Here is a 72,089-nt window from a genome sequence, read left to right as displayed (position 1 = left end):
CTCTTCAACCGATCCATACTCACGGATCTAAAACTAAAATTTTCCCCTGATCCATACTCATGGATCTAAAACTACCCGATCCATACTCACAGATCTAAAACTAACCTCCTGATCTGATCCATACTCCTAGATCAATAATTGTAGCCAATCCATACTCCCAGAATAGGGACAATTAACTATACCTTAATCTTGATCTGATCCATACTCCCGGATCAATAATTGTGCCCAATCCATACTCCCAGACTAGGGACAATTAACTTAGTCTTAATCCATACTCTCGGACTAATAACATGTTTTATCTCTTTACCTGATCCATACTCCCGGATCTAAAACTAACCTCTTGGTCTAATCCATACTGACAGATCTAAAACTAGCCTCTTGACCTAATCCAACTCATCCTTTTATCACACACCAACTATCTCATCTACCCATGTTCTACCCAACATATATGTAGATATAAAATACATATACAGTTTAACTCATTTAAAAACTATATAAAACATCAATTCCATACTCATCTCAAATAATTAACAATATATATACACATAAAATGTATTTCAAAGAAAATACTTCATATTCACAAAAATTGGCTTCTCGCGGGCAGAACTTCGGCTCGGGAATCGCACTTCTCGGGATCTTCAGGGCTTCGAGACTTGCTTCGGGGCTCGGGAATGATACCGGGGCTTCTGGATATTTCTTGCACGAAAAATGAGGCAAACCGCAAGAGAAGGAAAGAAAATGAGAAAAGAAACTCGAAAGCCTCAACTTCCTTCTATAGGGAATGGAACCTTCGATTACGCTGGGGGTAACCTGGATAAGCCCGGTGACTCCCCCCCTTTGGATAATATCCGAATTTTTATTTAAATTAAATACTTTAATTATTTAATAAACTTCAAAAATTCATACCTTCATCATACGAGCTCCGTTTTCGACGTTCTTTATATCTCCGTGTAGGTGAGACTACGATCTACAACTTTCGTTTAGACTCCGTCGGCTAATTTTGACTTTATTTTTATTACATTATTTTAGTAGGCCGGGACAGGAAAACTCCGTTATAAATTCATAACTTCTTCATCCGACGTCCGTTTTCGCCTCTCTTTTTATCATTTCACTACAATTGACAAGATCTTCGATTCTCATTTAGATTGTTTCGGCTAAAAACCGCTCGATCTCATATCGAGTATTCGGGCTGCATATTGCTAAGCTGAAAGTTAGAAAAATCATAACTCCCTCATACGAAGTCAGATTTGGACGTTCTTTTTATGCATGCTCACGGTTTAATGAACTTTATGACTTTCGTTTAGATGTTTAAGGCTAAATATCGCTCTAACGTAAATTCACTATTTACGTCGCGTTGTGTCGTACCGGTTCTGTCGCAAAACTTCGACAGGTCATAACTTCTTCGTTATAACTCGGATTTTGGTGTTCTTTTTATGTACGGAATCCTTGTAACATATAATAAAAATTAGTTAAGATTATTCCTTTAAAATAATATTCCATCAAAAAGTCATTTTTGACGCTTAATGTCTCTAACTTGACTAACCATGATCTACGGGCGTTACAGACTGATAATGGGTTGGAGTTCTGCAATGCTTGATTTGATAATTTCTGCAAGGCAGAAGGTATAATCAGGCACTGCATTGTACAACACACACCACAACAAAATAGAGTGGCTAAATGGATGAACCAAACACTCATGCAGCGTGCACGGTTCATGCGGATATTTGCTAACTTATCCAAGCAATTTTGGGCAGAAGTAGTTAACACTACTTGCTATCTGGTGAACATATCACCATCAACTGCTATTGGCTTGTAGACTCCTCGAGAGGTATGGTCTAGGAAATCCTCTGATTGATCTGGTTTACGTATATTTGGATGCCCTGCATATGCTCATGTGAATGATGGTAAACTTGAGCCAAGGGAAATGAAGTTCATATTTCTACATATGCGATATGAGTAAATGGTTATCAACTCTGGGGTATAGAAAAAGGAAGAACTCCTAAATTTATCATGAGCAGAGATGTGACCTTTGATGAATCTGACATCGGTAACTAGGGAGGAGGTGATACAAGTTAAGCAGGAAACAAAGATTAGGGTGCTAGCCAGAAGGTGAAGTTTGCATCTCAAACTCTAGACAGAGTTGTGATAAGTGACAAAGAGCAAGGTGGAAATGAACATCCTGGACAAGATGAAACCTAAGAGCAACCCATGGGATCTTCGTCTAGTGGTGATGATGTCGGGAAGGATGATGGGTCTGAATCTATATCAAAGATAATATCAAATAAGGTTATTCGACAACCTGATAGATATGTGAGACGTATGAATTCAGGTGAACTTGACTCCATTGATTTTGCTTTAGCAACTGGAGACGACATTGACACCAAGGAGCCTCAATCATATAAAGAGGTTGTGGCGAGTAAATAAGCAAATGACTGGTTGATGGCCATGAATGAAGAAATGCAATATTTAGAGAAGAATGGAACATTAGATCTTGTTCAATTACTAAAGGGAGCAAAGCCAGTGGGATTCAAGTGGATCTTTAAGAAGAAAGAAGGGATACCAGGAATTGAACCGGCTAGGTTCAAGGCAAGGTTAGTAGCAAAAGGGTTCTCTCAGAAAGAAGTAATTGATTATCACGAGGTGTTCTGACCAGTTGTAAAGCACAAGACAATTTGGGTTCTTTTGGTCACAGTGAGTGCGTTTGATCTGGAGGTTGAACGGCTTGATGTGAAAACTACATTTCTTCATGGGAACTTAGAAGAGAAGACTTATATGTCCCAGCCAGAAAGGTTCCTTGATTCTAAGAAGGATCATGTATGTTTGCTGAAGAAATCCTTGTATAGTTTGAAGTTGTCTCCAAGACAATGGTACAATATATTTGATTCATTCATGATCTCGAATAGCTACACTCGGACCCATTTGACAATTGTGTTTACTCAAAGGAATTGTCACCAGATTCCTACATATATCTGTTGCTATATGTTGATGATATGCTCATCGCAACCAAAGACATGGCTAGAATAAATGACTTGAAGGAGACCCTGAAGAATGAGTTTGAGATTAAGGATTTAGGAGCAACAAAGAAGATACTGGGATGGAGATTCAAAGCTCATGGCGGTTATATATTTCTCAACAAAAGTACATTAAGAAAGTTCCACAGTCCTTTAATTGTGATCATTCCAAGCCAGTTGGAACTCCTTTGGTGGCTCACTTTAAACTTGGTCCAAGTACTATACCCACTACTAATGAAGAGAAGAAGTACATGAGTAGAGTTCCATACTCAAGTGCTGTTGGAATTCTCATGTATGTTATGGTCTGTACCAGACCTGATTTGGCTCATGCAGTTAGTGTGGTTAGCAGGTTTATGAGTAATCCAGGGAAGACTCATTGGGAAGTTGTAAAGTGGATCTTGATGTACTTGAAGGGAACGACGAGTGTATGCTTGGTGTATGGAGCAAATAAGAAGAGTGACTTGGTGGGATATGTTGACTCTGATTATGGTGGTGACTTGTTGAAGCACAGGTTACGGACGTGCTACATATTCACTTTATTCGGGTGTGCCATCAGTTGGAAGTCAACGTTTCAAGATACTGTTGCTTTGTCCACAACTGAATCCGAGTACATGTCCATGATGGAAAGAATAGAGGAGATATGGTTGCAAGGGCTTATTGAAAGTCTTGGTCTGAAGCTGGAGAAGCCTATATTGTATTGTGACATTCAAAGTGCTTTGATTCTTGCAAAGAACCCTATGTATCATGAGAAGATGAAGCACATTGATGTCATGCTAAATTTTATTCAAGATATTCTGGAAGGATACAAGTTTTCAATGATGAAGATTGATACCAAGGTTAACCCAACAAATATGTTGACAAAGTCGTTGCCTACGGAGAAGTTCAAGCTTTTCTTGGACTTGGTTGATGTTTACAGTAGATAGCTCCCTTTAGGGATGAATGGCAGGAAGGGAGAGCAAGTTCTTGTTCGAGGTGGAGTTCAGAGGATGCTCAAGTCAAGATAGAGATTGTTAAATATGACTCAAGCATTTATATCATGTTCATGGAGCATTTTGAGCACTTGGACCTCAATAGAGCACTTGGGGTTCATGGATCATGTTCCAAAGGAACGAATCTTCTGAGAGAGGAATGGATCATCAGACAAATGAACTGATCAAGTGCCAAAGGAATGGATCATGTACAAGGGGGTTTGGAGCACCTAGAAGAAGTTTGGAGCACTTGGAAGAGGTTTGGAGAACTTGGAAGGGATATGGAACAATACAGGGTTCTTTTTGTTCCATTTAATGAAGGGATGAGCCAGGAGGGATGCTCTTGCACCATGGAACTCCCTCTTGCACCATCTTGTTCTCCCCTTGCGCCATGGTACTTCTTGTTGCTCTATGCATGTGCGTATTGCTCCATGGTGATGTTGTTGCTCTAAGATTGATGTTTGTGCACCATACATGATGCTCTTGCGCCATTTATATCCTTGTTGCACCATCTAGGGTTGCTCTTGAGTTATGAAGAAGCTGTTGCGCCATCATGGACCATCTTGGTACAGGATGCGCCATATTGATTCCTTTGTTGTGCCATGTTAATATAAGTATGCCTAGAAGATCATAATGCTCAAGAATGTTCTAGAAGATATTGCATGGCGGATTATGATTAGTTGACACCTTTCATGGGCCTATGGGGAATGGGCTTGTCCCATTAGGGTTTTAGATCTAATCCCTCTGAAAGACCCCTTTCGTATTTAACATTATTATTACTCCAAACATGCTACATGCATATTCATAATCATATTTTACATATTTGGTCTTATTACAAAAGACTGGATACAACTATTAAGATTTTTACAAAGTTTTATATATTACATAATTTCCTAGGAAATTATACACTAAATACAAAAGCTATAATATTATCTATTCTACATCTTCTACCACTACATGACAATACTGGATGCTTATCACTTGCAATAGTTTAAACATTGATAGGGATAAGCGGGTGATGCTTAGTGAGTTCAATAACAATTACAATATAACGTTATGCCATATACATATCAATATGACAGAAGCAAAGAGGGACAAAGAACAACAAAGGCATATGTGTATCATATGACAAGATTTCCATCTTAACAAATGATCTGATTCAAAGATTTACAATCAATGAGATACAACAATTTCAACTTGATATACATCAATAAGACTTCAGCCAAAGTGGCACATAAAGTAAACGATTTCTTAATTAACATTTTGCTATAATATACAAGCCCTATTTAGCATTCCACTAATGCCAAAGTAATGCTTACTCATTCACTTCATGGTCAAAGGCTACATACTAATACCCAAGTGATGCTTAGTTATTCACTTCGTGGTTAAAGGTAAAGCTCATTATCATAATAAAACGGGAAAGCACATTGCACATATAGCACATAACATACAATTGTCCTATATTGAATTCACCGTGGAATAAATGAATGATAAAATGCTAATTTGGGCAGCACTTCGTCTCTAAAAATGACTTTCTTTAACAAAACCAGAGATTTTTTTTAAAACCAGGCCTTGCACAGGCAGAGTCTTAACTTGAAAAGATTATTTTCTCGGGTCTTCGGTGCGTCGAAACTTGCTTCGGGTTTCGGGGATGTTTCCTAAGCTTAGGGGAGGTTTAGATTGGCTAAAAATAGAATATAGAGTGAAAGAGATTCCAAAATTATAGATCAAATCCGGAGACCTCACACCTTTTTTTATAGGTGGCCGAAGCCTCGAAGTACATTGGGCATACGACGCGTGGAACCTGCTCGATTGTCGGGTCTCGGACATGTCATCCATGCAAGATATGTGGATTTACGCGAAGGAAGGGTCAATGTGGTTGGCTCCGGATCGCTTACGTGTGAAGTATGTTGGGTGTAGCCTCGTGTACGTTGGGTGTACGACTTTAGAACAATCTCGAAATTTGTGCCCAAAACTTCAAAAAAATCCATATCTTTCACATACGAGCTCCGTTTTTGACGTTCTTTATATCCACGCGGATGTGAGATTATACTATACAACTTTCGTTTAGACTCCGTCAGCTAAGTTTTACTTTATTTTTAATATTATATTTTTAACGGGCCAGGACAGGAAAAGTCTGTTAAAAATTGATAACTTCGTCATCCGACGTGCGTTTTCGTTTAGTCTTTTTACCGTTGTACTACTATTGACGAGATCTTCGATTCTCGTTTAGGCTGTATCGGCTAAAAATCACTCGATCTTTATTTCGAGTTTTTAGCTACATACTGCTATACCGAAATTTAGAAAAATCATAACTTCCTTATACAAAGTCAGATTTGGATGTCTTTTTATGAAAATTCTCGATTTAATGAATACTACGACTTTCATTTAGATCACTAAAAATAAAAAGTTTTTTTTATTGAACACTCACTTTGTACACTAAATTGTGTTTTGTCGGTTTTGTCGCGGATCTTTAATTAGTCATAATTTCTTTGTTATAACTCGGGTTTCGATGAGGTTTTTGCCTAATTGTTTCTAATGCGATAATCTACAACTTTCAATAACATTATTTTTATTTTGTTTCCAACTTTATATTTTCATTAATTTAAATAGTTGACTTTTGAATGGAATCTCATAAGACTTCCAATACTTCCCGAATGATTCTTAAACATAGTTTTACTTTAATTCTCGTAAAAACTATCTTGTTTGAACTCAATGCTCAAAACCATATATTATTTATTAATATTCATTTATAAACTAAAAAAACACGATAATTGAACGTGTATGTTACAAATACCTCCTCGTTTTGAGAATTTCGTCCCCGAAATTACAACGATTTAAACAAATGGGGATATTTCGCTCTTATCTCATTCTTATTTTCCCAAGTATAATTTGGGCCTCTATGGTGTTTCAACTTGACAAGTACCAACTCCACTTCTTTGTTACCCAATTAAGTTGTCCTTTCGTTTACGAGCTCTTCAGGCTCTTTTACATATCTTAACTTATTATCCAGTTTCACCTCGGATTACAGAACTGTTTCATCATATATCCTTGAACATTTATGCAGATAACTCACATGAAACACATCATGAATACTTGCCAAATCTTCAAGCAATTCCAAGTGGTATGCTTTTTTACCAATTCTCTGGATGATTTTGAAAAGACCAACAAATCTATGACTCAATTTTCCTTTCTGCCCAAATCGCTTAATGCATTTCCATGGTGATACCTTCAGCATTACGAATTCATCCACCTAGAATTCTATGGGTCGTCTCCTCTTTTTTGCATAGGACTTCCATCGATCCTGTGTCGTTTTCATTCTTTCTTGTACAATTTGAATCTTGTCAGTGGTGTCTTGAATCATTTTAGTGCCTCCAAGGATTTTCTGTCCTACATCACACCAACATAATGGAGTACGACATTTACGACCATGTAATGCTTCATATGGTGGCATTTTGATTGAAGTATGGTAGTTGTTGTTATCTGAAAATTCTACAACAGGTAAGTACTTGTCCTAGTTACCACCAAATTCCAGGACACATGCACGAAGCATATATTCCACTTTTTGGATTATTCTCTCCGTCTGACCATCTATGTGGGGATGATAAGTTGTGCTGAGAGCAATCCGAGATCCCAATTCATGTTGCATACTAGCCAAAAATGAGAAGGAAAGCGAGTATCATGATCGGAAATAATCTGTAGTGCCACACCATGTCTTGCAATAATTTCATCCAAGTATACTTGTGCATATTTCTCCATTGGAGTTGTTTCACGCATGGCAAGAAAATGTGCACTCTTAGTTAGTCGGTCGACAATTACCCAAAGGCTATCATTCTTTCTCGCAGTCTTTGGCAAATTGGTAATAAAATCCATGGACAGCTCCTCCCATTTCCACATGGGAGCATTAATACTTTCTGGACTCCCATATGGCTTTTGGTGCTCTGCTTTGACTTGTAAGCATACTTAACATTATTGCACGTATCTTCCAATATCTCTCTTTAATCCATGCCACCAATAATCAGCTCGTACATCATAGTACATTTTACTTGTACCAGGATGTATTGACAGTTTAGACTTATGGGCTTCATCCAAAATCTTTCGTCTTAATCCACCAATCTCTGGAATCCATAGTGTGACAACCCTATATTTCCAAAAGCATTGTAACGCTCACAAGTCAAATACAACTAAATTAACCTTGAAAATAAAGTGTTCAGATATCTAAGTTGGGATGCATCAAATATTAGATAACCTGTCAAGGTTTCCGAAAACATAAAGAACGCTCAAAACCGGGTTATATTGAAGGAATTATAACCACTCGTATATTTACGACACGACATTAAAACATTATTTGACGTAAAAAGTAAAATCTCAATAATGTGCATTTTAGCCTTAAGTACCTAAACAAAAAAAAAATCGTAGATCTCGTTGAAAGGTGAGCGTGCATAAAGAGATCGCCCAAATTGGACCTCGTATGAAGAAGTTACGAATTTTCAAAGTTTCGTAACAGTAGTAGAGGGCTAAAAACTCGAATTGAAGATCGAGTGTTAATTAGCTAACGCAATCTAAATGAGAGTTGAAGATCTCCACAATAGGAGCAAATTCATAAAAAGACAAACGGAAACCGACGCCGAATAAAGAACTTATAAATCTTTAACGAACTTTAGGAGGCCCGGCCTATTTAAAAGTATGTCATTAAAAATAAAGTCAAAACTAGCCAACGGAGTCTAAAGGAAAGTTGTAGAGCATAATCTCACCTACGCATGGATATAAAGAACACGAAAAACGGAGCTCGTACGTGAAAGTTACGAAATTTAGAAGGGGACAGGCCATATTACGCCCCGCGTACTCTAGGAGTACGCCCCGCGTACTAGACCCAGAGTCGAGTCCCATCAGCCCGCCCACTCTACGCTTAGCTAGCCAGGAGTCGTAAGCCATGACGCATTGTTACGCCCCGCATACTTCAGAGGTACGCGCCGCGTACGAGGGTTTCCAGCCCTATAAATAGATGGAATAAGCTCGAGTTTTTGCACACCATTCACAATTCCTCAGTCATTCTCTCATACTTCTAAGCTCCAGAGACCCTCCCCTCACCTCGGTTTCCGCACTCGAGCCCCCGACGAAAGATTTACGTTGCAGAGATCCCCGAAGAGCCCGACGACGCAACTATCCGCGATCGAAGTTCTACTTAACTCTAGTCTCTCTCTCTTCAAACTTAACGGGTGAGTTCATACCCCTACTTTTCAATTCTTTTTCAAGTTTTAGGGGGGGAAATACAAGAACATTACACGTTAAAGTATCGTTTTATAAACATAAATGAAATTTCTATGTTCGAATATCGATACAAACAACTTATGTATACAAGAGCTATTATGTCACAAAGTTATTTCTAGTAAATGGAACATACTATCGGAAAAACTATAATGGGTATCGTTAACAAGTCAGCCCTACATTTTACATATACATCTTGAAAAACGAGACACTTTCAAAAGAAGTAAGGTCATTTCATTGTAAATCTACTTATACTAGGCAATGTGAGATATTCAAACTTCAACGTACATATTTGTATGCATTTCAAGTCCTGTATTATATACCCGTGTATAGATCTATACGGGATTGACAATCCCGCACCTAAACTACTAGTTATAGTTAGACCGGCAGGTCTGGGGTGACAAATGTCATAACACTGCAACACCTGAAGAATGTTGTTACAGGCCGTCAGTGTCAATAGCATGGTTATAAAACTCACATAAAAGTATAAAACAAGATTGATTTACGAGATTCATATGTGCATTGCAACTTTCTACATTAGTTTTCATACAAAGTTGTTTTTAATCATTCAAGTATAAAAGATACCAACACCTTCCAACTTTGGAAACTTTTTGAATCACTTACAAGAAAATATTGGATTTTCGGAAAACCTCATTTACCAATTTACTACCAAAAAGGATATACTTTTCAACTCGAAACACTCATGAACTCACCAACTTAATTGTTGACACTTTTCAAAACCACTTGTATTTCTCAAGGAATCAGTGATACAGGTAACTACCAGCTTTTGGGAGAAGGAACACTAAGGATGTTTTTATTATTGAACATTTAACATCATATTGTAATATTCTTTTGATAACATGTATAACGCAACAATATACCTTTTCATTTTATATATATGATGGTTGTGTTACTTCCTTTACAATATTTAGTTGTTGTGATACTACGTGAAGTCATCCACCCCCGAATGTTTCCGCCATTCTGGTTTGGGGTGTGACAGATTGGTATCAGAGCATTGTTTATAGTGAACTAAGTATATCAAACCACATAAGATATACAAACTATAAATACAACGGGAACCAAAAACCCTCTGACAAAACATTTTCATAGAAATATATTTTCTTTAAATATATATGTTTTTACCCGCATGTATCAGTGTCGTATCATGACAAGTTTTTCTAAAAAGTGGTAAGACAAGTTGCGATACCACGATTGGGCCTTGGGGTACGTAATCAAATCGAGAATAAATATAGCCTGATCAACTATATTTATCCTGGATTCGACCAATGTACGTCGAGGAATGATCGTAGTAGTCAACAAGCCAAAAACTTATAAAATCTGGATTCGCTAAATTGAAATACTATAAGTCTATTGTTAAAAATAATTGAACGATAAAATATTTGCGCTCCGTAAAAATATAGATAGGCATAGGAAGTCGTTAAATAGAAATTTCTTTTCTTATAAAAATCTCATACCTCTATCCCAGTACAGACAAATGGCCGGATTTTCTTTACTGGGAGACCCCTACTACCTAAACCAAGGTAACGGCGGCTGGATAGAAGAAGACCCGGAGGAAGACCCAGAGGAAATCGAAGAAGAGGTCGAAGAAGAATTCGAAATCGAAGTCGGAGAAGAATACGAAGTCGACGAGGAGATCGTGAAAATTTCTAGCGGAACAGACTCCGAACCGGAAGTCATCGACCCTCCCATCCCCCATCCTCCCGTAATCAGACCATATCAACCAGGACCCATCCCCATCTAGGGAAGCCACCTCTACTACTGGAGCCGTCAGCAAGGTGTACGCCCTCCATTCGGCATGTGTCGGGATTTTTACAACGTCAGTGGGAGAGGCTCAGCTGATCGTGCACTACCTGTTGTCGTGAACGCTATAGCTAACCAAAACTACCAGGCAGACCAACAAGCAGCCAGAGTTCGCAAGATCAATGCTGCTACCCAAGGTAACGCCGCTGACATCCGCCGTTTGGAAGGACTATAGTAGAATACCCAAATCTACATGGGGACACTTCATAACCAAATGATAACGGCTCTAGATGAAATAAGAGAGATGAAAGAACAACAAGCAGATCTCGAGAGGCGACTGATGGGAGTCAAACGGTCAGATGCCGAATCCAGCTCCAAACGCCACAAGTAGAGCTTGTTCAAGCTCCAACAATTTTGATATAGACTAGGACCTCGGATAAAGTTTTTCCCTTATTTTCTTTTGTATCGGTAAACGGAGACCTCTAGATAGGTCAAATTTTCCTAACACTAAAAACATAATGTAACACACCTTAGGTGTGACATATATATAAATATGAAGTACTTCTTTATATACCTCTCGAAACCTATGAAGTTAACTAAATTGTTGTATCTAAATTGAAACCAAAAACTAAAGTAAAAACAAATTACAAGATACGACTAACCCTCAAATACACGATTGTAAAAACATTAGAAACTTATAGTATTCATTCTTATTTTCTCTACCAGAACATGCCTCCTCGTAGATCAACACGCAGAAACTCAACTCTAGCACCACCTCCACCACCCCCTCTAACTATGGATGCAGCTATGTTCCAAACTACTATAACAGCCGTTGTAACCGCAGCGATGGCTCAAATGAGCAACAATGGGTCAGGAGGAGGAATAAACAGCTTTACAAATGGCCCAAGCCAAGGCCGTTCTGGAGTCTGCACTTACAAAGACTTCACCAATGGAAAACCTATTCCCTTTTATGGGACTGGGGGAGTATTGGCTCTGTCCCAATCGATAGAGAAAACGGAAGCCGTATTTGAAATTTGCGCATGCCCTGAAGAAAGCAAAGTAAAATTTACAGCCTGTACATTCTCTGAACGCGCGTTGACATGGTGGAACGGCCACGTCAAGACACTAACTCTAGTGGTGGCGAACTCCATGGGTTGGGAAAACTTGAAGCGAATACTCCATCGGGAATACTGCCCAAGAGGCGAGATTCAGAAGCTTGAACAAGAATTGTGGAACCCTTCGATGGTAGGCTCAGACATCACAGGCTAGATCAACAGGTTCAGCGATTTGATAACACTTTGTCCAGGGATGTTGATTCTAGAAAGCCAAAAAGTGGAGAGGTACATCTGGGGATTATCACCCCAACTGCGAGGAAGTGTGTTAGCTTCCAAGCCCATGACCTTCAACAGCGCCAAGGAACTGGCGCAATCTCTCGTTGATCATGGCGTCTGCCAAGGAGTCACGACTATCGTAGCTGAACCAACCAAAGGGCACAACGACAACAATAACAATGCCCACAACAACAACAAGAAGAAATTCTGGAACAAGAGAAAGGGGCAAACCTCGCAAGAACCTTCAAAGAAACAAATGGTGGCGGTTCATGCTGCTACTGCTCCCGCCACAACTCCTACAACCCCGGCGCCAACAAAACAATATGCAGGGAACTTGCCCAAGTGCAGCAAATGCAACTACCATCACCACGGTAATTGCCGCAAGATGTACTGTAAGAACTGCGATAGGAAAGGGCACACTGCCCGTTTCTGTAAAGCGCCAGCGCGGCCAGTCACTCAAATTCCTAGTACGGGGTAAGCCAAGCATGTTATGGATGTGGAGAAACTGGGCATTTCAAGAGGGACTGCCCCAAAACAAGGAATGTTGGTGGTATTGGGAGAGTGCTGGCGATAGGTCAAATTGAAGCAATAACTGATCCAACAGTAGTTACGGGTACGTTTCTCCTCGACAACATTTATGCATGCATACTCTTTAACTGCGGTGCGGAGAGAAGTTTTGTGAGTCATAAATTCAAACACCTACTTAACCAAAGACCCCAACCACTTAATAAAATATTCACTGTAGAAATCGCTAATGGAAAAACAGAAAGCACAAGTGATGTGTACGTAGGGTGCACATTAAATTTAAACAAACACTTATTTCAAATCGACCTTATGCCCATTTCGATAAGAAATTTTGATGTAATCATCGGTATGGACTGGTTGAGTCTTCACCATGCCGACATTCTTTGCCATGAAAAGGCCGTTCGTCTCAATCTGCCCAACGGTGAAAATCTTATCATATATGGAGACAAACCTAGTTCAAATTTGCAAATCATCTCCTGTATTAAAGCAAGAAAATATCTTCGCAAGGAATACCATGCCTTTCTAGCCCACGTAGTAGACCAGAAACAAGAACCAAAGAACATTAAAGACATTCCGGAAGTCTGCAACTTCCCAGACATTTTCCCAGAAGATCTTCTAGGAATTCCACCAGAACGTCAAGTCGAATTTAGAATCGACTTAATCCCCGGAGCTACCCCAGTAGCAAAGTCACCTTACCGTTTAGCTCCAGCCGAGATGCAGGAACTGTCCAGTCAATTGAACGAGCTGTTGAGCAAGGGATTCATCAGACCAAGCTTCTCACCATGGGGAGCACCAGTCCTATTCGTGAAAAAGAAGGATGGGTCTTTTCGCATGTGCATCGATTATCGAGAGCTGAACAAAATGACAATCAAGAACCGATATCCCTTACCACGCATAGACGATCTGTTCGACCAACTACAGGGAGCGAGCTACTTCTCAAAGATCGACTTAAGATCTGGTTATCACCAACTGCGAGTACTGGAAGGAGACATCCCCAAAACGGCTTTCCGAACACGATATGGTCACTACGAGTTTGTAGTAATGCCCTTCGGATTGACAAACGCTCCAGCGGTGTTCATGGATTTGATGAACCGAGTATGTCGTCCCTTCCTGGACAAATTCGTGATCGTGTTCATAGATGATATACTCATCTATTCTAGAAGCCAGGAAGAACACAGCCAACATCTCCGCCAGGTTTTGGAAACACTGAGGATAGAGAAACTGTATGCAAAATTTTCAAAGTGCGAATTTTGGATTCGGGAGGTGGATTTCCTAGGACACGTAGTAAGCAAGGAAGGAATACACGTGGATCCCTCGAAGATCAGGGCAATAGAGAGTTGGACGATTCCAAGAACCCCTACAGAGATCCGACAATTTTTGGGACTCGTCGGGTATTACCGAGGGTTCATACAAAATTTCTCCAAGATTGCCAAGCCACTCACCACACTAACTCAGAAGAATGTGACCTTTGACTGGGGATAAAAACAAGACGTTGCGTTTCAAACGCTAAAGCGAGCATTATGTAGTGCGCCCATCCTAACCCTGCCAGAAGGGACGGAGGACTTCGTGGTCTATTGTGATGCATCAAACCAAGGACTCAGGTGTGTCCTGATGTAACGAGGGAAGGTCATCGCCTATGACTCAAGACAACTAAAGACGCATGAAGTGAACTACACCACGCACGATCTTGAGCTAGGAGCAGTCGTCTTCGCTCTAAAGATATGGAGACACTACCTCTACGACACGAAATGTACGATCTTCACTGACCATAAAAGCCTCCAACATATCCTCAACCATAAAGAACTCAACATGAGACAAAGACGATGGGTAGAACTACTAAGTGATTACGAATGCGAAATTCGATATCACCCCGGAAAGGCTAATGTAGTGGCAGATGCACTCAGTCGGAAGGAGTACTCAGGTCGCCGAGTGAAGTCCCTAACTATGACGATCCATTCACACCTGTCCACGCAAATCAAGGAAGCCCAAATAGAAGCCTTGAAATCCGAAAATGTGGCAGGAGAAGCCCTAAGAGGATTGGATAAGAAACTTGAAACCAAGAGCGACGGAGTTCGTTATTTCATGGATCGAATATGGACACTGAAGTTTGGTGGATTCAGAGAAATCGTCATGGACGAAGCCCATAAAACACGATACTCCATACATCCTGGCTCCAACAAGATGTATCTCGACCTCAAGAAGTTGTACTGGTGGCCGAACATGAAAGCCGAAATTGCTACCTACGTGAGTAAATGTCTGACGTGCGCTAAGGTCAAAATAGAATACCAAAAGCCTTCGGGTTTATTACAACAACCAGAAATACCTGAATGGAAGTGGGAGCGGATAACCATGGATTTCATAACCAAGTTACCCAAAACGACAAGCGGACTCGACACCATTTGGGTAATTGTCGACAGGTTAACTAAATCAGCACATTTCCTACCGATCAAAGAGACAGATAAATTGGAGAAGTTAACAAGGACATACCTCAGAGAAATTGTATGACTGCATGGTGTGCCCGTATCCATTATCTTGGACCGAGATAGTAGATTCACCTCAAGGTTCTGGCAGTCGCTACAAAAAGCTTTGGGGACAAGACTAGACATGAGTACCGCTTATCACCCACAAACAGACGGCCAGAGCGAGAGAACTATACAAACCCTAGAAGACATGCTGAGAGCTTGCGTAATCGATTTTGGCAAAGCATGGGACACATATCTACCCTTGGTCGAGTTCTCGTACAACAATAGCTACCACACTAGTATCAAACCTGCCCCGTTCGAAGCCCTCTATGGCCACAAGTGTAGGTCACCTTTATGCTGGGCCGAAGTGGGGGACACACAACTAGCAAGAGGACAAGCAACTGATAACACGCTCACTGGACCAGAGATCATAAGGGAAACTACGGAGAAGATTGTTCAAATCCGAGAACGTCTAAAGGAATCAAGGGATAGACAAAAGAGTTATGCAGATAAGAGACGAAAACCCTTGGAATTCCAAGTTGGAGACCGTGTCCTACTAAAATTCTCGCCTTGGAAAGGATTAATATGCTTCGGAAAACGTGGGAAACTGAACCCCAGATACATCGGACCATTCGAGATCCTTGCCAGGATCGGTCCAGTGGCTTACAAACTTAGACTACCTCAGGAACTCCACAACGTACACCCTACCTTTCACGTATCAAACCTAAAGAAGTGCTTATCCGATGAGACCCTTGTCGTCCCTCTAGACGAAATTTCAATAAATGAAAACCTCCAATTTGTAGAGGAACCAGTAGAGATCATGGATCGGGAAGTCAAAAGGACTAAACAAAGCCGCATACCTATCGTAAAGGTCCACTGGAACGCCAAGCGAGGACCTGAATACACCTGAGAACGAGAGGATCAGATGAAACAAAAGTACCCACATCTTTTTCCTAAACTGTAAACTCTATCATAGATTAAATTTCGGGAAGAAATTCCCTTAACAGGGGGATGATGTGACAACCCTATATTTCCAAAAGCATTGTAACGCTCGCAAGTCAAGTACAACTAAATTAACCTTGAAAATAAAGTGTTCAGATATCTAAGTTGGGATGCATCAAATATTAGATAACCTGTCAAGGTTTCCGAAAACATAAAGAACGCTCAAAACCGGGTTATATTGAAGGAATTATAACTACTCGTATATTTACGACACGGCATTAAAACATTATTTCACGTAAAAAGTAAAATCTCAATAATGTGCATTTTAGCCTTAAGTACCTAAACAAAAAAAATTGTAGATCTCGTTGAAAGGTGAGCGTGCATAAAGAGATCGCCCAAATTGGACCTCGTATGAAGAAGTTACGAATTTTCAAAGTTTCGTAACAGTAGTAGAGGGCTAAAAACTCGAATTGAAGATCGAGTGTTAATTAGCTAACACAATCTAAATGAGAGTTGAAGATCTCCACAATAGGAGCAAATTGATAAAAAGACAAACGGAAACCGACGCCGAATAAAGAACTTATAAATCCTTAACGAACTTTAGGAGGCCCGGCCTATTTAAAAGTATGTCATTAAAAATAAAGTCAAAACTAGCCAACGGAGTCTAAAGGAAAGTTGTAGAGCATAATCTCACCTACGCATGGATATAAAGAACACGAAAAACGGAGCTCGTACGCGAAATTTACGAAATTTAGAAGGGGACAGGCCATATTACGCCCCGCGTACTCTAGGAGTACGCCCCGCGTACTAGACCCAGAGTCGAGTCCCATCGGCCCGCCCACTCTACGCTTAGCTAGCCTGGAGTCGTAAGCCATGACCCATTGTTACGCCCCGCGTAACCGAGGTACGACCCGCATACTGCCTACGCCCCGCGTACTTCGGAGCAACGCGCCGCATACGGGGGTTTCCAGCCCTATAAATAGATGGAATAAGCTCGAGTTTTTGCACACCATTCACAATTCCTCAGTCATTCTCTCATACTTCTAAGCTCCAGAGACCCTCCCCTCACCTCGGTTTCCGCACTCGAGCCCCCGATGAAAGATTTACGTTGCAAAGATCCCCGAAGAGCCGGACGACGCAACTATCCGCGATCGAAGTTCTACTTAACTCTAGTCTCTCTCTTCAAACTTAACGGGTGAGTTCATACCCCTACTTTTCAATTCTTTTTCATGTTTTAGGGGGGGGGGAATACAAGTACATTACACGTTAACGTATCGTTTTATAAACATAAAGGAAATTTCTATCTTCGAATATCGATACAAACAACTTACGTATACAAGAGCTATTATGTCACAAAGTTATTTCTAGTAAATGGAACATACTATCGGAAAAACTATAATGGGTATATTTAACAAGTCATCCCTACATTTTACATATACATCTTGAAAAACGAGACACTTTCAAAAGAAGTAAGGTCATTTCATTTTAAATCTACTTATACTAGGCAATGTGAGATATTCAAACTTCAACGTACATATTTGTATGCATTTCAAGTCCTTTATTATATACCATAATCTCTTGGAGGGAGAGCGTGATACTTGTGTATAGATCTATACGGGATTGACAATCATGCACCTAAACTACTAGCTATAGTTAGACCGGCAGGTCTGGGATGACAAATGTCATAACACTACAACACCTGAAGAATGTTGTTACAGGCCGTCAGTGTCAATAGCATGGTTATAAAACTCACATAAAAGTATAAAACAAGATTGATTTACGAGATTCATATGTGCATTGCAGCTTTCTACATTAGTTTTCATACAAAGTTGTTTTTAATCATTCAAGTATAAAAGATACCAACACCTTCCAACTTTGGAAACTTTTTGAATCACTTACAAGAAAATATTGGATTTTCGGAAAACCTCGTTTACCAATTTACTACCAAAAAGGATATACTTTTCAACTCGAAACACTCATGAACTCACCAACTTAATTGTTGACACTTTTCAAAACCACTTGTATTTCTCAAGGAATCAGTGATACAGGTAACTACCAGCTTTTGGGAGAAGGAACACTAAGGATGTTTTTATTATTGAACATTTAACATCATATTGTAATATTCTTTTGATAACATGTATAACGCAACAATATACGTTTTCATTTTATATATATGATGGTTGTGTTACTTTCTTTACAATATTCAATTGTTGTGATACTACGTGAAGTCATCCACCCCCGAATGTTTCCGCCATTCTGGTTTGGGGGTGTGACACATAGCCGATTCTTAAATACTTTTAGTCCATGTGGATCATCAAGTAAAACGTTAGTATAATGTATCATCCCTTCTTTCTTCACATTTTCTAGCTTTAATGCCTCTACTTGCCATTTCTGTAGTTCATCAAGAATATTGAACTTCACGGTAGTGTGAGTAATAACATAACACACACTATTATGATAAACCTTCCTGCTAAGTGCATCAGCAACTAAATTGGCCTTTCCAGGATGATACAGGATTTCACAGTCATAGTCTTTGATCAGTTCCATGGCTCACTGTTGTCTCATATTCAAAGTTTGTTGACTGAATATATACTTGAGACTTTTGTGGTCGTTAAACAATTAGCATTTTGTACCAAAAGATAATGTCTCTAAAGTTTTAAAGCAAATACTACTGCAGCGAGTTCGAGGCCATGGGTAGGATAATTCTTTTCATACCCTTTCAGTTGTCTTGAAGCATAGGCTATTACTCTACCACACTACATCAATAAACAACCGAGTCCCAACCCAGAAGCGTCGCTATATACGAAGAAATCATTATCACCTTCTGGAAGTGATAAGATTAGAGTGTAAGTTAAAAGATATTTTAGAGTTGTGAAAGCTTTTTCTTGGGGTTCACCCCATTCGAACTTTGTTTCCTTTCGTGTAAGACGTGTGAGAGGTACAACTATACATGAGAAATCTTTAATGAATCTCCAGTAATACCCTGCGAGACCCAAGAACCTGTGAATTTCAGAAGCATTATGATGCATTTCGCAATTCTGAATGGCTTCAATTTTGGTAGGATCTACTGATATACCATCACGAGAAATCACATAGCCGAGAAATTAAATTTAGCAAAGCCAAAATTCACATTTGGAGAATTTAGCATATAATTTCTCCTTTCGAAGAAGTTCTAACATTTCACGAATATGAATGGCATGATCAGCTTCAGACTTGGAATAGATTAGAATATCATCAATGAATACGATGAAAAATTTATCAAACATTGGACGGTATACACAATTTATCATATCCATGAATACGGGAGGAGCATTTTTCAAACCGAATGGCATGACGAGGAATTCATAATGCCCTTATTGAGTACGAAAAGCAGTATTCGGTACATCCTACTCGTGTGCTTTCAACTGATGATAGCCAGATCTCAAATCAATCTTCGATAAATAGCTAACACCCGGAAGTTGATCAAATAAATCGTCAATGTGAGGTAATGGATACTTGTTCTTGATAGTTACCTTATTTAGCTAACGGTATTCAATACACAATCGCATCGAACCGTCATTCTTCTTGACAAAAACCATTGGAGCACCCCAATGAGAGGTACTCGGTCGAATAAAGCCTTTGTCAAGTAATTCCTACAGTTGGATCATCATTTTTTTCATTTCAGCTGGCGCAAGACGATAAGGAATCTTTGAAATCGGAACATGTCACACCCCGCTAAAGCGGAAACGCAAGATATGACAGCGATAACGGTTTCATTGCAAAAGATAAAGATACACCACCATAGTAGTATTTAAAAGTTTACAACCCATAGCTTAAAAGAAACAAAGTACAAGTTTTTACAAAACAACATTGTTCAAACTATAACTTCATAATAGCTTCAACACGATGCAGCATGCTCTATGATGATGAATCTTTACACCCACTTACTAATTATTTTCTGAAAAAGCATGTAAAACGAGCGTCAACTATGAAAATAGTTAGTGAGTTCACAAGTTTATAAAATCGAGCTTGAAATAAGGCTTTTCGTAATTACAAGTACATTGCTTTAATGATAAACCAAGTGGATTGCTATTAATGAGTACAAGTTTATTCCTATAATGAGAAACGAGTTTTTGTATGTGTATGAGCAAACAATGAGTCTAAACCAAACCTATGACTGAAGCCCTATCGAGATCTATGCTTATCGTTCCATAGATGAATATGGTATCATGTACTCCAGCGATTCGGGTGACTGAGGAGTTGTCAATTTCTAATAGCGCTACCCATAATGACCATTGACTCAAAGAGTTAATGGTTAGAGATAAAGGAAGGGCCTTAGTACGATAAGTTCTCATGTTCCGTGTTGCATAGACATACATAAAGAAACATAGCAATACAATAGCAATCATGTTTGATAATAATCAATTTAAATACAACATGCAAACAGTAGTTTTTCTGGACATGCTTTTGCACCCCAAAACATAAAAACCAAAAATAGGGGAGTGCGTGAATACTCACGGTATTTCATGTAGGCACAAGCGGTACTTCGGGATGCACCAACATCTTACTACCGGGATCCTACGACATCAAACACACATACTAGTGAGTTTCCATGTCGAAATCTAATGCTAATATACTAAACTCTACATATAGGGAAATGCCAATTTATGTTTTAGTATTGGATTTTATATCAATTGGTTACACTTTTGCTGAAATATTGAAAATTTTCAAGTCGTGCGATTAATTACAACCTTGGAAGGTTAATTTTCCAAATTTTAAGTCTCTATAACAACATAAATTCACGAAAAATAGCATTCGAGGGAAAAAAATTCTCAAACTTTTTATTTAACTATTATTACACAATACTAAGCTAAGAAAAATATAAAAATGGATTTCCAAGCTGTTTAATTATATTTTATGATTTATGGGCATTTATTCCAATAAAAATTGAAATAAATAGAAAACAGTTTCCAAAATTACCCAAACTTTTTTATTTAATTGTTATTATACATAACTAGGCTGGGAAAAATATAAAAGATATTTTTCAGTGGGTATTTCTATTTTTCTTTGTTTTATTCCTTTCAATAGTCATAAATTAAAGAAATAATATTAAACAGTTAAAATAAATCACCATAAATTTTTGTAACACCATTTACAGTGTATGTTAGTGCAATTAACTTTAGAAAATAAGAGAAAACTAGTTTACAGTAGAGAAAAATCCTCAAAATTTTTATGTAACCTCCTACTGTACAATATGACATCTTGGTAATTTTTCATGAATTTTGGATGATCAGAACTATTTTTCTCATTTTTAGACCATTATAATTACCAAAAATTGGGAAAAATAGTAAGACATGATGAAAAATCTTGAAATTATTTTTTGGAGTCACCACTCACAGGTAAGGTATGCGAAAATTGTTAGATATAATTTTCACATTCACTAAAGTGGTTTTGTGATTTATTATTCCCTAAACAAAAGAAAATCGGAAATCGTATTAAACAGTAATAAAAATTGATGAAATTTGGTGAGGGGTCATTATTCACCATAAGGATCATCCATGAATTTATTCAGGATTTATTGACCTCTAGAAGTATTTTATGTGATTTATGCCCTTGGTTTTAGCAATAATTTTAATAAATCAAGGGAATAATAAAAGCTCTTAAAATTTTCCAGATTATCTCATGCATGTGAGGGATTTCAAAAGTAAAAATGTTAAAAATGTATTCAGAAGAGAAATGAGGGTAATGAATCTAAACAAACTAAGAAGGGTTACATGCAATGATGCATGAAATGTAGATGTGGCTGAAGTTCATGAATTTGTGTAGTCCATTCAGTGGGGTTTTAAGCCACGAAATTTCAGCCATCATTCACTAGATATGTTAAGTTTCTAAGGTATGTTTCTTCAGATTTATGGTTGGGTTTAAGGCCATTGATCATGCAAGACAAAAATAGTGATCACAGAAAAAGAGCTGTATGCGCAACCATTTTGTAAAAATTGCCAAAAATCGGATATTTAATATTTTACAGTGAGACCAGTTGGGTTTGAAACCTAACTCGTGGAACTATCCAATAAAAAACGAATATCAAGTTTTGGTTAAGAAATGACCGAGTTATGGCCGTTCAAAGTCGAATAAAGTAATCTGGCAGATTGCATGTTTGTTTTTGTGCATTATTAGGGTATTTTGACAAGAACATCATGCATGCCTTTGGTAAGATCCGATTTCTAACACATGCATGGAGTGAATGAGCGTCCAAGATGTACTATAAATGGTTTAAATGCTTTTGTTCATGCAAGAACACAAAAGAAATGGAGAAGAAGATGAAACATTCGGTTTTGATGTCACATGATCATATGTGCATCTTTTCACTCCTTGCATGGGTTTGATCCCGGATTTTCACCATCTCAAACACATGAATTGTGTTATGGTGAGAATCTACAAACCACAAGGGAAGAATAAAGATTTCTAGCCATGGAAAGGCATAGAATCCGAAAAGTAGAGAAAACTATGAAGAAGAAGAAGTTTAACCTTGAAACTATGGGAGAAGATGTTGTTTACCTTGGTTTTGACCTTGAGAGAAGTAAGAACACTTCAAAGTCTTTAAAATATCGAAATTTTGCGGAGGAATGAGAGGATTTCGTGAGTTTAGAGAGAGAGAGGAAGAGACTAGAGAGTGAAGTGGGTGAAGAGAGTGAAGAAAGAAGAGGTAGAGTGAGGGAATGAGTTTAATCATTGAGTTTTGGGGAAGAGAGAGTGCATGGGGAGAGGAGATGGCCGGATTTGTGAGTGGGTTAGGCCTCCTCTCTCCTAATTCAAATTTTATAAAATTATCTCCTTTATTTTTTATAAAAACACTAACTTTTATAAAAGTGCTTAATAAGCAAATTTGATTTATTTAAAAATCTCGTTTTCAACAAATAAATTATGATTAATACTTGATAATTTAATTTCTATTTCATTGATTATAATTCATAATTTGATTAATAAAAATTTGATATTAGGAAGTTTATAGCCAAATTTTATAAAGTTTTTAAGCTTTATAATTTATAAGTTTGGAATATTGTTTGATGTTCATCAACATGTTGAAGTATAATTAGAATGTTTTAATTTATTTTTAGGGTTTTATACCCTATTTCAATTATAACAAAGCTTGAAGCTTTATTCTAATTATAGTATTGGCATTTCCTATTGTAGCTAAGCAACTTACTAGAATTGTAAGTGTCAAGTATATTAGTCCTAGATCTTAGTTGGATCCTAGTTTATGCAAGATTTTGACCTAATTTATACTACTAGGCCATGGCATGTTGTGCATGAATGGTTTTTATAAAGATGCATGAGTTCGAGAATGACCTGAATTGGCAGTTGTCACAGTATCCCCCACTTAAAAAGAATTTCGTCCCAAAATTCATTCTATGTCATTGCTTGCCATCGCAAGGGAAAAGTTGTGGATACTTTTCCTTTATGAAGTCCTCGCGCTCCCAGGTGTACTCCGGCCCGCGTTCTGAGTTCCATCGAACTTTCACAATCGGGATCTTACTCCGCTTAAGTTGTTTTACCTCCATGTCAAGAATTTCTATCGGTTCCTCAACGAAGTTCAGCTTATCATTGAGACGTGGAATGTGTCGTGAATGGCGCTTAAATCTTGGGGCAACTGGAGTTTGTAAGCTACCGGGCCGATCCTTTCAATGACTTCAAAGGGTCCAACATATCTCGGGCTTAGTTTTCCTTTCTTACCAAAACGTACAAGCCCTTTCCAAGGCGACACTTTTAAAAGTAGCTTGTCTCCTACTTGGAATTCTAATGGTTTACGACGATTATCCGCATAACTTTTCTGACGATCTCTAGCAGCTTTAAGCCTATCCTTGATGAGACGCATCACAATACACCACAAAGTTCTCTGCTTGGTAAAGCCAGAATTGGTGCATTGCACAACTTGTTTTTCAGGATTTGAAACGCCTCTTCGTGTTTCTCTTCCCAGAGAAATTTTCTATCCTTTTGGGTCAAAGATGTTAATGGTTGAGCAATCCTAGAGAAATTCTCAATGAAGCGCCTATAGTACCCAGCTAATCCTAAGAACTATCGTATTTAAGAACTATCGTATTTCTGTCGGGGTTTGGGGGGCTTCCCATTTCTTGATTGTCTCAATCTTAGCTGGATCAACATGAATTCCTCTTTCACCGATCACATGACCAAGAAAATGTACTTCCCGAATCCAAAATTCACACTTAGTGAACTTGGCATACAATTTATGCTCCTTCAACAGCTCCAACACTAGCTTTAGATGTCTATTGTGATCTTCTTTGGTCCGCGAGTAAACAAGTATGTCATCGATAAATACAATTACAAACTTGTCTAGGTATGGTCTACAGACCCTATTCATCAAATCCATGAATACAGTGGGTGTGTTCGTTAGTCCAAAAGGCATGACTAAGAACTCATAATGTCCATAACGGGTTCTAAATGTTGTTTTGTGAATGTCCTCTTCGTGAATTCTTAGCTGATGATACCCTGACCGAAGGTCAATTTTTGAGAAGTAGGAAGTGCCCTGCAACTGATCGAACAAGTCATCTATTCTAGGGAGGGGATATCGATTCTTGATTGTCAACTTGTTCAGTTCTCTGTAATCAATGCACATTCAGAACGAACCATCTTTCTTTTTTACGAATAACACTGGGGCTCCCCACGGTGAAGAACTTGGTCGAATAGCCCTTTGTCTAGAAGTTCTTGAAGTTGTCTAGATAGTTCTTGCATCTCGGATGGTGCAAGGCGATATGGTGCTTTTGCTACCGGTGCCGCTCCGGGAATTAAGTCTATCTGAAATTCGACTTGTCTGTGAGGGGGTAGACCGGGCAATTCCTCCGGAAACACTTCGGGATAGTTTTGAACCACTGGAATCTCCTTGAGTTGCTTAACTTCAGGTTCTCTCTCTAGCACGTGAGCCATGAATGCAATACAATTCTTCTTCAAGTATTTGTGAATCTTCATGCTTGATACTATGTTTAAACTTCTTCCTGGCTTCTCACCGTGTATGATAAGGGTTTCTCCATTAGGGAGAGGCACTCTAATGACTCTCTCATAACAACCAATGTCCGCTCTATTTTTGGATAACCAATCCATTCCCACTATCACATCAAAAATACCAAGCTCTATGGGAATTAGGTCAATGCTAAAGAGTTTATCAGCTAAATTCAAAGTACAACCAGGAATTATATCACTAGCCCTAATTTCATACCCATCAGCAAGTTCAATAGCATAAGCATTCCTCATCTTTACCAATTTCAAGCCAATTAATGGTCTAAATGCTAAAGAAACAAAACTCCTATCTGCTCCCGCATCAAATATTACTGATGCAAAATGGTTGTTCAGGAGAAACGTACCTGTTATCACTTCAGGGTTCTGACGAGCTTCTTCTGCACCATTCACAAAGGCTACACCTCTTGGCCGTCCAACTTGATTTCCTTGAAAGTTTTGCCTGGCTTGGCCTTGTCCATTATTACCAGGTCCATTGTTCAGTTTGGGACATGCTCTACGGAGATGATCAGTACTCCCACACTCGTAACATGCCCTTTTTCCCTCCTTATTCACCTTACAATACTTCGAGTAATGGCATGTTTGCTTACAGTTTTGGCACACTGGGCAAGCTCCCTTGTGATGGAAGTTACACTTATTGCACTTCGGAAGCGGCCCTGAGTACTGCTTTCACTCGTGCACTTCCCGTTCTTGAGTTTTCACTGGTTCTTGCTCCTGGGATCTTACCATAAAGTTTCTTGAGACTTTCTGCTTCCTCCCTGACTTGCCTCCATACTTCTTCTCTCCCTGATCTGCTGGCTTCCTCTTGCTACTAGAGCTTTCCTTTGTCGATGCTCCCATCCTTATCACATCATTGGTTAGTCGATTTGCTAGACTTACTACACTCTGAATAGTAGTTGGATTTGTTGAAGTAACCATTCCCCGAATCTCTGGTGCCATACCCCAGATCTAACGATCTAGCCGTTTCTCCTCAGGAGTAACCATGTGAGGTACCAATTTTGCTAGTTCATGAAATCGGACTGTGTACTTCTCTATTTGTGTTCCAACCATAGAATGGTTCCAGAATTCAGATTCAAGCTTCTGCAGTTCATCCTTGGGACAATACTCCTCTATCAGCAGCTTCCATCTAATGTTGAAACAGGATTTCCATCCCTGTCATCACTTCGTTCAACACCTCCTGATGCCCGGCTATTACAACGAGGCTGTGGCGCAGATCCGTTGCCATCGAATGCATCCTCTAGGACTCCTCCAGGGTCATACCTGGTTGCCTGACAGGTATCCCTATAACTTGTTGCGGTGGCGGTGCTCTCGGTCCTGCAACGCTGGGTCCTACCTCGCTAGGTCCTGCCGTGCCAAGTCCTGCTGTGCTGGTGGCTATCCTTCCTAGAAATGGGAACACTCTTCCTCGCCGTCCTCCGAATGCGAAGTCCATAAAGTGGTGGTTGTGGCAACACCGATGTAGGTGATGCCTCGCGTCGTTGACTCGGGGTGTTGTCATTACTGATCTCCACCGAGTTCCCAGTATCTTCCGTGTCCTCTGATGGGTCTTCTTCTACCGAGGCAGGGGGATTACGTCGAGGGATAACAGTGACGTAGCCGGACTCATCGCCTGAGGCGGTAGCGCGGGAAGATGACGATGTTCACATAGTGGACTGTGACATAGTTTTAATGAGATATGAAATAAATGACAATGCATGCCTATAATATGCAATGCTTACACACACCAAAATTAACCTTTTGAATTTTTGAAATAAAGTTTTCTCAAATATTTTTTTTGAACATATTCCCATTATAATTAGCTCAAGCTTTGTATAAATCTTTCCTTAATTAAACATAGGTGATTAGGCTATGTTTAATCGAGGTCCAATAATACAACTCCTGACCTAATTATACTAGTAATATGTTTGATGTAAAAAGAATTTCTTTGTAAGTTTTAGTTATAGGTTGTGTTTTCTTAAAGAAAAACCAATGTTCTCTATAACTTTAGCTCTGATACCACTTCTATCACACCCCGCTAAAGCGGAAACGCAAGATATAATAGCGGTAACGGTTTCATTGCAAAAGATAAAGATACACCACCATAGCAGTATTTAAAAGTTTACAACCCATAGCTTAAAATAAACAAAGTACAAGTTTTTTCCAAAACAACACTGTTCAAAATATAACTTCATAATAGCTTCAACACGACGCAGCATGCTCTATGATGATGAATCTTTGCATCCACTTACTAATTATTTTCTGAAAAAGCATGTAAAACGAGCGTCAACTATGAAAATAGTTAGTGAGTTCACAAGTTTATAAAATCGAGCTTGAAATAAGGCTTTTCGTAATTACAAGTACATTGCTTTAATGATAAACCAAGTTGATTGCTATTAATGATTACAAGTTTATTGTTATAACGAGAAACGAGTTTTTGTATGTGTATAAGCAAACAATGAGTCTCAACCAAACCTATGATTGAAGCCCTATCGAGATCTATGCTTATCGTTCTATAGATGAATATGGTATCATGCACTCCAGCTATTCGGGCGAGTGAGGAGTTGTCAATTCCTAATAGTGCTATCCATAATGACCATTGGCTCAAAGAGTTAATGGTTAGAGATAAGGGAAGGGCCTTAGTACGATAAGTTCTCATGTTCCGTGTTGCATAGACATACATAAAGAAACATAGCAATACAATAGTAATCATGTTTGATAATAATCAATTTAAGTACAACATGCAAACAGTAGTTTTTCTGGACATGCTTTTCCACCCCAAAACACAAAAACCGAAAATAGGGGAGTGCGTGAATACTCATGGTATTTCGTGTAGGCACAAGCGGTACTTCAGGATGCACCAACGTCTTACTACCGGGATCCTACGACATCAAACACACACACTAGTGAGTTTCCATGTCGAAATCTAATGCTAATATACTAAACTCTACAAATGGGGAAATGCCAATTTATGTTTTAGTATTAGATTTTATATCAATTGGTTACACTTTTGCTGAAATATTGAAAATTTTCAAGTGGTGCGATTAATTACAACCTTGGAAGGTTAATTTTCCAAATTTTAAGTCTCTATAACAACATAAATTCACGAAAAATAGCATTCGAGGAATAAAAATTCTCAAACTTTTTATTTAACTGTTATTACACAATACTAAGCTGGGAAAAATATAAAAATGGATTTCCAAACTGTTTAATTATATTTTATGATTTATGGGCATTTATTCCAATAAAAATTGAAATAAATAGAAAACAGTTTCCAAAATTACCCAAACTTTTTATTTAATTGTTATCATACATAACTAGGCTGGGAAAAATATAAAAGATATTTTTCAGTGGGTATTTCTATTTTTCCTTGTTTTATTCCTTTAAATAGTCATAAATTAAAGAAATAATATTAAACAATTAAAATAAATCACCATAAATTTTTGTAACATCATTTACAGTGTAAATAACCTGGGAAAATATCAAAAGTGGTTTTTATAATGTATAAACTGGTTTTGGGTTTTTATGTGTATTTAAGTGTATTTTAGTGCAATTGACTTTAGAAAATAAGAGAAAAATAGTTTACAGTAAAGAAAGATTCTCAAAGTTTTTATGGAACCTCCTACTGTACAATATGATATTCTGGAAATTTTTCATGAATTTTGGATGATCAGAACTATTTTTCCCATTTTTGACCATTATAATTACCAAAAATTGGGAAAAATAGTAAGACATGATGAAAAATCTTGAAATTATTTTTTGGAGTCACCATTCACAGGTAAGGTATGCGAAAATTGTTAGATACAATTTTCACATTCACTAAAGTAGTTTTGTGATTTATTATGCCCTAAACAAAAGAAAATCGGAAATCATATTAAACAGTAATAAAAATTGATGAAATTTGGTGAGGGGTCATTATTCACCATAATGATCATCCATGAATTTATTCAGGATTATTGACCTCTGGAAGTATTTTATGTGATTTATGCCCTTGGTTTTAGCAATATTTTTAATAAATCAAGGGAATAATAAAAGCTCTTGAAATTTTCAAGATTATCTCATGCAAGTGAGGGATTTCAAAAGGAAAAATGTTAAAAATGTATTCAGAAGAGAAATGAGGGTAATGAATCTAAACAAAGTAAGAAGGGTTACATGCAATGATGCATGAAATGTAGATGTGGCTGAAGTTCATGAATTTGTGTAGTCCATTCAGTGGGGTTATGCGAAAATTGTTAAATACAATTTTCACATTCACTAAAGTGGTTTTGTGATTTATTATGCCCTAAACAAAAGAAAATCGGAAATCGTATTAAACAGTAATAAAAATTGATGAAATTTGGTGAGGGGTCATTATTCACCATAAGGATCATCCATGAATTTATTCAGGATTATTGACCTCTGGAAGTATTTTATGTGATTTATGCCCTTGGTTTTAACAATAATTTTAATAAATTAAGGGAATAATAAAAGCTCTTGAAATTTTCGAGATTATCTCATGCATGTGAGGGCTTTCAAAAGGAAAAATGTTAAAAATGTATTCAGAAGAGAAATGAGGGTAATGAATCTAAACAAATTAAGAAGGGTTACATGCAATGATGCATGAAATGTAGATGTGGCTGAAGTTCATGAATTTGTGTAGTCCATTCAGTGGGGTTATGCGAAAATTGTTAGATACAATTTTCACATTCACTAAAGTGGTTTTGTGATTTATTATGCCCTAAACAAAAGAAAATCGGAAATCGTATTAAACAGTAATAAAAATTGATGAAATTTGGTGAGGGGTCATTATTCACCATAAGGATCATCCATGAATTTATTCAGGATTATTGACCTCTGGAAGTATTTTATGTGATTTATGCCCTTGGATTTAACAATAATTTTAATAAATCAAGGGAATAATAAAAGCTCTTGAAATTTTCGAGATTATCTCATGCGTGTGAGGGCTTTCAAAAGGAAAAATGTTAAAAATGTATTCAGAAGAGAAATGAGGGTAATGAATCTAAACAAATTAAGAAGGGTTACATGCAATGATGCATGAAATGTAGATGTGGCTGAAGTTCATGAATTTGTGTAGTCCATTCAGTGGGGTTATGCGAAAATTGTTAGATACAATTTTCACATTCACTAAAGTGGTTTTGTGATTTATTATGCCCTAAACAAAAGAAAATCAGAAATCGTATTAAACAGTAATAAAAATTGATGAAATTTGGTGAGGGGTCATTATTCACCATAGGGATCATCCATGAATTTATTCAGGATTATTGACCTCTGGAAGTATTTTATGTGATTTGTGCCCTTGCTTTTAGCAATAGTTTTAATAAATCAATGGAATAATAAAAGCTCTTGAAATTTTCGAGATTATTTCATGCGTGTGAGGGCTTTCAAAAGGAAAAATGTTAAAAATGTATTCAGAAGAGAAATGAGGGTAATGAATCTAAACAAATTAAGAAGGGTTACATGCAATGATGCATGAAATGTAGATGTGGCTGAAGTTCATGAATTTGTGTAGTCCATTCGGTGGGGTTTTAAGCCACCAAATTTTAGCCATCATTCACTAGGTATGTTAAGTTTCTAAGGTATTTTTCCTCAGATTTATGGTTGGGTTTAAGGCCATTGATCATGCAAGACAAAATTAGTGATCACGGAAAAAGAGCTGTATGCGCAACCATTTTGTAAAAATTGCTAAAAATCGGATATTTAATATTTTACAGTGAGACCAGTTTGGTTTGAAAGCTAACTCGTGTAATTATCCAATACAAAAAGAATATCATGATTGGGTTAAGAAATGACCGAGTTATGGCCGTTCAAATCGAACAAAGTAATCTGGTAGATTCCATGTTTGTTTTTGTGCATTATTAGGGTATTTTGACAAGAACATCATGCATGCCTTTGGTAAGATCCGATTTCTAACACATGCATGGAGTGAATGAGCGTCCAAGATGTACTAGAAATGGTTTAAATACTTTTGGTCATGCAAGAACACAAAAGAAATGGAGAAGAAGATGAAACATTCGGTTTTGATGTCACATGATCATATGTGCATCTTTTCACTCCTTGCATGGGTTTGATCCCGGATTTTCGCCATCTCAAGCACATGCATTGTGTTATGGTGAGAATCTACAAACCACAAGGGAAGAATAAAGATTTCTAGCCATGGAAAGGCATAGGATCCGAAAAGTAGAGAAAACTATGAAGAAGAAGAAGTTTAACCATGAAACTATGGGAGAAGATGTTGTTGTTTACCTTGGTTTTGACCTTGAGAGAAGTAAGAACACTTCAAAGTCTTCAAAATCTCAAAATTTTGCAGAGGAATGAGAGGATTTCGTGAGTTTAGAGGGAGAGAGAGAGGAAGATACTAGAGAGTGAAGTGTGTGAAGGGAGTGAAGTGTGAGAGAGTGAAGAAAGAAGAGGCAGAGTGAGGGAATGAATTTAATCATTGTGTTTTGGGGAAGAGAGAGTGCATGGGGAGAGGAGATGGCCGGATTTTTGAGTGGGTTATGCCTCATCTCTCCTAATTCAAATTTTATAAAATTATCTCCTTTATTTTTTATAAAAACACTAACTTTTATAAAAGTGCTTAATAAGCAAATTTGATTTATTTAAAAATCTTGTTTTCAACAAATAAATTATGATTAGTACTTGATAATTTAATTGCTATTTCATTTATTATAATTCATAATTTGATTAATAAAAATTTGATATTAGGAAGTTTGTAGCCAAATTTTATAAAGTTTTTAAGCTTTATAATTTATATGTTTGGATTTTTGGCTCTTTAGGGTTTTTGGAATATTGTTTGATGTTCATCAACATGTTGAAGTATAATTAGAATGTTTTAATTTATTTTTAGGGTTTTATACCCTATTTCAATTATAACAAAGCTTGAAGCTTTATTCTAATTATAGTATTGGCATTTCCTATTGTAGCTAAGCAACTTACTAGAATTGTAAGTGTCAAGTATATTAGTCCTAGATCTTAGTTGGATCCTAGTTTATGCATGATTTTGACCTAATTTATACTACTAGGCCATGGCATGTTGTGCATGAATGGTTTTTATAAAGATGCATGAGTCCGAGAATGACCTGAATTGGCAGTTGTCACAGAACAGCTCCATGCACAAGGTCAATATGGAATTCTACTTGCCTATCCGGAGGAAGTCCAGACAAATTTTCAGGGAAAACATCAGGATATTCATTAAAACGTGAACATCATTTACTGTTCTCTTCTCCTCTTTTGAGATATCAACTGTATAGGCCAGATAGATAGAACACCCCTTCAATATAAATTTACGGGATTTTAGGAAAGATATTATGTTTACAATTTTGAGTCTTTGTTCACCGTAGATATAAATAGGATTCTCTCCTTCAATTGGAATGCTTACTATCTTTTTATAGCACAAGAGTTATGCGCGATTCTTTGATAACCAATCCATGCCAAGAATAATATCAAAGTTGGGAAAGGAAATAGGAATCAGGTTAGCAAGAAAATTATAACCTTCAAGTTCTATGACACAATCCTTATAGACTTTATCAGCAAGTAAATATACTTCCCGCGGTATCTACATGAAATGGTTGCACAAGTGCATAACAAGTAATTTGAAAGGAATGCACAAATTCATGAGACACAAAAGAATATGAGGCACCAGAATCAAATAAGATGTGAGAAGGTCTAGAGTTGACTAGAAATGTACCGGTCACAACATTCAGATCTTCACATGCCTCCTTCGTGGTAATCTGAAATGCACGACCTTTAGCTTTTGGCACCTCCTCCTTTTTAGTTGGAGTACTCTTTGGTTGTTGACCAGAAGCTTAACTCCCCGCCATTTGACTAGTAAGAGTTGGGTAGAAATGCTTCTTATGGCTAGTAAGACCACAAGCAAAGCATGTAACATTCTTCATCTGGAAAACGGACTTTATGTGGGCTATTTCTCCACATCCATAACAGACCACTGATCCTTTTTCTAATCTGCATTCACCCGGATGATTCTTTCAATAATTTCGACATGATGGCGACTGAAGAAAAAAAGATTGTGACCTACCGCATCCACGAGACGTATTATGAGATTGCACTTGTTTGCTAGGTTCAGATCGAACAAATTGAGTTAGTGGAATAGAGGAAACAGGAACAGTTCGATCAATACGTGGATGCTTCCGAATAGAAAGAGTGGCACCACGTATCTTTAAGTCATGCTCGCTCTTGCGAGCATACTCAACCGCTTTATCAAATGACAGAACATCCCGATTAACCACAAAATCGCGAATTTCATATTGTTGTCCTTCTATGAATAACTAGATTTATTGTCTTTAGTTGGAATATACTTTGCAGCAAACCGTGCTTTCTGATTGAATTGAGTTTCATAATCATTCACAGTCATTCCTCCTTGTTTAAGCTCGAGGAATTCTTTCTCCAATATTCTCCTCATGTCTAGAGGATAATACTTTCCTAGCAAACGAGTTTTGAACATTTTCCAAGATAAATTATCCTGGTTATACTCATTGAGAGCTTCAAATGTTGCTTCCCACCAGACCACGGCTTCTCCGGTGAGCATTGTAGAAGCATAATTAGCTTTGTCTTCATTAACCACATGAGAAATTAGGAATACTTTTTCTGTGTTCTGGATACATGTAAGAACAACAATGGGATTAAGAAAACTTAAAAACTCTGTAGCACCATTACTTTTGAAAGTTTTGAATGAGGGACGTTTCACTTCCCCTTTTGAAGATTCTTCGATGGCTTTCTCTTTGCCTTTATCATTATTCTTCTTATGTTCTTTGAGAGTTTGCCTAATAACACCAGTAAGTTTATCCACAAGTCACTCATCACGATGGGATACTGGAGTATTTATTTTGTCAGAATGAGGATCTCCACCCACATCTGGTGTATGGCTACTCACCTGTTCAGCCACTGCTCTGAAATTTTAGAGTAATACAGTATGTTATAATATTAGGATTTATCTTTACCTAATACTTTACTTAAGTCTTTCCTATGGTTTGTATCCATATACTTACAATGAATCCGTTCATATAATGAACTTCTAACGGTTTAAGTCTACATACCAATCCATGGTATTTACTTCACTTAAACTACTGCTATGATATCATGATTGAAAGACCCCTTTCATACTTAACATTATTTGTAATCCAAAGTCAAGGTAATTAGTCAATGTTGACCTCAATTCGTCGAGTGCATCCATCAACTCGTCGAGTTCCTGAGTAACTCCTAAACTCGTTGAGTTACCTATGTAACTCGTTGAGTTCTTAAGGTACAGTAGACCGAAGACCCATGCAGCCCGAAAACCCCAATCCTTCATAGAAATCATTTGGAAATCTTGAAAGCGGGTAAACCCTACTCAACTCATCGAGTTGCCTAAGGAACTCGACGAGTTCCTTTAGTCCTTTTTGTGTTCAGTCCTTCCCTGTGAGATCCAAGGTCCCAAACTTCAGATCCAACCTCTCCTAGTGTAGTTAACACGTAAAATTGCAAACTTTACGTGCATGCAAGGCCTCACTAGGGTAAAACACGAAACTAAGGTTCCTACAAGGTCTTAATGCATGGAAAGGGCCTAAGTTGAATAAAGTGAGCAACTTTATGTCATTGAAGGCCTAGAGGGATACAGATATGGAACCATATCCTTGTGACAAGTCGAGATTTGAAGGTGACACCCTTTTGGCACCAAAAGTGACCATTTACATCCATGAAAAGAGATCTAAGCAACTAAAGGTCAAGATAGTGACTTTATACCTCAATATGGTCACCAATGCAAGGTGGATGTTAGATCTACTACTTCCCTCTTTGCTTCTTCTTCATACTCAAAAATCTTCACAAACACACCACCACTCACTCTCAAAAGCTCTCTTTCTCTCTCAAGAAGGTGCAAGGCTCAAACTAGGGTTTCATTGGCTGTAGGAACGATGGAAGAGGCTGCAAATGAGCCATAAGTTCTTTAAACAGGGTAAAAATCCCTGGAAATTAGGGTTTCTTGTTACATTGACTATGCATCGATTCGGGGCCTTCTGAATCTTCGAGTAGGATCTGAATCCCGCGTCCTCATAAATTATTCTACTCGATGAGTTGGAGCTTCCCAACTCATCAAGTCCAATCCTAAAACCCTAAAACTTGAAAATTTAAATAATACCTGGAACAGGTGTTACAGTAGTTGTTTATATTTTCACAGATAAGGATTTCAAAATAAAATATGTTCGGAAAAAAAGTTCAAAAATGAAAACAATCTTAAAGGCGGTAGAAGTGGAGGTATTTTGAAAGGTACAGTTCAAAATTTCAATGTTTAAAGAGGTTTTTGTTATGTTTTTTTGTCGTATATTCTTTTATTTCTTTTTGTTATTCATAACTAATGAAGTTCATATTTGTCCATAATGTGAAAATGAAGTTATTTATCGTGAAGGTAAAGAAAAAATGTCAAAGAAAAGAAATGATAAATGTATGTGTTATAATCATCATGGATTTTGTAATTTTTTAAGTGGAATGATATTTTATAGTTTTAGTTTTATGTTATTTATACTTCTAATCATAAATGATTATATACGTTTGTTTATCTACGAAACCAATATGAATCTGAAGATGATTCTCCACAATATAAAGAGAAAATGTCAAAAAATAGTAATGATAAATGTATGTTTTTATAATCATTAGTGATTGTGTGAGTTAAAATCATATGCATTTTTGTTCTGTATTAATAACTAGTTATGTTAATTTGTTTGTAGTAAATCCTCATGTTTATGAAAAGCAAAGTCCAAATGTTTTAGAGAAAAGGTCCAAGATTAAAAATGACAATGATATGTTTTTGCAATCATAAGTGATTATGTTTCTTCATCTGGAACTGACTATATGTATTTTGCTTTACGTTTTACTAATACTATGTGTGTAGAAAAATTATAGTTAAAAAAAGTAATATTACAAAGAAGGTATCAATAAAAAGCTCAAGGTAGACAAGATCATCTTCCAGAAAAGAAAAGGCCAAGGAAGTGACGGAGACCCGATCAAAGAAATAAAAAAAAAAGTTATTAAACAACCAAAAGAGAATCTGACAGTTAAGGGAAAGAAATTAGTTTTGGATAAGGTCAAAACTATAAGTAAGAAATGTGAACTATTTGATGAAGTTGATTCTGATTTTAAGATCCGTATTAGATCTTCAAAGAAACCAAAGAGAGAAGCTAAAGTTGTGAAGAAAGAGAAAAAAGTTATTGTGATAAAAGAATTTCCTTCATTGAAGAACAAATGCTTACATGGGTCATTATTAGGTGTTATTCAGGTTTCAAGTAGATAATAGAAGGAATGTGTTAGGGCTATAGGATTTGAGAGTTTGTTACGGACGAAGATGATTTATGTACCTTTAAAGATTGTTTATTATGTTCTTGATCATTTTAATTTTGAGAGTTCGAAGGTGGAGTTTAAGAATTATGTCGCGCCTTAACCCCTTCTCCGGGAAATCATACCTTGGCAAACGTGGGACCAATCAGAGAGTCTCACTCGCTCATCAGACAATAGCAACAATCTTCGTGAACATTTGGAAGATCTCCTTCCAGCCAATGGGAGAAGGAGGCAAAAGACGTGACTGAGGACCCTCCAATATGGGTCCGCCACGTCGCACCTCACAGGAGAATCCTCAACAGAATCAGTTGGGAGACACTCCTCTAAGACAGGTATAAAAGGATCCTTCTTCCTCACAAACAAGGGGACATAATTCTCTCTTTTTTGTAATCACTTACCATCTCTCTCAAATCTCATACTAACTAGATCGTCGGAGCTTCGTCCCGGGATCTCCTCCCGGATGTCGACTAACGATCTCTATCCTATCTTGTACTGTGATATTATGGAATTCGTTTCTGAAGATTCACTGGAAATCTCGACCCATCCATTCTCCGACATATCACAACAATGTGAAGAAGAATGTTAAGAATCTGATGGCGGTGCGGAGGAATCTAATAGGGATGAGCACTTATCTGATGAGAATGAAGAAGATTTTGATGTTAATAAAGTTAGTGATGTGGAGGTAATTTTATAGTTTTATTTATTTATGATTTTATTAGTGTATTCATTTATTATTTTTTATGATTACGTATTCATTTCTAAGTATCTTTTTTCTTATGTAGGAGTATTAAACTAATATTTCAGATATGTACCAGAAAATTGAGGATTTGAGAAAGGAGCTTGTTGTAAAAACAAATGATGGAGTGTTAAAGTTTTCTGAAAGTCAAAATTTGAAACATTGGAAATTATTGTTGTTAGATGAAGATTTAAGTGCATAAAAATTCAATTTCGGTCATTATTCACTACATTGTGAACAACCAATCCCGACACCTACTTTTGATCATTATAATAATGAATAGGAAGGCACATAAGTTAATGAAGATGAAGACATAGAAGTTAATGATGTTGAAGATGACGGTGAAGATAATATGAATGATTTTCTAAATGATGATGAAAATGTTAATGATGATGATCAAGGGAAAGGTGATGGTGCTGAAGAGGATGTCATTTGAGGACCAAAATGATAAAAATGATGTTCAAGGTAAAGTTCATGGTCTTGAAGGTGATGTTAATGATCATGCACATGAGGAACACTTTAGTAAAATTAATGATTTGTTGAATGAGAAGGATGATGATAAAAGTGATGCTATTGTTGGTAAAGGAAATTTTGGTAATGAAGATGTTGAACAAGGAAATACAAGTGGATTAAGTGAAGATGAGGTTAGGAATTTGAATTTGATTGTTGAAAATGTTGTTAAGAATGTTGGTCTAGTTGATGGTTTTGAAGGTGATGTTAATGATATCCTGAAAGGTATAAGTTTTAGTCAATTCATGTGTGACCCAACTGTTGAAAATTTTCTTAATGATTTGGATCGAGCTAAACATCTTTTTTTGTTATATATATAATTTATTCTTATATATTTTAATTTTGTGTTTTTGAATATTATAGGTAATGAGAATTTGGTTGGGTGTGGTATAAGTCAGAAAGCAGCTGAAGATGATATGAATGACATTTTGACTGGTAACTATTTATGTGTGTATTGTTTATACACTATATATATATATATATATATATATATATATATATATATATATATATATATATATATGAATAAATTATATAGATGATTCATTTATGATTTTAATAATTTAGGAACTATAAATTTGGTGATGATGATAAAAACAAAGAAGGAATTTTAGATGATACTCTCAATAAAGTTATTAGAGAAAAGAAGAAAGAAAATGAATTAATTGTACCAAGTTTGGTTAAAGGTTGTGCTGAAGATAAAGTTCAAAATGATAAAGCAAAGAATGATGGACAAGGTGTGGTAGAAGGTGAAGGTGGTACTGATTTGGAAAAAGGGGTAGAAGATGATTCAAATAAAAATAAAGGTGGAGGTAACTAGTTTATAAATATTTTTTATTCATATATGATAGTGTTTAACAAGATTTTTTTATGTCTGAATAGTTTATTTTACATTCATTTATGATTTTAAATTGTAGGTGTAGAAACTATTTATGGTATTCTATTTGTTAGTCCTAATTCTTTAGATTGTTGGTATGATCCAGATGTTCACCAATGAGAATCAGACTCTTGGAATGCGATTTGATGGGTTGTTGGTTGGTGTTGGGTTACTTGTTGGTTCCAAAAACTACTTGGATGCGAGAGCAACATGGATGCAAAAGCTACTTGGTTCCAACAGACTACACCGTTCTAATGGGATGATTAGATGTGATGAGTTACATGGGTGAGAACAAGTTGTTACATGTCAATGAGTGGTGAATGCGAACAATTATTGGATGTGAACGTCTGATGATGGATGTGAAAGTTGGTTGGGAGCAGCTCCAAACACGTGGACTTTTGCATGATTTCTTAAGGACGAATATTCTAGACTATACCTTACTTTTGGGAACGAATTTAATTTAACTTAATTTAATTTAATTTTAAGCTTTTATTAGGTAGTTTCATTTTCATTAATTAGTTTCCTTTCTTTTGTAATAGCTTGTAAGGCTATAAATAGTCACTTAAAGCATTATAAGCGATATAGATTATTGAAGTTGAATTTTGAACGTTTGTTCTTACTTTCTTGAATTATTGCCACTTAGAGCATTATAATCGATACAGATTATTGAAGTTGAATTTTGAACGTTTGTTCTTGCTTTCTTGAATTATTGCGTATAATTTGGATTGTCGTCATTGTTTGGGACGCATTTCTCATTTGTGGCTCGATTTCAAGTTAGTAGGTCTTGGCTTGTCATCACATATCATTTGACGGATGATTTCCTGATCTTGATAAGAATTCAAGTTAATATGTATTAACTTGTTTTCACCCAATATTCAATCAATAGGTCTAGGTCTACTAAAAAAAAATACAAGTCTAGGTTGTCTATCAAAACTATCCTTTTTTTTGTTATTTTCTTACCGTTCTTGTTCTTGTTTCTTATTTCCTCTACGTTGATAAAAACAGAAAATCCAAAAAGAAATCGCCCCACCCATTTTGTACCATATGTGGTTTCAGAGATAAAAAAATCCCTATCATGTTTGTATGAATATTTCAATTTCGATTTTTGTTGTCATGTTAAAAAACAAAAATGTTCTTGCTGAGTTTGTTGATTTCGTTGTTAAGGTTTTTTTTAGAAGTCGGTTCAGAATGTCGCTAATGAGATCTAGTCTCATGGGATTGAATTTATATTACTCGATTTTTATTTAAATCTTCCCACTCTTTTCGGTACATGTTAGGTGAAGATGAGGATTATTTCGATGACACTGATTCTAATGATGAAGATTTTTGTTACCTCTATGATTCCAATGGGGAAGAAGAAATTGAAGAAGGTATTTACGAGGAAGAAGAAGAAAAGGAGGAAGAAGATTCCGTTCCCATCTACGACATTGGTGAGGAAGAGGAAGTTTTTGAAAAAATAAATTTTGTGGCCGAAAAGGAATTTATTGAAGCAAGTGAAAGAAGAGGCAAATTCAGAAGATTCATATCGAGGCTTATATGGAAGAAAAATGTTATGAAGTCCTTACGGAATTGAGGACACTTTCTTTCGAAGAGGGAGGGAATGATACAAATATGAGTTCCCATTTCGAAGTAAGCCAAGTTCCTAGTTCAAGCCTTAGTTGCGATTGGTTGCAATTGAGTGTGAACAGTCGCAATGAATAGTAATCTAGTGTTTTCAGATGCGAATGCAAGCCTTGGTGTGTGATTGGATGCGATTGGATGTGAACGATCGCAAGCCATGACAGTCCTTAGTAAATGGATGCGAATCGGACTCTTGGAATGTGATCCAATGGGCTGTTGTTTGGTGATGGGTTATTTGTTGGTGGATGCGAAAGCTACTTAGTTCCGATGGACTCATCAGTTGCAATGGGATGTTTGGATATGATGGGTTAGATAGGTGTAGACAAGTTGTTAGATGCCAACAAGTGGTGAATGCGAACAACTATTAGATGCAAACATCTTATGATGGATGCAAAAGTTGGTTAGGAGTGGCTCCAAACATGTGGATTTTTACATGGTTTCCGAAGGACGAAGATTCTATACTCTACCTTATTTTTGGGAACGATTCTATTTTCTTTTCTTTTAAGCTTTTATTAGGTTGTTTTATTTTCATTAATTAGTTTCATTTCTTTTGTAATAGCTTGTAAGACTATAAATAGCTCCTTAAAACACTGTAATCAATATCGATGATTGAAGTTGAATTTTAAACGTTTATGCTTGCTTTCTTGAATTATTGCGTATAATTCAAATTGTCATTATTTGGGATGCATTTCTCATTCGTGGCTCGATTTCAAATTAATAGGTATCAGCTTGTCATCAGATGACTGATGATTTCCTGATCTTGATAAGAATTCAAGTTAACAAGTTTTAACTTGTTTTCACCCAATATTCAATCCATTGGTCTAGGTTGTCCATCAAATTAATCCTTTTTTTGTTTGTTTTTTTTTATCGTTCTTGTTCTTGTTTCTTATTTTCCACTGCATTCATAAAAATGGAAAATCCAAAAAGAATCGTATTCGTATCAAGATTAGTTTGGTCTAATTCATTAAAATATGGGGATAAAGACACATGATAAATAGAGAAGAACAAATTAATGATAAAAAAACAAAAATACCCTTTAACCAGATTAGACATATTATAGAATTGTTTTGGTTACCGCATGCACAATCTCCGAAAAAACAAAGACTTCACATAGAACAACATATTAGAATTCTTTTAACCTAGTGTACAATTCTTTTGGAGTAAAAGTAATGTGCATTGCTAAAACAATATACATATATGAATTAAAGCAACATTTTTGTTAAAACATGGCGTCAAGTAAAAAGCTTTGGAAGCATGACAAACTTTTTAGAACCTTGGTTCTAACACTTTTAAGACAATTAATAAAGGGAAGTAAAAAATGAAAAGTTTCGGGTGGTTACAAATCAATGTTTAAAAATGAAACACTAAAGAAACTTGAGTGGTATCGTCCTTTAATATGTTTTTAACATTTTCACAGCATAACAAAACTAAAACTTGGTTACTATTTAACAAAATTATTTAAAGACGATCAAACACCATATGGGAGAAAATTAGTCATTTGGCCTCGACTGCTAAACCATCAACATTCATGATCCTTACAACTATACTTCCACCAAAAAGAAAACATAAACAAGTTAGAAATGAATCCAAATAAAAGCATGTGTACATGTTTACATAAAAAACATAAGCTACATTTTTTTTAATAAAGTAATATGCATGTTCATGGTGCATCTGGAATTAAAAGATACCTTCACTTAATGAAAAGTAAACACCAAGCCAGGTAGGTGATGCTCATGCTGGCAATTGAAGCTTGGAATTGCTTTTCCAACTGTACATACAAGAAAGTATCTGATTAGGTTTAGCTAATAATAAGCTAAGGAAGGGGATGTTATCATGTTAACAAGCTTAATTTGCTAAGAACTTATTGCAATTTTTGTCACACTCCCACTCACACCCAGGCGAAAAGTAAAGACGTAAATGCCCTTCCTCATAAAGCTTGTGGTATTATGATTATGCTTAAAGTTAAATACAGAACATAAAGAATGGGAATGGTGGTTGAGTACCTTATGAAGTAATAGTAGAAGAAATCAGCATAAAGAGCTGTTTGTATTAAGCCAGAGAAACAGGCTGAAAACAAACAAAACAAAACAACAGTTAAATGAAATAAATTTTATAGGCAATAAGGAATAAGTGAAAAGCTTTAACTTACATATCCATCCATTGAAATGGGGCTGTGTGAGATACCGATAAATCCAGTTGAGAATATATAATGCACGGTATGCCCTAACAATACAACGCAAACAACTTAGCCACTAAACTATTATTATTATTAGTATTTAATATATATATATATATATATATATATAATCATATGGAAGAGGGGGGAAAGAAAGAGAAGGGAGAATACCCAAGAAAGAAAACATATTGACCGGTCAAATTGTCAACATTTCCACTTCGTTGCAGCAGAACCAACTGTGGGAGAATAGCAACAGCTTCCAAATAGATAGAAAAGGCCCAAGATATCTGCACAATGGCAATATTAAAAATATACAAACTTCATCTGCTAAATTTTTATATCTTTATAGTAATAATTAGGGTAAGCTTTTTGGGCTATTGTTGGCGACAAGGACAAGGAGGGCATTCAGGTCTTTTGGACAAGAGCCACTCCATGTTGTTCTTAATAATTATAACCGCACTTATTAACTTCATATATAATTTTGTAATCATTAATTGATTATAACATGTTTCAGCACACACACAATGAATTTACTTAACTGTACTCTGCTTATAGCTACAAAAGAACTAAATAGTGCTAACAGCACTAGACATATAACATTGACCTCAAAAACCTCAAATCTACACAAACTATTGATCACCATATTACTGTAACTCTTTTCCCTACCTACCCCACACCATCCCTATATGGCTCTATCCATGTACATCCATCTCATTAACAGATTAACTTTTCCCCTTTATTATTGAAAGATGGAGCACTTCGGCTTCAAAATGGAGAATTATAAGTTATCACTAAATAGAATTGTATTTGGATAGACTACACAAACATACAAGAAGCATTTAACTTCTTTTGATCTTCAATTTCACCACTAGTGACTAGACTCGACATCTATGGTCTTTCATCACAACTTCACAGCAAATATCATGTACCTCACGTCTCACTCTATTTGATTGTCAAGAATATACAAAAGAAACTGTTAAGACAGAGTATCTCCTCCCCACATTACATTCCTTTAGGACCTGTTTGTTGCACAAGAATAACCTTGTAATGCATTCAACTTGCATTGCATGGAGATTAAGTCAATGGGACAAGAATTTCTATTTTTTTGTCCCACCCAAAACAAGGACTTGCTTGTGATCTCTTGTTTGTGCAAAAGACATGAAAGCCTTCTTCATCATTATCATTGTGATAAAAACACATCATTAATCCTAATTCCTAATTACTTTCTGTTCCATTTCAATTCAATGTTTCCTAACAGCTAGACACTCAAAAAACACATAAAAAGCTCTGTTTTCTCCTAAATGGCAAGAGCTAGGACTAAGTGCCCATTGTTCTAACAAGTAATTTACACTGAAACCAAGGATGCTTGGCTGATCCATGGTGAGGGAATAATCTTTCCACTGCATTAGAATTTGACTGCTTAAGGTTAAGCTGTTTCTTAAACCCGGGATGAATTCATAACACTCACAATTGCTAACCAAAGATAAACATGTCCTCAGTTTAGCCAATCCTACAGCTCATAGTCATAGAATACAGTGAAACAATCGCCTGAGCTCACATTAACAAAATTGAAAAAATTGAAATTTAACATTCAAATTGATCAATGATCCTAGCTATTCCAAATATAACTTGCATAATTAGAACTAAAACTGAGGTTAACATCAACAATGACTGACCTCCAAAAAGGTAAATTTCTCATGAAGCACTAAAGCCAAGAGGAAACAGGCCAACACCAGAAACTGATACTTAAATGTATCGAGATCGCGATCGTACGAACGTTTTACTGCATGATGCCACCGCATGCAACAAACAATCGCCACAGAACTCCCAATAAACACCACCTTCATCACCGTGTTATACACGGAGATGAAGGCGGTGAATAGATTCAAGTACCGCGCCAAAAAAACGACGACGTAGAGCTCCTGCGTCTTCAGCGAGATCCCTATCGTAAACAACGGGTGTTACTTTAGGAGGCAAATTGATCTTAAGCCCTGGTAAAACCCTAGGAAATGATGAAATGCAAGTGATGGAGAGAAATGTTGGTTTACCTGAACATGATTTGGTGGCGTAAATTTTGAGAAGGAGGACTAGGATGCTGAATAAATGGCACATATCGCCGCAAAACCTGAAGATATTCATTGTGGCGGTGGAGAATCGGAGGTTTTGGGTGGTAAACGGTGGATGTAGATGAGTTAAGGACTTATTGGACAGTCGTTCGGAGCAGGTGAAGCTTTTGCGCCCGTCACCTTATTATTTTTTGTGCATCATTGAAAAGAAATGGAGTGGTTACGGCGTTTGTATCTTTGTATATCTTGATCTTATTTACAGTGTTTTTTTTTTCAAAATAATCAAAAATATTGTTAAATTATCAATATAACAATTATTTTCGAACATAAACTCTACAAAATGATATACTATCTCCAAGAACACCAAAACAATTTTATTTTTGGTGATTTGTACATATAGCAACTTTTTTCATAGATGAATCACGTACTATATGTATAAAAACCTCTAGTTCATTCCTTTGTTTTACAAGGAAAAGTAAAAACTAAAGGGCTTCTAACCTAGTGATATTCGATATTGTTTATTTTTCTTTGAGGTCGATAGTTCAAATCTTATTAGGAACATAAATAAATTTAAAAATAATTTGGGAGCAGAGTATATTTGTCGTTCCAAAATTAAATAAGAAAATAAAAAACCATAAACTCAAAATCATCCACAAACACATAGCTCTAAAAAAGGTTATGTCTAAACATGCATCATTTGAAAAATCATATTATATTGGATTTATTTTAAAATTATTATTTTCTTTAAGTTAAAAAACATTTATTTTCGTCTCATTAAAAAAAAAAAAAAAAAAAAAAAAAAAAAAAAAACCTATAAACTTAAATTTATTCAAAAACATATATCCCTAAAATATTAGCCTAAACATCAATCTCCCTTCAAAAATCATATTTTAATATATTGGATTTATTTTAAAGTTATGGATTTCTTTTTAAAGTTTTAATTTTTTTTTCCTAATAAAAATTATTTTCACAAATGTCAACCGCAAAAGTTATATTTCTTAGCAAAACAATATTGCATCTGTGAAAATGGTATTCCTTAGGTGATGTTATGTTTTTTATTTAGAAGTTCTAACATTTTATGTCTATCAACTAAATGAGGGATAAGCTTTTTGGCTTATAAAATATTTGTTTTTTAGAAGACCGTACGCGTTAAACTGATGGGTTTTGGAAGAAAAAACAATTTTTTTATAAAACAATTTTAAGCGGCAACAATAGCAATATTAAAATAACTAGTTTATTTTATGATAAAATTTAACAAAATCACCAAGATAATTCAATTGCATGAACTAGAAAGATTATGACAATCATATGATGTTAAGAATACCTTTAAATATTTTGATCTCACTTGGTTTTGAAGAGTTAATGAAGATAACAAAAGAACAAGAAACTTGAAGTTTTCTACAAATATCCACCAACAAGTATATGCCACCAATAATGCTAGTTTTCATCTTATATGAAGTACTATTGTAACATCTCAAAAATTTCAGCAAATCAAAAATTTTCAAAACAACCCATTTATTAACAAAAGTGTTTACAAAAACATTGTCTACAAAACATGATTTAAAATCATAATCTCCCAAGATCCAATTTGTTTTAAAACCAAGGATGTGGACGGTCACGTATTTGCCTTGTAACGAATCATCTGAAGAGCCTGAAACCATAAAAAAAAACTGTAACGACCAAAAATTTCAACATAATTTAAACTTTTCAAAACAATCCATTTTAATAACATTATTACAAAAAGGTTTTCAATACATTATTTATCAGAGTATTCCCAGGTTCATTTCATAAAACATAAACGTGAGGAACGGTACTATCACGCCTTTGCCTTGCCACAGTCTCCGGAAGAACCTGAAAAACATTAAACCACAACTGTAAGCCCGAAAGCTTAGTGAGATACCCCCAAAATACCAACCACATATGCGCCCTTCCAGGCCACGACCTTCCGGTCCAAAAAACATATTGCCTTCCGGCCCATAACATATCGCCTTCCGGCCCATGACCTATTGCCTTCCGGCCCATAACATATTGCCTTCCGGCCCATAACATATAAAGCATACATAACATAACAGAACATAGAACAGTCATGCATAACAGGTCAATCTCCAGTCTAAACAACCCTGTACACATAACATTCAATCATATAATAGTTCACAGTCAACAATGGATCAAACAGATCACATAACATATCATCATCGTAACCAGGATACCGATCTAGCTGATCACGAGCATATATCACCCTACGTCTCAGTCAAAATACTACTTACACACATACGCCTTTCCAGGCCATGACCTTCCGGTCCACATAACGTAGAATGCCTTCTGGCCAATATCATAATGTCTTCCGGCTCATATCATAATGCCTTCCGGCCCACATCAAGCAATACCATAACAAACAACTACCCGGATTTCCATCCGGTAAAGGGTCGGCCTTGGTGCCGTAGACCCTATCGATATAGTGAGGATAACTCACCTCGCGAATGCCGATACTCTGAACGGAAGAAGCAGACTCCCGAACCACCAACTCGCCGCAAATCCCGAACTAACCAACATAACAAGCATAAGCATGAGGTCAACATACTTTCACTTATTGGGCCAAGACCAAAGTCCCAATCTCACACAAAGTCCAACATTGGCCCAATTTACCAAATTGGGCCCACCTCACCAAATGGGCCTAGATCCAATATTCATAATATTAATTGGTCCCAAAACACTTTATTCATAATTTCCAGACTTGGCCCAAACACCAACAACCCACAAATAGCCTAACACAAAGGCCCAAAAGGAAGTCCACAAGAGGAGTACGCTAGGCGTACTCTCCTTGGTACGCAGGGCGTACTGCCATGACCGCTAAACTGAAATGGGGCACTGGCCCGCTACGCGGGGTGTACTCACAGGTTACGCGGGGCGTAACTTCGCTACTCAAAAAGTCTTTCTTACAGCTTAATAGCTTAAGCTCTTAAGCCCAACCTTTAGATCCATAGGGCAAATATGATTAGAAATCATAAAGTCTCAGACTTTATCACTTGGGACATCCTTAAGCTCTTAATCCAAGGTCTTAATCCATTAAGACCCACATAACTCATACATGGGATAACTACAGCCCTTGGGACCTCATTTTTATCACTCAAGACCTCTCCAAAGGTCTGGAAGGACAGATACACTTGACCAAATCGAACTATGCAACAAGGTGAAGACTTTTGGGGCAAGAATGATAACAAAGCTTCAAAATACATAGATCTATGCCATATGAAGGTCAAGCAAGAAGCTTTATACCTTAAACCAGCTCCAAAGGGGTGATATTTCAATAGATCTACAAGCTGCACACATTCTTCTTCTTCTTTGACAACTTCCCTTTTCTCCTTCAAGCCTTTCTTTTGCCAATCCAAGCTTTTCAAGGTCAAACACACTCAAATATGGAGGGAATACGAGATTAGGGTTTCTCTGAGGTTGAAGATGAGTATAAGGGGGCTGAGGGGTGAACCATCATATTCCTTATATAGTAGCTGACCCTAAAAATAGGGTTTGGGATTCCTGTGAGTACGCGGGGCGTACCTCCCTGGTACGCGGGGTGTACTCTCTCGGCTACCCGCAACTATTCGAGCCATTACGTTGGGCGTACGTCCAGCTTACGCTGGGCATACCCAGCCACCTTTCGAAATCCAAAAGCATGCATGCATGCCATGCATGAATGGGACCCTTTCCTTCTTATTCCGCAAAGGACTATAAATAATGATCAACTTCGAGGCACCGCAACTCCTCTAATCTAAACCCACTCCCAAATAACTTACTTTCATACAAGGGTGACGAGAAACCCAACTCTTCTAACACATACACTCGTCCGAACCCTTCTCGGATGAAACTCATTTCCCGAAAAGGACCAGAATTAACTTTCTCTTAAACTTCAGAGACTCATAATTACACACTTGAAGAACGGGGTGTTACAAAAACTATAAGCATAAAGCTTAGTGAGTTCCCCCAAAGTACAAACATACAATCAAATAACACACATAATATAACAACATGTATTAGGTCCACAACTAAAAGACTGGATTACCCTTGAGCCCACAGTATGAGTTTGGCTTGCCAGTCAGGCCCACAACTCATATCTAGCTTGCTTTTTAGCCCACAACATAAGTTTGGCTTTCCCCCAGGGCCAACAACTTATGTCTAGCTTGTTCCCTAGCCTAATCAGTCATTAGATTGGCATATAATGTTCAACCCTCAGTATGATTTTGGCATACCTACCGGTCCTCAGCTCATATATGGAATACTACTGAGACCTCAGTATGAGTCTGGCATTCCCTACCTGGCCCTCAGCCCATATCTAGATTGCTCAAATACCCACAAGCCTTCAGTACGAGTATGGCATACCACCGGGTCCTCAGCTCGTATCTGGAATGCTATTGGGGTTTGTTGGCTACAACATGAAGCAGTACAACCTTAACCCAACACAATATACTGAAAAATAACACACATATACAAATAATCGAGCATACATAATCTGTAACGCCCTGTTTCTGGTACGCATTTGACTTACCTTTATGTTATTGGCATTAGTGACTTGACGAGTAGCAGCCCTAACTCGTTGAGTAGACGCGAGGTTAGGACACGAGTTTAAGTAACCTACTTGCCGAGTCCGTGCTTAGACTCGACGAGTAGGGATGTCTGGATGAAACTCTAATTAAAGGGTTTACACCATATTTAAACATCATTATAGCCTCCCACCCCAGCCTCCAGCACCTTTAGAGCATTTCTCTGTAAAACGCTAGTCCCCATTGTTTATCTTGAGTGTTTTGTGATAGCTTAGGAGTTGTAGAAGAGAAGGAAGGAAAGCGTATCAATAGAAGAGGAAGGAGATCCAAGAACTAGCTTCCATCTGCTTCATATTCTGGTAATAAAGTTATTACATTGCTTATTCGTCCATTAAACCCTCTTTTATGCTTGTTTATGTCTCTTTTGGAGCCTTATATGATTCAAACTTGAGATTTGAGCTCTCCTTAGGGTGGAGACCATAGATATAGATGTTATTGAGCTCTAGGAACTCAATATAGCTACCTTTATGCAAATATACCCTTGTTCCAAACCCTAAGTCCTTAATGTTGGATGATTTTGGTGTTTTAGCCCCATTCTCGTGTGCACGCACGTAAAGTTGGAAACTTTACGTATAAAACCAGCCCTAGAAGCCCAGATCTATGAATTGGATGCATTGAGACCGACTAGAATCAACTGTATAGAAGTGGCATGCTAGAGACTCAGCGAGTCCACACCGTGACTCGGCGAGTCCAAGGCAATCTTCTTGCCTCAAGAACAGACTCGACAAGTTGTTCATATAACTCGGCGAGTCACAGTCTGGGCGTGTTCATATGATGAAGGAGAACTCGATGAGTTGTTCATACAACTCGGTGATCCGGATGAAGTTAGACTCGACGTTAACTCGAAAGAAGAACTCGTCGAGTTGTTGCCAAACTCGACGAGTTGAAGCGAGTATAGGATTAGAAAAGGTGTTAGGGACTCGGCGAGTTGGTGGCCCAACTCGGCGAGTCCGGTCAACTGGAAGTTGACTTTGTCCAGGATGTTGAATTTGATCAGGGGTAAAATAGTCATTTTACCCTGAGATTAGTTATCAGTATTTAACTTAGTGTTTATGGGATTTGTAGCCGGGAAGTTCCGGAGTAGCAGTCATACAGTTTCAGATTTAGCATCTCAGTAGCCAGCGTTACAAGGTGAGTCTCCTTCCAGTAGGAGTGGGTCTACGGCCACAATGCCGACCCATTTAGTTAGTAGTAGTTCCGGACTTCGGTCCGATGCAATAGTTGAGTGTGCATGATGTCTTTGTGATTCAAGCATGTCTTTGTGTTATGCGTTCTGGACTTCAGTCCGATGCAGCATGGAGTATATGTGTTTATGCTAGTAATTATGACTATGCTATGCTATGTTCAGTTAGTTCCAGACTTCGGTTCGATGTAGTTTCTGGACTTCGGTTCGATGCAAAGGGCAAGGCCCTGGTTAGTTCCGGACTTCGGTCCGATGCAGTTTCCAGACTTTGGTCCGATGCAGTGGGCAAGGCCCAGTAGTTGCTTTATATGTTATTGTATGGTATGTGGTAGATTGGGGGAGCTCAGTAAGCTTTGTGCTTACAATTTCAGTTTTTGGTTTTAGGTGCTTCTGCAAGTTAGGGGAAGAGCTTGGGTTGATGGCATGACACACACCATAGCTTCAGTTTATCCCGAGAGTTTTTATTCGGATGCTTTGATATGTTTGACATCATTTGATTTGATACATTTGCTTTTATATTTGAGACATGTGATTTGTAGTTTTATTATATGATGATTAATTTCATGGTTTTAGTAATGTTTAAAACAAAAAATTTTGGGTTGTATTTTTGGGACGTTACATGATCATAGGCAGGCCTACAAATCTAACAGACTAGTATATCAAAACTAGCATGCATATCTATCTCATACTCAACATATCGACAATATCAGGTTATCAAACCTATGGGTCGGCCTTGGTGCCTTCTACCCGAAAGTATAGAAAGGAAAATTCACCTAAAATGCAGACGCTTACTGAAAGAAATCCCTAGTTGTTGCCCTGACGACACCTCTGAGCTATCAAATCAAAATAACATCCATGTAGAAATTGGGCTCCATTCTTAAGGCCCACCATCCATACTTGGGGTAAAATGACCATTTTACCCCTGACCCAACATGAACCAAAACGGAGGCCCAAATCTAAAAGATCCATAAAGGCCTACTATAGGCCTAATTTTCTAAATTGGGCCCAACCCCATATGTGCCTTATCCTAAGCCCATAATTTCCTTAGTTACAATTCAGATTACCTCAAGTACCCCTTACGACATACTTATTCAAAGACAAAAGTCAAAAGTCAAAAGTCAAGATCAATAATCCATGTTGACCCAACACATCGTGTTGTCCTTCAATATGTCGTGTTTCTCCATCAACTTTGAATCGGGAAAGACCAAGCCAACATGTCGTGTTGACCAACAAATAGGCCGTGTTCGCCTAAGACCCAATAGCTTAATACATTAAGCTGCCTTCACCGAATCCAAGGGCTCCAAAGCTCATATCTTGACCAAAATGAGGTCTAACAGGGTAAAGTTTCCAAGAGCGGTGAGGGCACCCACTCAAGCTATGTTGAGGATCACTGACGGCCACCATGATAAGTCGAATGCTCCTGTGGTGAACAACAGAGCTTTTCTGTTGACGATCGAGGAGGCCAGAGTAGCACCAGATGTTGTCACCGGTATGTATACCTATTTATTTATTGTTGTTTCACTATTTACACTTACGTTTGTTTGTGATGTGATTAGTGTGACAACCATCAAATTCAAGTCAAAGTCAAAGTCAACAAGTCAAGGTCAAAGTCAACAAGTAAAAGTTAAGTCAACAAGTCAAACCGGTCAAACCTATCTAGTACTTGTATGATTAAAAGTTATTTTGTGAAAATATTCATTTGTATGTCAAGAATTCAAGTTCTCGGTGAATTTATGTATTTATCAATGTGAAACCCTAAGAAGGGGGTTAAACGCATCAAAACACGACTATGGACCCTTTTGGGGACTTAAAATAATCACAACGAAGTATAAAGGGGTTCACGAACCTTGCATTGCAAGATTATACGATAATAATGGCTAAAAATGAATCTCTCTCAAATCTCTCCAAAATCTCTCTCAAAATCTCTCAACTTTTTATAGTCATGTCACACCCCCGAACCAGACGGCGGAAACGTCCGGGGGCTGTCGTGACTCAATTGAATACCATCACAATGAATATACATGAAACATAACATCATACATCACCAAGCATTGGAATAGTACAACTGGTAGCGTTTACATTCATTACATTGTCTCAAAACATTACATTCTCAAAGGTAACTGTTCGATACTAAATTAAACCACAGCAAAACGTCATAGAGTGCAATTCATCCTTCACTTTATCGGTTACCTGAGAATACAAGTATTTTGAAAAACGTCAACATATGAAATGTTGGTGAGTTCATAAGTAGTGTTTGAAATCCAATGCTTTGTATTGTTTGAAAACCACCAGAAAATCCGATATTTTCTAAAAATAGAATAGCGTAAAAATATGTAAAGATCCTTGAGTATGCTTGTTTGAATTCTATAGATGTAAGCGTAAGAGTTGTGAAATTCGACATGTAGTTCATAAGTGTACTTGTTGAAAATCCCAGGAAAACCCGACGTTTTCCTATCACTTTGCTTTACTTAGTTTGTGTACTGTTATTTCGTTACATTTGGGGTATTTGTTGAGCTCCGGAGGCATGGAGTATACAGTGGGTGGTGAATTGTTGTAACGTCCGTCAATGAAAACGGACAGTCGACAACTGTACCAGCGATCCCTTAGGCGTCACTCGCACTTATTCACACAACTCAATCCTCCCGGACTTGTGTAGTCCCACGACCGGAGGGAAGAAGAGAAGGTGCGAAACCCTCGGTATTTCCCTGCGTCGTTCAAGACCATTGCAATTGCGAAGGGCTCGAAGCCCAACCCGCAATCGTGAGTTCCCGACTTTACTAGCAGCACTGAAGGACCCTTGGGGACCAGCAGCATGTTTGCCATTGAAAGTCCTTTTACACGCGGTCGAGTCGTATTAGACCCAACTACATGTAAGCAAGTGTCCTTTGGGCCTAAAGATCATGTCATCGGGCTAGCTAGGCTCGACAAGCATGATTTGCAACTTTTGGGCCTAAGGAGTGTACGTCGACGTATTGAGTAATTCCACGAGAGTAAAGAGTTCCGAGAGTTCCATATGTGTATTGAGCGTTGTAGTGTTAGTAGTTTTGGATTTGTTATCGATTCGAGACCGAATCAATTTTTTTGATAACGATTGTTGGTGATATTGTGTATTGTAATTTATCGAGAGTCGTACTGTCAATCTTTGTTCACAACGAGTGTATTGAATTATCATTGAAAATTTTCTGTTTACAACCCCTCTTCATTTTGTAAATTTACTTTTTCACCCCTTTAGGTAAAATAATTTTCGGTTTAGTCCCTAAACCATTTTTCTTGACATTTTAACACCAAAAATTATTGAAATTAATATTTTTCAGTATATTTTTCATTGAAAACAATTTAAGTCCCTGAAATTACAGTTTTCTCGGTTATAACCCCACTTTTTCGTAATTTTTACATTTTTGGCCCAAATTGGAAAATTTTTGCAACTTTGGTCCTTTTTATATTTGAAAAGCATTTTTAAACCTTTGAAAAGTACTTGTAACATTAGTAGTCCATTGTTTTACAGAAAAACATAGTTTTGGCCCTCCAAAACAGAAAATTTCGCATAATGGGCCTTATTGGGCCGAAATTGTCATTTTTAGCCCATTAAGCTTGGAATTTATGTTTTTAATCCTCCAAATAGTATATTTTCAGAAAAAACATTATGGAAACTATTTTGACTCATCTCACCCATCAGATTTCGAAATGTTTCATTTTAGACCCTTCAACTTTGTATTTTTAACATTTTATGTCAAAAAAATGAGTTTGTAGCCCAAAATAAGTGTTGTCAAGCCATTTGGCTATTTTTCTTGGTATACTTTGCATGTGGTAGTATATTTTATGCTAGTATAAAATATATCTCGATTTTTAGCATTTCATAACTAGATCTAGCATCAAAATCATACAAAAACATACATATAAGCATAGAAATCAACCACAACATACACATAATGATGGATCTACACCTTTGCTTGTATTCTCCCCCACAAAAACTTATAAAACCGAAAATAAGGGGGTATGAAGCTCACCTTAGTGTGGTTTCGGTTTTGAAGAGAAAATGGAAGGAACAATGAAGTGATTTTTGGCCTTAGCACCTTTCCTTGGTAGGTCTCGAGTTTGATGTGCTTCTAGGATGTAAGATCACGATTCTTGCATGGATTAGGAAGAGATTTTGATAAAACAAAGACTCTAAGTAATAGATCCAAGCATAACCTTACCTTAGATGAGGAGTTTGTGGAAAACCTCCTTTGGATGCCCTTGAATCTTCGAAATTTAGTGAAGAGAGTGGAGGTGTTTTTGGAGAGTGTTGATATGTGAAAAGTGATGAAAATGTGTGTGTTGGAATCGGCCAAGACAAGAAGAAGGGGAGAGAAAGGGTTGAGTTGACATACATGGATGCATGTTGGTCCATGCATGGAAATATGTGGGACATAAGTGAGGTGGCATGAAGAAGTCAACCCTTTTTCTTCTTGGATTTGGGCCTTGGGCCGAGAATTTGGAAAGGAAAAAGGTTTTTGGGCTTTATTGCCCCTAAGCCCATATAGATGTTAGGTTGGATATTTTTAGTTCCAAAAGAAATATAATATGATTTTTACACTTTGTTGGGCTAGTTTAGGTTAATCATGGTTCATAATTTTGAATTTATTTCATTCTAGGCCCAATATGGCCCAAAATGTTGAAATAAATAGATGTGGGTCCAATTAGAGCCCATTTGAAGGTTATAATCCCATGATAGTCAAATTGGAGGCTTATTGGCCCAATGAGTCCAATAAGGAAGTCCTAGTCCAAAATGGACCTAACCAGAACTTCTAGGGTTTCCAATTGCTTGTTGGCCATCTGTAGCACTTGCATGATGTATTTGATTGAAGTTTTTGATGTCATTAAATAAGCATCACACATGCTTTTGAGTTTTTGAATTCGACATTTACTTGAGTATAGTGATTACAAGACACAAAATTTCTAGTTGTGACATCATCCCCCCGTTAGAGGGAATTTCGTCCCGAAATTCTGTTTGAAAGCTAGATTTGAGAATGCTAGAATAGGTGAGGGTACTTTTGCTTCATTTGGTCTTTGCGTTCCCAAGTGAATTCTGGCCCACGCTTTGCGTTCCACCGTACCTTCACGATCGGGATGCGGCTCTGTTTAGTACGCTTCACCTCCCTGTCCATGATTTCGATTGGTTCTTCGACGAACAGGAGATTCTCATTGATTTCAATTTCCTCAAGAGTAATGACAAGGGTTTCGTCTGATAGGCACTTCTTTAGGTTAGAGACATGAAACACGGGGTGTACACCGTTTAGCTCTGCGGGTAGTTGCAGTCTGTATGCTACTGGACCAATTCGGGCGACGATTTCGAAAGGTCCAATGTATCGTGGATTTAGTTTTCCCCGCTTCCCAAAACAAATAACTCCTTTCCAGGGCGAGACTTTTAACAGTACTCGATCACCGACCTGAAATTCTAAGGGCTTTCGGCGTTTATCAGCGTATCTCTTTTGTCGGTCATGCGATGCTTTCAATCGAGCTCTGATTTGAACGATCTTTTCCGTGGTTTCACGGATGATCTCCGGTCCCGTTAGTGCTTTGTCCGACGTGTGTGTTTTTGCTAGCTGGGTGTCACCTACTTCAGCCCAACATAACGGTGATCTACATTTACGCCCGTACAGTGCTTCGAAAGGAGCCACCTTGATGCTCGAATGGTAACTATTGTTGTATGAGAACTCGATTAAGGGTAGGTGGGTATCCCAAGACTTTCCAAAGTCTATCATGCATGCGCGGAGCATATCTTCGAGCGTTTGGATGGTTCGCTCGCTTTGACCATCCGTTTGTGGATGATAAGCGGTACTCATATCGAGGTTTGTTCCCATCGCCTTATGGAGTGATTGCCAAAATCGAGACGTGAACCTAATGTCCCTATCCGAGATGATAGATGTTGGTATTCCGTGGAGTCTCACGATCTCTCGAATGTATAAACGCGTCAATCTCTCCATCTTGTACGATTCTTTAATTGGCAGGAAATGGGCAGATTTCGTCAGTCGGTCAATTATTACCCATATGGTGTCTAATCCATCCGACGTTTTGGGTAGCTTGGTCACGAAATTCATAGAAATCCCCTCCCATTTCCACTCAGGGATTTCCAGTTGCTGTAACAATCCTGAGGGTTTTTGGTATTCCACCTTTACTTTGGCGCACGTAAGGCACTTACTGACGTAGGTCGCGATTTCCGCCTTCGTGTTAGGCCACCAATAGTGTTGTTTAATATCCAAATACATCTTATCAGAACCGGGATGAATGGAGTATCGCGTCTTGTGGGCTTCCTTCATGACAACATCTCTAAACCCTCCAAATTTAGGGACCCAAATACGGTTCATGAAATAGTATACTCCATTCTCCTTTGCATCCAGGTTCTTTTCCATTCCGCGCAATACTTCGCTTGCTCTATTTTCCGTTTTCATGGCCTCTGACTGGGCTACTGCAATTTGAGTGGCCAGGTGCGATTGAATGGTTATCGAGAGAGTTTTCGTACAACGATTAGAGTACTCTTTCCGACTTAAGGCATCAACTACCACGTTGGCCTTGCCTGGGTGGTACTTAATCTCACACTCATAATCGTTTAGCAATTCAACCCATCTTCGTTACCTCATGTTCAACTCCTTTTGGTTTAAGATGTGTTGGAGACTCTTGTGATCCGTGAAGACGGTGCACTTTGTACCGTAAAGGTAATGCCTCCAAATCTTTAGGGCAAAGACTACAGCTCCCAACTCTAGGTCATGGGTCGTGTAGTTTACTTCATGCGTCTTTAGCTGGCGGGATGCATAGGCTATCACTCTCCCACGTTGCATGAGAACGCAACCTAAGCCCCGATTTGACGCGTCGCAGTAGACTACAAAATCTTCCGTTCCTTCAGGCAGAGATAGTACAGGTGCGCTACAGAGAGCTTGTTTCAAGGTTCGAAACGCAATCTCTTGTTTGTCTGTCCATTTGAATGGTACGCCCTTTTGCATAAGCGAGGTAAGTGGCTTGGTGATCTTAGAGAAGTTTTGAATGAATCTCCTATAGTAGCATGCTAAGCCCAAGAATTGACGAATTTCTGTGGGCATTGTCGGGATTGCCCATCCTTCTACAACTTTGACCTTAGAGGGATCCACATGGATTCCATCTTGGCTGACTACATGACTTAGGAAGTTCACGCTCCGCAGCCAGAACTCACACTTGGAGAGTTTGGCGTAAAGTTTTTCTGATCGCAGAGTTTCCAAGACTTGTCGAAGATGTTGGTCATGCTCTTCCCTGCTTCGAGAATAGACGAGGATGTCATCGATAAAAACAATGACAAAGTTGTCGAGGAACGGTCGGCAGATTCGATTCATTAGGTCCATAAATGCGGCAGGGGCATTCGTTAGACCGAAGGGCATTACGACAAATTCATAATGTCCGTAGCGAGTTCGGAAAGCGGTTTTTGGAATATCCTCTTCCCGAACTTTGAGTTGGTGGTATCCGGACCGTAGATCTATTTTAGAAAAATAACTAGCTCCTTGGAGCTGGTCAAATAGGTCATCGATTCGTGGGAGTGGGTAGCGGTTCTTGATTATGAGTTTCTTTAACTCTCTGTAATTGATGCACATTCTAAAAGATCCGTCTTTCTTTTTGACAAAGAGCACCGGAGCTCCCCACGGCGAGTAACTAGGTCGAATAAATCCCTTGTCCAAAAGTTCGCTGAGTTGGCTGGATAATTCCTGCATCTCGGCAGGAGCCAGCCGGTAGGGTGATTTAGCGAGAGGAGTTGCTCCTGGAATAAGGTCGATTCGAAAGTCAACCTGTCTCTCTGGGGGTACTCCCGGAAGATCTTCAGGAAACACGTCCGGAAATTCACATGCTACGGGAATGTCTCGAACGTTAATCTCCTCCTTGGTTTTATCCACCACGTGAGCCAGGAACGCCAGATTGTTCCTTCTTAGATATTTCTGTGCCTTGATGCACGAAACGAGGCGAAGGTTCATGCTAGATTTGTCTCCGTAAATTACTAGGGTTTCGTGATTTGGAAGACGAAGACGAACGGCCTTCTCATGGCACATAATTTCGGCATGGTGGGGGCTTAACCAGTCCATGCCGATGATCACATCGAAACTCCTAATTGACACTGGCATTAGATCTATTCGAAAGACGTGTTGATTAAGAGTTAGGGTACATCTGGTGTAGATTTCCCCAGTGGATTCGGTTTTCCCATTGGCCATTTCCACCGTATAGGTTTCATTTAGCTCTTGGGGCAGTTGTTTTAATAAATGCTTAAACTTATTGCTTACGAAGCTTCGCTCCGCTCCGGTGTCAAATAAGATGCATGCATAAGCGTGGTTTAAGGGAAATGTACCGGTAACAACAGAGGGGTCTTGAATAGCCTCACCCTGACCGATGGTCAACATCCTTCCTGTTCCTCCATTTCTTAAATTGTTGTTGTTAGGACAGTCTCGGCGGATGTGTCCAGTCTTCCCACATCCGAAGCAGGTGTGGCTAGGCCCTGCGTTATTGCCGCTGGCATGGGTGTTGTTGTTGTTGCGATGGTTGTTGTTGTTGGTTCCCTGATTTTGGTTCTGGGGAGGGTAAGCCTTGCAGTACTTTGCAGTGTGTCCCCTTCGGTTGCAACTGGTGCACTGAAAATCCTTGCATTCTCCATAGTGATGGAAACCGCACTTGTTGCATTTGGGAAGATTACCGGAATAAGGTTTGGAAGCATTTGAAGTGGCTGAGGTTGGAGCATGTGGTGCGGCTTGAACCGGTGCGGTAACAGCATTAACCGCCACTGTCTGCTGCTTCTTGGAGGTGTCGGGGCCCTGGCGGCCCTTCCTCTTATTGTTCTTTCCCCTCTTGCCATCACTTTCCTTCGTCTTCTCAGTCTCCACTAGCTTCTCTCCCTTCTTGTTGTTATGGTCATACAACCTTTTTGCCAATCTTTTCGCACTGTCAAATGTTTCGGGGTTTGCAGCTATCACATTCCCTTGAATTGGTGATGTGAGTCCCCAGATGAATCGCTCAATCTTCTTTCCTTCCGAGGTGATCATACCCGGGCACAGCAGAGATAGTTCGCTAAATCTCGATATGTAGGCATCGATATTCGCGTTCTGCACAGTGAGGTTCCATAGCTCTTGCTCCATCTTCTGTATTTCGCCTCGTGGGCAGTACTCAGCCATTAACATTTCTTTCATCTCTGTCCACGGCATAGAGTTGGCTACAGGGAGCGTCATGGATTCTACATGTCCGTTCCACCAGGTGAGCGCTTGATCCACAAAAGTGCAGGCTGCGAACTTCACCTTCATGTGCTCAGGGCAGTCGCATATCTCGAATACCGACTCCACCTTTTCGATCAATCGCTTCAGAGTGATCACCCCTCCAGTGCCATTAAAAGTTCGTGGTTTGGCGTTTGTGAAGTCCTTGTAGGTACATGTCTTTGTGGGTCCTTGATTCATTCCGTTGTTCGAACTTCCGGCTCCTTGCCCATTGACTCCTCCATTGTTCCCTTGTTGAATTTGCGCAATCGCTGCAGTGACTGCTGCAGATACAGCTGCCTGGAACGCGGCTGAATCAACTTCAGGTGGGGTTGGTCCTGGGTTTCCGCGAGCAGGTCGGGGAGGCATCTTTCTGTCACAAAATGGAAAGATGTTGAGGGTATGTTGTTTCGGTGAGGTCGTGATCCTACTGACTAGGTGCATGGTACGAACTTAAACACTACTACCATTGACCAATCAATCAAAACTTCTCAACACGTAACAATTTGTAATATTGTAACAAAACACGTAAAAATTTATTAATATTATCCGCATTTGATACATGAAAATTTTGCTCGTAAGAGCATACATGAGTGATACTAGTTCGACAGCATAACGACTCTATGAGTAGTGTAGTCACTTAAACATAGAGTCGGAGTACATAGCATATTTCCTAACGACCTACTAAGATAAGTCTACCCCTAACCGCGATGAGCTGCGTCTGAAGGTGGTGCCGAGGATGTGGATGCTCCCTGAAGACGAGCCACCAAGCGTTCTGCGTCCCGAAGTCGAGACTCCCACCGAACCTGCCTCATGTGAAACTCTTGAAGGACATCACGCGTCTCCTGCTCCGCACGCTCGACCCTAGTCCTTAACTGGCGCACCTGATCAGTAGTGTCCTGGGCAAGGTCGCCCGTATTCCGCAACCGTTTCACCATGACTGGAAGGGCTCGATTAGCTGGTCCTCCGTCTCTCAGGTCAAAGAACTCGCGTGACATGCCGTACGGGGGTCGCTGTCCCTGCTGTCTGCTCCATCTCCAAAGATCAATACCCCAGGGTGGTGTAGGACCAGTGGGGCCTACACGATAGGCAGACACCTTGATCGGGTAAGGGGGGTTGATGACTTCGGACTCCGCATCCGAATCACCCCCTTCACTATCATCAGCATCCTCCTCGAGGCTTCCTTCATCTTCCTCTGATTCGGCAGGCTCGCTATCAACTTCGGCCTCTGGTTCCCCGTCAGATTCCTCTTCGGGGTCTTCCTCGGGCTCCTCCTCAGGCTCTTCCTCGGGCTCCTCCTCTAGCCATCCGTTGTTCCCCTAGTTAGGGAAGTAGGGGTCTCCAGGGTGATGAAAACCAGCCATGCGGTCTGCGAGAGTGCGTAATTATGCTAACGTTATTCCTAGGATGCTACAATTATCGCATAGATCAAGTAGGCGTTCTCTTTTCGGTGGTAGGGGTATAGTTTTAGAATCCCTAGCTATCCTGAGCTCATCAGGACGTGTGTTAGTTATACTTTGGAGAGAGTGTAGTTGATCAGGCTACATCCACTCCTCGGTACCACTAAGAACAATCCTGAATTAACCGAGACACTAGTATTATTTTTGTTTGGTTCTGCGTTATGTTCCTATTCCTAATGCAAGCAAGGGTGTTTCATTTACTTGTTTTGTTCAGAGTTATGTTAGTCCCTCTTTTTGGTTTATAGTTGCATATCAATGTGTGGCTAGATATGCTAGTTCACTATAAACAAAGCTCTGATACCAACCTGTCACACCCCCGAACCAGACGGCGGAAACGTCCGGGGGCTGTCGTGACTCAATTGAATACCATCACAATGAATATACATGAAACATAACATCATACATCACCAAGCATTGGAATAGTACAACTGGTAGTGTTTACATTCATTACATTGTCTCAAAACATTACATACTCAAAGGTAACTGTTCGATACTAAATTAAACCACAGCAAAACGTCATAGAGTACAATTCATCCTTCACTTTATCGGTTACCTGAGAATACAAGTATTTTGAAAAACGTCAACATATGAAATGTTGGTGAGTTCATAAGTAGTGTTTGAAATCCAATGCTTTGTATTGTTTGAAAACCACCAGAAAATCCGATATTTTCTAAAAATAGAATAGCGTAAAAATATGTGAAGATCCTTGAGTATGCTTGTTTGAATTCTATAGATGTAAGCGTAAGAGTTGTGAAATTCGACATGTAGTTCATAAGTGTACTTGTTGAAAATCCCAGGAAAACCCGATGTTTTCCTATCACTTTGCTTTACTTAGTTTGTGTACTGTTATTTCGTTACATTTGGGGTATTTGTTGAGCTCCGGAGGCATGGAGTATACAGTGGGTGGTGAATTGTTGTAACGTCCGTCAATGAAAACGGACAGTCGACAACCGTACCAGTGATCCCTTAGGCGTCACTCGCACTTATTCACACAACTCAATCCTCCCGGACTTGTGTAGTCCCACGACCGGAGGGAAGAAGAGAAGGTGCGAAACCCTCGGTATTTCCCTGCGTCGTTCAAGACCATTGCAATTGCGAAGGGCCCGAAGCCCAACCCGCAATCGTGAGTTCCCGACTTTACTAGCAGCACTGAAGGACCCTTGGGGACCAGCAGCATGTTTGCCATTGAAAGTCCTTTTACATGCGGTCGAGTCGTATTAGACCCAACTACATGTAAGCAAGTGTCCTTTGGGCCTAAAGATCATGTCATCGGGCTAGCTAGGCTCGACAAGCATGATTTGCAACTTTTGGGCCTAAGGAGTGTACGTCGATGTATTGAGTAATTCCACGAGAGTAAAGAGTTCCGAGAGTTCCATATGTGTATTGAGCGTTGTAGTGTTAGTAGTTTTGGATTTGTTATCGATTCGAGACCGAATCAATTCGTTTGATAACGATTGTTGGTGATATTGTGTATTGTAATTTATCGAGAGTCGTACTGTCAATCTTTGTTCACAACGAGTGTATTGAATTATCATTGAAAATTTTCTGTTTACAACCCCTCTTCATTTTGTAAATTTACTTTTTCACCCCTTTAGGTAAAATAATTTTCGGTTTAGTCCCTAAACCATTTTTCTTGACATTTTAACACCAAAAATTATTGAAATTAATATTTTTCAGTATATTTTTCATTGAAAACAGTTTAAGTCCCCGAAATTGCAGTTTTCTCGGTTATAACCCCACTTTTTCGTAATTTTTACATTTTTGGCCCAAATTGGAAAATTTTTGCAACTTTGGTCCTTTTTATATTTGAAAAGCATTTTTAAACCTTTGAAAAGTACTTGTAACATTAGTAGTCCATTGTTTTACAGAAAAACACAGTTTTGGCCCTCGAAAACAGAAAATTTCGCATAATGGGCCTTATTGGGCCGAAATTGTCATTTTTAGCCCATTAAGCTTGGAATTTATGTTTTTAATCCTCCAAATAGTATATTTTCAGAAAATACATTATGGAAACTGTTTTGACTCATCTCACCCATCAGATTTCGAAATGTTTCATTTTAGACCCTTCAACTTTGTATTTTTAACATTTTATGTCAAAAAAATGAGTTTGTAGCCCAAAATAAGTGTTGTCAAGCCATTTGGCTATTTTTCTTGGTATACTTTGCATGTGGTAGTATATTTTATGCTAGTATAAAATATATCTCGGTTTTTAGCATTTCATAACTAGATCTAGCATCAAAATCATACAAAAACATACATATAAGCATAGAAATCAACCACAACATACACATAATGATGGATCTACACCTTTGCTTGTATTCTCCCCCACAAAAACTTATAAAACCGAAAATAAGGGGGTATGAAGCTCACCTTAGTGTGGTTTCGGTTTTGAAGAGAAAATGGAAGGAACAATGAAGTGATTTTCGGCCTTAACACCTTTCCTTGGCAGGTCTCGAGTTTGATGTGCTTCTAGGATGTAAGATCACGATTCTTGCATGGATTAGGAAGAGATTTTGATAAAACAAAGACTCTAAGTAATAGATCCAAGCATAACCTTACCTTAGATGAGGAGTTTGTGGAAAACCTCCTTTGGATGCCCTTGAATCTTTGAAATTTAGTGAAGAGAGTGGAGGTGTTTTTGGAGAGTGTTGATACGTGAAAAGTGATGAAAATATGTGTGTGTGTGTGTTGGAATCGGCCGAGACAAGAAGAAGGGGAGAGAAAGGGTTGAGTTGACATACATGGATGCATGTTGGTCCATGCATGGAAATATGTGGGACATAAGTGAGGTGGCATGAAGAAGTCAACCCTTTTTCTTCTTGGATTTGGGCCTTGGGCCGAGAATTTGGAAAGGAAAAAGGTTTTTGGGCTTTATTGCCCCTAAGCCCATATAGATGTTAGGTTGGATGATTTTTAGTCCCAAAAGAAATATAATATGATTTTTACACTTTGTTGGGCTAGTTTAGGTTAATCATGGTTCATAATTTTGAATTTATTTCATTCTAGGCCCAATATGGCCCAAAATGTTGAAATAAATAGATGTGGGTCCAATTAGAGCCCATTTGAAGGTTATAATCCCATGATAGTCAAATTGGAGGCTTATTGGCCCAATGAGTCCAATAAGGAAGTCCTAGTCCAAAATGGACCTAACCAGAACTTCTAGGGTTTCCAATTGCTTGTTGGCCATTTGTAGCACTTGTATGATGTATTTGATTGAAGTTTTTGATGTCATTAAATAAGCATCACACATGCTTTTGAGTTTTTGAATTCGACATTTACTTGAGTATAGTGATTACAAGACACAAAATTTGTAGTTGTGACAAGTCATTCGGGTCATCCCGACCCTTAACTTGGACAAAAACCACTCGAATCAGAGAGTTATATCGAAAAACAGCTAATTAGGGCCGAAACCCTTCTTAGGAAACGAACCTCTTAGAAGGAACTTCTTAGGAACCGAACCTTCTATTAGGACCGAAGGTCCCATCTCGGACCGAAACTATTTTCGAATCGAACCTCCAAAAGATCGAGACCAAGCTTCGCTTCCCTTCTCTCTTCTCTCGTTTCCTTCTCTACCTTTGGTCATCAGCACTTCCAAGAGCCGAACCTCGCAGATTCGGTCCGTAATGCTGGTTTTTGACTACTTCCGCCTCCTAAGCCCGTTTTTTACCGGGATTTTTCACCAAATTCATATTTTTACCATTTTAAACCCCCAAAACTCATATTTTAGTTATTTATCAAGGATTTATTAATTAAAAATCATTATTTTATATTAAGAGGATATTTTACCCAACAAGTGGGTCAAGTGTGCCCACTTGCCTCCATGTGTCACTTCCTCATTAGCCCAACCCTATCCACATCATACAAACCAATGCAAACATCATTTCATCTTTGCAACTTGCTCTAGAAACCTTCTATATAAAGAAATCCCTAGAGGATTTCTTGGTTTACCTTGATCATTCCAAATTTATACACTCCTCAAACCATCAAGAGAGCCTCTTTTTCTCTCTACTTCTAGCCAATTTTTGGAAGTGTTCTTGAGCTATTACTTCACTATTTGGTAAGTAATTCATCTAAACTCAAGTGTTATTCCATGTTTTCATAGCATCCTTGAATCATCTACACACATTTTAACACCAAAAATCATTCTTAGGATCATCCAAACTTTCACATGTTCATCAAGTGTTCTTGACTTAATATTCCTCGCCTTCGACCTTCCAATCTTCAAAGAATCACTCAAGGTGAGTTCATACCCCTACAATTTCCATTTTTCTTTTGTTTTTAGGGGCGGATACAAGTTAAAACACCAAAACATATTTGAAACTTAACTTGACAAGTTACAACGAAAAAGTTGTGACCGTTTCACGAGCTGTTTTACCCAGCTTAAACTTAATATTTTTTCAAAATTGTTCAATATGAAAATGGTTCAGGTTTATACCTTTAAAATGAATACTTGCACATCTCCATACGATTTTTCTATAACTTATGGTGACTTTTACAAAACTGCCTGTCACTGTAGCAACGAAATCGGACCAGGTTGTGAAGATGAACATTTTCACACTGGTTTGAGACCACAAAAAAATATAGGAAAATTTATGAACACAATAGACTCTTTTTCCAAACTCTATGAGTTTACGGATTCAGTTTTTGACTTACGGTGATGTTTCTATAAATATTCTAAAACAGTGATATTTAAGGGTAAAACTGTTAAAACGAGTCTAAGAGTTATTCACACCTTGTAACATGCTGAGCAAGGTGTGTAAGATTTTATACTTAGCATTTTCAATGTCTTTATTTGAAATACAAGGTCATGCATAACAAGGTTTCAGTTGCAACATAAAACATTTTGATAAACTATAATAGGTATAGTTTAGGCACCTCATTTAACAAAGAAAAGGTAATACAAATTGATTTACAAAGCGGGTATTTTATTACAAAATTCGTGAACATGTTAATGAATAAATTTGTGAGACATTCATCTTCGAATTACTCTTAAGTACAACAGAAAAGTCCTGTAGTTATAGCCATAATCACTTGTAAGGAGAGCGTGATAGTTGTGTATAGATCTATATTGGGTTTGACAACCCGCACCTAAGCTGCTTACAACAGCTAGACCGACAGGTCTGGGGTGACAAGTGTCATAACGTTTCGAAGCTTGAAGATCATCGAGTACGAGGTCTTCGAGTCTTAGCATGGTTATAACAACTCACATGGGGAATTAACAAAACACACAGTTCACGGGAAATTAATGATTTCACAAAAAAGATTTTTATTTAAATATAAAACCACACATAAGTATGACAAATTTACATACATATACTAAGTCTTGGTTTCAGTTAAGACTACAATAAACCTTTTAGAAAATATTGGATTTTCTGGAAAGAAACTTGTAACAAACTTTAAGGAATAACATTCATTTTTCATTCATAAATTGCTTATGAACTCACCAACTTTAATGTTGATACTCTTTCAAAAACAACTTGTATTCTCAGGTAATCACGAATACAAGTAACCACAAGCTTTTTGAAGGCAAGACGCTAAGGCACAGATTTCTTTTGAACTATTTTGACATCATATGTAATTTATTTGGAAACATGTATTTTTGCAACGATGTAACCTTTTAAATTATATGTATGATGGTTGTGTTTACATTCTTCACTATGGTTATGATACTGAACATGATGTCATCCGCCCCCGAACGTTTCCGCCATTCTAGTTTATGGATGTGACAGATTGGTATCAGAGCTTTGTTTATAGTGAACTAAGTATATCGAACCACGTAAGATATACAAACTATAAATATCATGGGACAAAAATTCTCTAATGTAGCTTTTCAAAACTACTTTTAAAAATAAAAAAATTCGTATTTTTATAAAAGTATTCATACAATCGCACTCACTAGTTCAGTATCATAATGACAATAACATAAAAGTATTAAGACAAGTTGGACATCATGATCCAACTTCGGGGTATGTAGTTAGATCTTGGATAAATATAGTCCGATCAACTATATTTAGCCAAGGTATGACCAACGTATGCCGAAGAAGAATCATGATGAGCAACAAGTCTTCAACTTACCAAAAACGTCGAGAATCAAACATAAAAATACTATAGGAGTATTTTAACACAAAAACCGTAATAATCACATTATAAATTGCGATAACTAACTTCTTATACCAAAATTTGTCATGACATACTTCTTATCCCTATTCTCGTACAGGCGCAATGGCAGAATTTCACTTGCCGGGTGACCCCTATTTCCCCAACCAAGGGAATGCCGGTTGGATTGAGGAATACCCAGAGGAAAATCTTGAAGAAGAACCCATGGAGGACGAAGAGCCCATGGAAGAGGAAGAGTCAGTAGACAGTGAAGAGGAAGAAGACTAAGATGGAACCGACTTCGAACCCGAAGTTTACAATCCACACCTTGCTCTTATCCATCTGCAACACTTCCAAGGCCCGCGCCCCAATGGGCTGAGACTATATGTAACGCATGTGTTTCTGGGCTTGTCATTAATAGCAATGTATTAAGTCTAGGTTAACCTTTGTAACCCATTTTAAAATAATAAGAATGTATTATTTGAGTATTATGTGTTTTATGCTTAATTGCTTAATTATGTGGCTTAAATGAATTATGTAGAATCAAAGAATCGAGTTTAAATATTAATCAGAGTATGTAATCAGAAATTGTATGAAAGATTGAAAACTGATGTAAATAAGATCTTGATTCAACTCAATATTACGCTTTAGATTTACAGAGTGCAAAAGTAGACAAGACTGTAAAGACCTTATCTAACTCTAGTAAAGACTCTTATATATAGGAGAGTAAAAGCGTACAAAAAATATACTAAGGACTAGACATCAAAGCTTCGTATAAAATGCTTAGTAAAATAGATAACAAAACATATGAAGAGTACATATAAGAATTCGACTCTTTACAACCAAACTACCCTTAAATTCTCCCCTTTGTAAACAGAGTTGAAGACTTCAGTTTGTAAGTAGTTGAATGGAGTACAACATTACTCTTTTTATATTAGTATACCAAGAGATAATCTTCTTTAGTTCCTTCTTGTCACCTTCATTATTCTTCTTGCAATGGTTCATACGAACAATCAAGTTCGTATATTGCGAAGTAGAATATCTTTCAACTTCACTTGCCTGGAACAAAAATCTCTTTCACTTTCCTGACTTATCCTTCCCAGAGAAGACCAAGCCAAAAGGCTTCAAGCGTATTTCACTATCTGCATATTTCTTCAAGTTTTCTTGATTCTTCGAAGGAGCCATTGGCGCTGTAATTTCCAGATCTTTAGCTGTAGCCAACTCCACATCAGTCATTGCCAAACATTCGTAATAATTTTCGATAAAATTCTTGATGTGAGTAACTCCCAACTTATACTCATTAGGCTCTGTGTTTTGAAGATATGAAAATGATCTTTCCTTCAGTAGTAATGCAACTTGTATTCATCAAAGGAAAGTCTGCTATTGTAAACTCACACACATTGCCATTTGCGTTGGTCACAATATATTTCATGTTTTGGACTGTGTTTTTGAAAACCACATCCTTATTTATACTTATGACCTTTTTAATCTTGACTAAGGACCACACTTCTTTTGCAGGTTTGGCAAGAACCGCGTGAAATCTTATCTTCATTTGTGTGCCTTCATCCTTCTCCTTGAATTTACTTTCATCTTTAAATTGAGGCATGATGAACATCATTTCATTACTTGGAAAGTCCAATTGGCTTGCATCTGTATTCGTGATAATATAACTCTGTTTGGGCTTCTTCTCAAACGAATACATATGATTGAATGCAACCTTGGCTTTAATTGTTTCATAGTTGTAGTTCTTTGATGGATCACCCTTGTTCATGCCAGGAGGATCACTAGCCCCTTGAGTCATGATGCTTTGAATCATCCTCATCTTTTCTACTTCTGCTTCAGCCTTTGCCTTCTTCTCTTTTTTAGATTTTTCGATTAATATTGACTTTCCCCTTGCCTTTGAACCAGATTCCTCTATCACTTCTCTTCTACCAGTGTCAATAGACTTACCAATCATAATTCCTTTAGAAATTGGTCTTGTAATTGGTACAGATGTAACTATTGTTGAAGTGATAGGACCAACAGTTGCTATCACTAGTTTTGATGTTGGGATTTTGGAAGGAAACACCTTTCCTACAACCTTCACATCTTCACCACTAGCCTTCGAAGCTTCAGTTTTTTTCTCCCCCTTGCACCCATGTGCTAGCAGGATGGGGCATCCATGGTAGGAAGAAGGCTAGATATTCTGGAAAGAGGAGCCAACTGCTGAATAAGTAAGGCTTCGAATTGAGAAAATTTGTTGATAAGATCTGCAGAGGAGAGTAGAGAAGATGAAGCATGTGCAGAAGATAAAGTTTTAAGCTCCTTAAGCAATGAGAAAACCTCCATGAAAATTTTGTTCTCAGTTGTAGAAAGTTGAGCAATTTCAGGACTCAGTCTTTCGTACAAATTTGCAAATTTGGTAACAGCATCACATATGATATCCACCTTTTGATTCAGAGATGCAAATTCAGTACAAACATTTGCAATCTCTTTCTCCATATCTTGTCTCAGCTCTTGGAGTTTATAATTCACGTCTTCTCTCACCTTCTTCACATTCTGAATAAGAAAATATGTCTTTCCTTTGCAACTGACTTTAACTCCTTCAGATCACCATTAAATGTAGATTTCTGACCATTGACCCCCAGCTCATTATTCTGTTCACAAATATCAATTTTCTCGAGAAGACAAGACTCAAAATCCTTAATCATTCCGGACACTTCTCTTCAACATTCCATCCACTTCAAGACTTGTTACTGAATTACCTCCCCTAAGATCAGCCTGGTACTGAAGAACTGAATTGAGTTTTGTATTCAATATCTTAAACTGTTTCATTATCATGAGCATATGATCTGGGAAGTTAGTATCTTCTTCATCAAACTCTAGATTTTCAAAGGTTCCGCCAAAATCTTCGGACCCGTGTTCTGTTTCCATGAAAGAAGAATCTTTGATTGGTGAAGTAGTGGTAGGTGGATTAGTTGATTGTGAAGAAAACAGAGATGTGAATGGTTGTTGGGTAATGTTTGCAAAGGTAGGAGAATCGGTTGTGGATGTAGTAGGAATGATAGGTGTAACCTATGAAGGTAAAGAAACAGTTATATATGGAGTAACATCTGAAGATTTACCTTTGTCTGCAACATGCGAAGCATCCTCACCCATTGTGACACTTGCATCCATATTAGATATGTTTACAAATATGTCAGAAGTTTGTGCCTCCATAGAAACTGTCTTGGCAATCGAAACTTTGGGTGGTATTACATCATCTTTCTAAAGATCAGCTTCCAGTGTCTTTGGAATTGTTTCGTTTTCATCAGCAGTAGACTCTGACGAAATATTCACTCTACCCTTCTTCTTCTTCTTAGATATGTATTTGGCTTTGTCTGTTTCCCTTCTCTTCTTAGAAGACGGTGAAGCAGGGGCTGGAATCTCATGAAAAATGACTCCTTGATGCGAAACCTATGATTTGCGAACAACATTGGTTAAAGGTGATTGACTCTTATGCTTAGAATGCATCTTGATTCTGCGAAAAACCCCAGTCTTCGTAGGAATGATTTCCTTTTGAGTTGAAGGGGTATCAGCAACAACAATTTCTGGTTGGATTGGCTCAGCTTCTGGGATTTGTACTTTCTTTGGACTCTTTGTTGATGTAAATTCTTTGACAGATTTCTTAGAAGATTCAGCAACAACCTTCTTCGAACGTGTTGTCTTCTTTTGTTCTTCTCTGGCCAAAAGAACCCCGGTTTCAATAGAAGTATCAATTTTTTGTAAGTAAGTAATAAGAATGGTGTTTATTGGATAAACTCTTTTCAACATAGCATCCGTAATGCGAGCAATAAATGGAAATTCATCAGTATCATCAGCTGCATCCTTCGGACAACTATAAACATGAAACAAAACCTTTTCTTCGTCTGCCGGAACCAAAATTCCTTCCTTCTCATAAAAATATTGTAAGATCAAAACCCCTATGCTAGCAGGTGGGGCATAAGTAGTTGGGAGAAGACTGGAGATGCGTGACAAAGGAGCTAGTTGTTGGAAAAGTAACTCTTCAAATTTGGAAAATTTCTGAATCAGATCTTCCGAAGATAGCATAGACGCAGTAGACTTGGAAGATAGTCTTTTAAGCTCTTTCAAAAGTTCGAACACCTCCAAGAAATTTTTGTTGTCATTGGTTGAAAGTTGAGATATCTGAGGGCCCAGACTTTCGTATAGGTTTGCAAACTTTGTTACTGCCTCACAAATTATGTCCACTTTCTTGTTGATGGAATCAAACTCCGTTCAAACAATAGAAATTTCTTTCTCCATATCCTCTCGTAACTCCTGAAGTTTAAAATTTACATCTTCTCTCACCTTCTTTACATCCAGGACAAACATCACATGCCTCTCTTTTGCAACTATCTTCAAATCTTTCAAGTCAGATGCAAATCCAGATTTCTAAGAATTCACTCTTAATTCATTATTTTGATCAGAATGATCAATCTTCTCCAATAACCTACACTCTAAACCTTTCAGCATTCTAGATACTTTTGTGGTTAATCTCCCTTCAAGTAATGTCAGCATACCATCAACTTCAAGGCTAGATACAGAATGACCACCCCCAAGATAGCTTGAGATTTAATAATAGAGTTAAGCTTCATATTCAAGATTTTGAATTGTTTCATCGTCATGAGCATATGATCCGGGAAGTCAGTTTCCTCCTCATCAAATTCCAGATTCTCAAAAGTTCCCCCAAAACCTTCAGATTCATTTTCAGTATCCATGAATGAATCTTTTATTGGAAAGTAGTGCTTTGTGGATCAGTTGATTGTGAAGGAAAAGGAGTGGTAAAAGGTTGTGAAATAATGTTTGCAAAAGTTGGAGAATCTATTGTGGATGTTGTAGGAATGATAAGGGTAATCTGTGAAGGTAAAGAAATGAAAGAATTTGAAACCACATTCGAAGGGTTACCTTTTGTTGCTTTATTCGAATCGTCCTCACCCATAA

The 72,089-nt window shown here is 37.9% G+C and overlaps 1 protein-coding gene across 1 annotated transcript; it reads right to left on the bottom strand.

The window, feature by feature from the left end:
- Positions 1-41,623: 41,623 nt before the first annotated feature.
- On the bottom strand, positions 41,624-44,777 carry LOC145000893 (ER lumen protein-retaining receptor A-like). The gene is made up of 7 exons (XM_078960197.1): positions 44,546-44,777; positions 44,174-44,439; positions 42,669-42,784; positions 42,471-42,544; positions 42,325-42,388; positions 42,010-42,089; positions 41,624-41,862 (listed from the first exon to the last, which is right to left on the bottom strand). The coding sequence occupies exons 1-6, from the start codon at positions 44,634-44,636 to the stop codon at positions 42,053-42,055; spliced, it is 648 nt and encodes a 215-aa protein (XP_078816323.1). The 5' UTR covers positions 44,637-44,777; the 3' UTR covers positions 41,624-41,862; positions 42,010-42,052.
- Between the last annotated feature and the right edge of the window lie 27,312 nt (positions 44,778-72,089).

The sequence above is a fragment of the Lactuca saligna genome, chromosome 1 (genome assembly GCF_052625555.1).
Source record: "Lactuca saligna cultivar CGN05327 chromosome 1, ASM5262555v1, whole genome shotgun sequence".
In the NCBI taxonomy this organism is placed as follows: Eukaryota; Viridiplantae; Streptophyta; class Magnoliopsida; order Asterales; family Asteraceae; genus Lactuca; species Lactuca saligna.
The sequence above is the reverse complement of the archived record's forward strand: the minus strand, read 5'-3'. Positions and strand labels throughout refer to the sequence as shown.

What these genes read in the sequence shown, in the direction of transcription:
- LOC145000893 (XM_078960197.1), bottom strand. Translation starts at nt 44,636, where the DNA reads ATGAATATCTTCAGGTTTTGCGGCGATATGTGCCATTTATTCAGCATC. An exon ending in AGAAATTTACCTTTTTGGAG is followed by an intron (nt 42,785 to 44,173) that starts GTCAGTCATTGT and finishes GCCATTGTGCAG; the next exon opens with ATATCTTGGGCCTTTTCTAT. An exon ending in TTCTACTATTACTTCATAAG is followed by an intron (nt 42,090 to 42,324) that starts GTACTCAACCAC and finishes TTGTATGTACAG; the next exon opens with TTGGAAAAGCAATTCCAAGC.